The sequence below is a fragment of the Cetorhinus maximus genome, chromosome 4, assembly GCF_964194155.1.
Source record: "Cetorhinus maximus chromosome 4, sCetMax3.hap1.1, whole genome shotgun sequence".
Taxonomy (NCBI): Eukaryota; Metazoa; Chordata; class Chondrichthyes; order Lamniformes; family Cetorhinidae; genus Cetorhinus; species Cetorhinus maximus.
Genome location: NC_135882.1, coordinates 87,272,245 through 87,344,333, shown reverse-complemented (window position 1 = coordinate 87,344,333; position 72,089 = coordinate 87,272,245). Strand labels below are relative to the sequence as shown.

Genomic DNA, 72,089 nt, shown 5'->3' with positions numbered 1-72,089 from the left:
CGCTTTTTCTTTCAATTTGATTCTATCTCTAATTTCCTTAGTTAGCCACAGATGGTGCGCCCTTCCTTTAGAATCTTTATTTCTCACTGGAATGTATCTTTTCCGAGTATTCTGAAATATCTCCTTAAATGTCAGCAATTGCATCTCTACTGACCTCTCCCTTAACCTAATTTCTCAGCTCATTTTAGCCAGCTCTATTTTTATGCTCTCATAATTCCCCTTATTTAAGTATAAAACACTGGTCTTAGATCCACTCCTCTCTCCCTCAAACTGAATGTGAAATTCAATCGTATTATGATCACTGCTACAAAGGAGCGCCTTCTCTATGATGTCATTCATTAATCCTGATAAGATAAGATAAGAGACTGATAAGAAATAGGAACAGGAGTAGACCATTCGCCCCCCACTCATTTCTCCCACACCAAACTTTGAGCCACACATTTAACTCTCTAATCTGATTTACCCTACACCAATTTGCTCATGGCTCAGGTAGTAATCCAGGGATTACTACCTTTGAGGTTCTGCTTTTTAATTTAGCCCCTAGCTGCTCATAATCATTCATCAGAACCTCTTTCCTAGTTCTGCCTATGTCATTGGTACCTACATGGACCACAACCACTGGATCCTCCCCCTCCCACTGCAAGTTCTTCTCCAGCCCAGAGCAGATGTGCTGAACCCTGGCATCAGGCAGGCATCATAGACATCTGGATCTCACTCTTGCCTGCAGAGAACTGCTTCTATCCCCCTGCCTATAATGTCCCCTACTATCACTATATTCCCATTAACTCCCCCAGCTTGAATGGCTTCCTATTCCAAGGTGCTATGGTCAGCTTGTTCATTCACCCTGCTGCCAGCACTTTCATCCATACAGATTGCAAGAACCTAAAACCTGTTGGACAATTTCAAAGGCTGAGGCTCCTACACTTTGATCTTCTGGGTGCCCATACCTGCCTAAGTTGCAATCACACACTCCTGTCACTGACCACAGAGCAAATCAAAGGACTCTATCGTAAGGAATGTTACTGCCTCCTGGAACAAATTGTCCAGGTAACTTTCCCCCTCCCTGATACTTTGCAATGTCTGTAGCTCGGCCTCTGACTCAATGTCTCTGAGCCGAAGCTCCTCAAGACGCAAATGCTTATTACAAACGTATTTGCTCTTGATCACACTGGCGTCCAGGGGTACCCACATCCTGCAGTCGCAACACATTACCTGCCCTACCATCTTCATTATGTCTTAATTAATTTATTTTCTTAATTAATCTATAATTAAGAAACTTTCCTGGCTCCCAATAAGCTTTCTTATCACTAATAAAGTTACTCGATACCAAGTAAACCTTACAAAGCTAATAAATTAGCAAAGTTTATAAAGATAAACAAGAAAATACTCACGAACAAATCACTTACCTGTTTCCCTGTGATGTCAGACTTTGATTTCTCTCAGACTGGCTGGCTGGTCCTCAGATTGGTTGCACTTTGCAGCCAGTCCTAATTCATATCTCAGATAAGCTTACTGCTAGCGTCAACCCAGAATTTCTTATGGCTTTTTTTTTCAAGCATAGCTACTGCCTGTCCTAGAAATACTATTAAGGTGGAGTGGTCAGGGTGGAGGCAGGTTGAGGCTGTGGCTCCCTGTGTTGTGAGTTCCCACTTCCCTGACCCTGGAACAAATCAGAGAAGAATCATCAGTTGGAATGTTCAGTAGTAAAAGGCAGTGCCTGTCTGCTGAATGGCTATTGTGAAGCCCCTGGCATGTCCAGGTCAAGGACCACATCATGGACCCCAGAGATGGAATTTGGATTTTATATATATTGGGCCATTTAAATCAAGAATCAAGGAGGCTCAGATTTTGTGCAGGGAGGAATGTTAATGATCCCAGGTTGACACCGATCTTTGGTGCCTGAGATACATCCCTCATGGAGGAGGACATTTAAATTATGTAACCATCCACTAAACCCTGCTTTTATCAACAATAGAGGTCATCAGCAGGTGTGATCCTGGGTGTGAGGTCAGAATTATTAACCTATGAGTTTTCAGGCCCAAAGCCACTTGGCTCATCAAGCTTGTTCCTTACATAATAGACAGTTTGCCTTTGTAGTGTCTGCACTCAGGATGATGACAAACCACAGGTAATATTTCCAGAGTTTAGCATTACAAACTGCAGAATTCAACCCGGACCAATTACATTCTATCGACATCTTCAGGCTCCTTTCAGCGCTGCAACTATTGCTTTCCACAGAATATGGATTCAACTTGTCCTCATCACCTTCAGGCCTGTTCTTAAACAGATCTTGTTCTAGCAACTTTTGGGAAAGTCTCAATCAATGTAGCATTAAGATCCTTTGTTGGGAGTCTATTCGACGTATCTATGGCTATAATTTTCTCTTTTAAAAATGATTAAACCAATTCTGTTCCTGAGTATCACCTACCCAGTGAAATTATGGGTGGTTCGGATTTCCTTCAATGAAACTCTTGCTTTTGAAATTGATAATCTCACCTGACAAGAACATGACAATCAACATGTACCTGCACTTACAGTAATTTCTACACTTCCCAAGTAATTAATTAGCAGCTTAGCCATTACTGCTTTTGAATAGGTCATTGATTACCTCTGCTCAGTAGGAAAATTGGAATCCACAGAATATCATGCAGTAGCTTTCTGACTTTGCAAATCTCAAATAAAATAGGATGGTCTTTTCAGGACTAAAGGGTGGCTCTCCCATTAAGTTTAGATCCTGGCTCTAGATTTCTTTGTGTAGCAATACTGACTCAAATACCCATTGAGTATTGGGAGGAAGCACAATGACTTTGTAACTATACCTGTAGAAACCGATAACTTTGAAAGAAAAGATTTGAATTCCCAGTGCCCAACTTAGAGGAATCACAGAACAAGATCTCAAGTTTTAGGACTTCTACTGTAATAAGCGAGCTAAAATCAATGTCAACTAAACATTACTAAATGGGCAACAGATACTCTAAACTACAGAAAGATATCCCTCACCAGTGTTTTAACACACTCGAAAACCTCATGCCGCATTTATAATTTACAGCATGCTCTCTGCAGAATTGCAGGGTGGCATTTTAAATGCGGCATGCCATTCCCAACAGTGGAACTGGAAGCAGGTACCCCTTCTACTCCCTTGCTTTTTGCCAGTTCCCACACGATTCTGATTAAAATTTAAAATGCTGGCAGAGTACACGAGAGACACTTGCAAGCCCACAGCAGGGGAAGCTTTTCATTGATGAAACCTGCTGCCAGTCCACAATGCAGCAGCAGGTACAGGCAGGCTATAAAAGAGCATCCTACGCAAACAGGGAGGCTCTGCATCATGGTTCCAATTTTCCTGATCAGAACTTAATTCCATTTCTTGCTATATCCCCTCATCAGCCTCAGGCTGCCTCAAACTTCTCCCCACATCATTTCCCCCCTTACTATTCTTTCTTGTCCTCAGGCCCCCCATCACATCAAAACCCATTCATCTGCTCCCTAAACAGAGACCAGCCCAATGGTCCAGTGATGCCTCCCTGCAGGTTCTCCTCCAGGCTGTCAAGGAAAGACAGGAGATGATCTCTTCTGCAGGTGGCATCAGGCAATCCTCCTGCCTAACCAAGGCAGCCTGGATGGAGGCGGCAGAGGAGAAGAGCAACCATGGGATCCACAACAGAACCTTGCCGCATTGCAAGAAACGGGTGAATGACCTGCCCTGACCCACCAGGGTAAGTGCCAGGGTCGCATCTTAACAAAGGCCAGCTCGGGGGGTCATCAGTAATTTATATCTGCGAGTGGGTGACTCTGTCAGGAGGGTGAATGTGTGATCAATCTTAGTGCTACGAGGCAGCTGAGGCCAAAGCATGTGGAAATTTGGCTATTGTTTGCGCTTGGATGCAGCATGTGATGGACAGGCCAGGATGTGTGATGCGGATGCATGCAGGCAAGAGGGTTAGGTTTCACTTGACATGTCACTAACTCTGCATGTTGTCATGCAGGATAGACAGACTAATGTTGCCTATGAGAAAGCCAAGTCAGGGGGCGGAGAGGCCAATCTAAGGATACTCACCCCAGAAGAAGAGGAGGCCATTGATCTCGCGGGAGAGGAGCGAGGTCGAGCAGCGCAGAAGGCGAGGCTGGAATGGTCAGGCATAAGGATGAAAAGGCAACCATCCTGGTGGTGGTTTATGAGCACACAAGAGGCACATGAGAAAATGTGATGTGCTCATACTGTACTGAAGCTTATTGTGGTTCTGTTTGTTCTCCAGCATAGGTCATTTCCATCCCAGAACCAGGCTGCAGCCAAGGCAGGAGCCCAGAAGACTTCACCACTGGGGATGATGAGACCAATGCCCCAGAGGATGCATCATCACCTGCCTCATCATCAACCTCTGACAGCACAGTTACATCCATACTGTCCATGGAGGGTTCGCATAGAGAATGAGGATCACAATCTGGTTAACACGTCCCAGCAGCTGAGAGAGAGACTATGCAGCTGGGTCCCCTGACACTTGGACAACTTCTTAGGACCAGGCCACTGCTGAACCCAAGGCTGAAAACAGGCCTCTGATCATGACCATAATAGAACCGCTGGACATGCAGCAAAACTTAGGGGAAAAATGTTGGAGATGTCAAAGGTCATGCGCAGCTTTGTGCATGCGATGGAGGAGTCCATTCAAGCCATGAGTTCAACCATGTCTCAGGTATGTGAGCCTGTCTTCTATGATGTCTCCCTTGGATGGTTGCATCCCAACCAGCCTCCCCCTCTGATGCTGCCTGCTGCTGGCACGGTAGCCTCTGTTGTTGACCCGCAAGGGCCCTCCTTTGGCACATCCCCTCTTTCTGCACTCGAGGTTGCAGGAATATTGGGTGTATGAGACCCATAGTTATTCCAATATAAATTGTACTATATAATTGTAAATCAAGAGGAGAAAGAATTGCAGGGACTAAAAACAATACAATAATCAGGAAAAAGATCCTGAGAAAGTCATTAGACCTAAAGGCAGAAATGTCCCCAGGTCCTGATGGACTTCATCCTAAGGTCTTAAAAGAAGTGGCTGCTGAGATAATAGATGCATTGGTTGTAATTTTCCAAAATTCCCTAGATTCTAGGACGGTCCCATCAGATTGGAAAACAGTGAATGTAACTTCTCTATTCAGGAAAGAGAGACAGAAAGCAGGAAACTACAGGCCAGTTAGCCTAACATCTGTCATAGGGAGAATGCTGGAATCTATTATAAAGGGGGTTATAGCAGGACATTAAGAAAATCTCAATGGAATCACACAGGGCCAACGTGGTTTTGTGAAAGGAAAATCATGTTTCACTGATTTATTAGAATTCTTTGAGAAAGTAAAAAGCAACCTGGATAAAGGGGAACCTGCAGATGTGGTGTACTTAGATTTCCAGAAGGCATTTGACAATATGGTGCATAGGAACATAGAAACCTAGAACTTAGGAGGAGGAGTAGGCAATTCAGCCCTTCGAACCTGCTCCACCTTTCAATAAGATCATGGCTCATTTCCACTTTGCCGTCTGCCCCCTATAACCCTTGACTTACTTGTCTATCAAAAATCTGTCTAACTCTGCAAAAGCTTACTACACAAAATAAGAGCTCATGGTGTGGGGATAACATATCAGCATGGATAGTGGATTGTTGAGCTAACATGAAATGGAGAACAAGCATAAATTGATTATTTTTGGTTTGGCAAGTAGAGTGTCACAGGAATCAGTGCTGGGGCCTCAACTATTTACAATCTACCACAATGACTTGGATGAAGGGACCAAAAGTATGGTTGCTAAATTTGTCGATGACACAATGATACGTAGGAAAGTAAGTTGTAAATAGAACATAAGGAGCCTGGCAAGAGTCATTGACAGGTTAAATGAATGGGCAAAAATTTGGCAGATGGATTATAATGTGAGAAAATGTAAACTTGTCCACTTTGACAGGAAGAATAGAAAAGCAGCATATTATTGAAATGGTGAGAGATTGCATAACTCTGTTGTACAGAGGGATCTGGGTGTCCTGGTACATGAATCACAAAAAATTAGTATGCAGGGACAACAAGTGATTAGGAAGGCAAATGGAATATTGTCATTTATTGCAAGATGAATGGAATATAAAAGCAGGGAAGTTTTCCTATGGTTATACAGGACATTGGTGAGACCACATCCAGAGTACTGTGTGTACTTTTGGTCTCCTTATTTAAGAAAGGATATAATTGCATTGGAAGCAATTCAGAGATGTTCACTTGACTGATTCATGAGGTGAGGGTGCCAACTTATGAGGAAAGATTGGACAGGTTGGGCCTGTATCCATTGAATCTTTAGAGGAATGAGAGGTGACCTTATTGAAACATATAACATCTTGAAGGGACTTGACAGGGTGGAAAGGACATTTCCCCTTGTGGGAGAGACTAGAACTAGGGGACACAGTTTAAGAATAAGGGTGTCCCATTTTAGATGGAGATGAGGAGAATTTTTTTCTCTCAGGGAGTCATACGCTTGTGGAGTTCTCTTCCTCAGAGAGCAGTGGAGGCAGGGATATTGAATATTTTTAAAGCCGAGTTAGATAGATTCTTGACTGACAAGGGGATCAAAGGTTATAGGGGGTAGGCAGGGAAGTGGAGTCAAGGCCACAATCATATCAGACATGATCTTATCAAATGGCGGAGCAGACTTGAGGGGCCAAATGGTCCTAATTCATATGATTCTATCTTTGTATGTCCAGCAATTGAACTGTCTGGAGAAGGCAGACAGTGAGATGAGAACATATGTCTCCATTGATTTCACTCATAGAACTGATAAGCAATGAGATTTTCAAATCATTGCATTGTCCACAACCAAAACTTCACCCATCCCACATTGGACTCCTCCGACTTTGATCTCCAATTCTGGCAGATGCACGTGAGTTTGGAAGCATTTTTTTTAAAAAATGACACATGTCAGGTTTATGCTTGCAACCGTTACCCTCCACCCTCCTCCTGTCACCTTCACTCTTGTTCCCATCAATCTTCAACCTCCCAACATCACTTTATGCCTCCCCTCCATAACCCTTCAACCTGCCCCCATTCCCTGGTCTCTCCAATTGTACATGCCATCCCCACGGGCCTACCCTTCTCACTGTCCATATTTCCCCTCTGATCCTAGACCCTTCCTGCATCAACCTCCGAGTTTATGTTAGATCCCATGACCCGCCCTACGAGACCTTTGACTATCTCAACCTCATGTTGGACCTGCCTCCCTACTGAACTGACCTCCCCACTGTGACTGTGAACATTCCCTCTGCCATCCAAAACCCTGGGATGAATGCACAGATAGTACAGTCCCCGCCCTTTAGGCCTGTCATTTTCTTACTTTGACTGACTGTTCCCGCCACCCGACTCCATGAGTCCAGGACGCCCCACTTCACTCCTCGATGCTCCCAATCCCACCCCTGTCCTCTCTTGTATCCCTTGTCACACCTCGATGCCCCTAATCACACTCCACACCTCCCACCCCCACTCATCCCTGACTCACCCTTGTCAGTCCCGAGCCCCCACGCAAGCTGCTATTTTCCTGCTCCACTCCTTGTGCCACAGAGTTCAAAAAGGAAAACTGTTGACCTCAGACACAACTACACAAAGCCAACTGGTGCATGCCGCCTTTAAATGAAAATAAACTGGGTGCCACAAAATTCTCTTGAAAGTAGGCCATAATTTCATAAGCTTCAATATAATAAATATTCATGATATGCAAATATATTACAAGTATGAACTCATCATGGGATGCCGGGAGGCCTGACCCACCACAAGCACAGTGCTGAGTTACCTCTAAATTTGAACCTGTCATTGGGAAAGTTCGCCCAATTAAGTCACCCACCCATCATGTTTTCTGCTCTTGCAGGCCCCATAAAATTCCCCCTTTGCAGTTTTTACAGGAAATGGTCCAAAGTTACTCCCAGCTTCCAACAGGCTCACTTCTCCCTGTTTTGCTGAGTTGCAGCATCTAGGGACCATCCAAGGTCATCTCCCTCAGTCTTCCGAGAAATCTCAATCCGACCTCCAGCACCATGGCTCACTCCGGTGATTCTTTCCCCTGCCATGCCAGGACAAAATTTCCAGTGTCCTTAAACTTCCAGGGGTTCCATCCCTTCGACCACCCACAATCCATCTGTAAGTTAACTGAAAAAAATGGTCTTTTTCCTCTGCTGACAGCAGCAGCTGCCATTCCTGTCTCTCTTTCCGAGACTCTCTCTCTCTCTCCCTCTCTCTCTCTCTCTCTGTCCAGAATTTTGTAATTAGACTGCCTGGGAGTCTGTGAGTCTGCACAAAACAAGAAAACTTGCCTGTCTTTTGTGTTCAAGTGTGAAATATGTCATTTGGATAAGTCTAGATGTGGGTCCCCTAGCTTGTCCCCATGGTAACCATCATCTGGCCTGTTGCTGGGCAGAGTCCGATACAACTTCACACCATCTCCCTTTTCCAGGGCATTCTATTTATCATCAATTGAAAGAGACAGTCCAAAAGATAACCATTTTTAAAACCTTGCATTTGTACTAACTTGAGGATAATCACCAAAATAATAAGGAAGTGAAACTTCACAATTCACCTGTTGAATATGGGAGCTGATCAGAGGTCTCCAGTGCAATATGTGTAGTACTTATTCACTGAATCTCAGGAGGCAGCCTTCCATCTGACCTTCCTTTTCAAGCAATTTAGTAATTTTGGACCATTTCATTTTGAAAGAATGAATGCTACCCAGGTTGGGAGAGTGATATATAACTGAGGCTTGATCATTTTTTATTCATAATTAGTCATATTTACATCACCCCAAAAGTTAGGTCATGTCCCCTTCAAGTAGTTTAGTTCCAGATGAAAACAGCAAGAAACACTCAGTGCTCTCCTGTTTTAATCAGGTGAGATTATGCCACTCCACCTAAGGTCACTGAGTTTGAAAATAAACTTATCAGTCTGTATGAAAATTTTGTGGTGAGAATGTGGAATGTGCTACCAGAAGGAGTAGTTGAGGTGAATAGCATAACTGCATTTAAGAGAAATCTAAATAAGTACATGAAGGAGAAAGGAATAGAAGTAGATAGAGGAGAGGGAAGAGGCTTTTGTGGAGCATTAACTCTGGCATTGACCAGTAGGGCCAAATTACCTGTTTCTGTGCTGTACATCATGGGTGGAAAGTAAAAATTACCCCATTTATGTCTATCCAAACAGTCAGGTGAAGCCTTAGTTTAATGTCCCATCTGAAAAGTGACATCACCAGCAACACAGCACTCTCTTGGCACTGCATTGGACTGTCAACATAGATTAAAGTAAGCCACTTGAAGACAAGAATCCCCTACAGTACCATCTCACAAAAGACTGAGAGCAGTGGAAGAAACCTAAAAATATGTTAAAGAATACAATAGATACATGTGTCAAGTGCTCGCCCCTGAGGCAGTTCTCCATGTTACACCCTGATTCAGCTGGATCGAGTGCCTTAAATTTTCAGGTTACAGAAATGTTTCCTATAGTAAGAGTTCTGAACCTTTATGCCTCAGAGGCCCTTCTCTTATGTTAAAAAATTCCATGAACTCCTTGCAGTATAAGTATATTTGTGTTAAAATAAGTTATATAATTAAATATATATATTTCTGATTTTTGTTTTATTTTCTTAGTGTGAAACTTGTTGCTGGTGTTGAGGAACAGTTTTGTCAAGGAGTGGAGGTACCTCGAACAAGCATACATTCATGTCATGTTCAACATTCACCCAGCCTTGGTACTTTGTATTCATTGATATTGCTCAAAATTCAGCTTTGCAGAAGTAGGTTATACTAAATACTAAATGAGACCAACACTTGCAGTGCTGCTGAAGAAGCACTGTATTCAACAGAGCATTCACACCTTCAACTTCCCCAAAACACAGAGCTCTCACTGTCACCGATACTTGGAGGCTCCACCATCTCCAATACCCAGAGGCCTCACCGTCTTCAATACCCAGAGCCCTCAGTGTCTCCAATACCCAGAGCCCTCACCATCTTCAATACCCAGAGCCCTCAGTGTCTCCAATACCCAGAGACCTCAGTGTCTCCAATACCCAGAGACCTCAGTGTCTCCAATACCCAGAGACCTCAGTGTCTTCAATACCCAGAACCCTCACCATCTCCAATACCCAGGGCCCTCACCGCCTTCAATGCCCATATCCTACACCACCTCCAATACTTGGAGACCTCAACACCTCCAATACCCAAAGCCCTGGCCATCTCCAAAACACACAACTCTCACTGTCTCTGTTTGGGTTTTGAAATACCATCACTAATACCTGTCCAACCTGGCTTGCCATAGTCATGTGACCTCTGCCATAAGGGAATGTCTGGGGGCAGCCATGTTACATTGATTTCAATAAAGACATTACACTAGAAAGACGGTAGCCTTTGAGCTGGTAACATGAGGTGGAATCGTTCAATCCCATTGGTGGTGGGCGTCATGGTGCTGGAGGCCGGTGTGAACACGATTCGCATCCCGGTAATGGGATGCAAAGTAAGGCCCGATTTACCGTTATGCAGGTAGGAAAACACGTCATCCCAGAACACTAAGATAAAAGGAAAATACTGCAGATGCTGGAAATCTTAAACAAAAACAGAAAATGCTGGAAAAACTCAACAGGTCTGACAGCATCTGTGGAAAGAGAAAAAAGCAAAGTTAATGTTTTGAGTCCTTATGACCCTTCTTCAGAGCTGCTGAGCTTTTCCAGCATTTTCTGTTTTTGTTACGGCCCAGGACATGTCTGGACAAGTATGACGTGCAGAGGTCGGGACTTACCATTAGAGCCTTGCTCAGGTCATGGACATTCAAGAAGAGAATGCTGGTGCCCTACAGTTACTGGTCCCTGGGGGAACACATGCATCGCATGCTATGTGGATCCTCATGCACATGGCTCCACCGCAGAGTAGCTCAAAGAAGGTGGGAGGTTTCCGTTGATGCTTTGGGTATTTTTTAAAATTCAGTTATGGGATGTGGGCATCACTGTCTAGGTCAGCATTTATTGCCCATCCCTAATTGCCCTTGAGAAGGTGAGCTGCCATCTTGAATTGTTGCAGTCCCTGTAATGCAGGTACACCTACAGTGCTATTAGGGAGGGAGTTCCAGGATTTTGATCCAGCGACAGTGAAGGAACGGCGATATATTTCCAAGTCAGGTGGTGAGTGGCTTGGAGGGGAACATCCAGGTGGTGGTGTTCCCATGTGTCCGCTACCTTTGTCCTTCTAGATGGTCTTTCTCTCCACAGATGCTGTCAGACCTGCTGAGTTTTTCCAGCATTTTTTGTTTTTGTTTCAGGCATGGAGACAGCCTGTTCAGTCATTGGCCCTGTTTCCACTGATGACTTCGGTGCTCATACTCTGGAGAGCCAAGGCCTTGAGAGCCTCAGCTTGCTTTGGCTGTGGGCCAGCTGCTCTTTCTGTGGTGACAGTGGATGAGGCTGAGGGGTTCACAGGCAAAGGGGATTTGGAGAGAGAGGACAGCCTCTGAGATTGCTGGGTGGATGACCCAGGGATGTCCAGCTGCTGCTCCTCCCCCCTTTGGGTGCCCAAGGTCCCCTGCCTAACTCCTTGAGAGGAACGAGCAACTGGAGAGATGTCAAGGTGCCCCGTTTCCCTCTCACGTTGCCACTGCAGAAACGCACCCATGGCTACCACCTTGGCATGCAGGTCTGTGCACATCTCCATGTTCTGCTGGATCAGAGTCTCCATGACGTCTGCCGTCCTCCCCATAGAGACCTCCATACGTGCACATGTGGGCACCACTTCATCAGAGAGCAGGTGGATGCACTCCTCCGATTTGCATGTCACTCTGTTGAAGGCTTCCAACAGCTCTGTGTGATGTCCCCCTCCTTCTATTGACTCTCCACAATGAGTTGGAAAGCAATATCCAGAGGCTCGTCATCTGACTCGGGCCTTACAGATGGCCCTTCCCAGCAGTCCTCCGGGCGGCGGGGAGCTCAGCTGAGCCTGCCTCCTCCTGCTGCGGACACATGTCTGTGCGGTGACCACCAGATTGCGAATCCAACCCTGCTCTAGATCTAGGTCTCTGACCTGGTGGAGGGTTTAGGTAAGCGCTGTGACGGGTCTTCCAGGCTGCTTATTTCCAGCTCTTCAATGGAGGAGGTGACACCTTGGCTGGAGTTGGGGACATGAATGGAGCTGAGGGACTGTCTGACTGAGGGTGTCGGTCACTTGGCAGAGCTCTGTGTGAACCAAAGTAGAGGTAATTACTGCATGGCTGTGCAGTAAAAAGCAGGAGAGAGAACACTCACAGTTGCGTTGAGAGAGGAATGATGTGGTGCACCTCATGAGGGTGTTTGCCACTGACCTCACTGTCGCCGCTGGAACGGTCCACGTCCTCACCAGTCAGCACTATGGCACACTCCTCAAAGTGAGTGAGGGACCTAATGTCATAGAGCCACAGTCAGAGAGTTGTACAGCACAGAAACAGGCCCTTTGACCCATCGTGTCCATGCCGTCCATCAAGCACCTATCTATTCTAATCCCATTTTCCATCACTTGGCCCGTAGCCCTGAATGCTATGGCGTTTCAAGTGTTCATCTAAATGTTGTGTGGAATACTTCTTAAATATTGTGAGGGCCACTCCACTCCTGGTCTGGGACCTCTCCCTGCTGTTGTGAGCCAGCTTCTCCTGCATGAAAACAGATGGAGAGAGTGTGAGCACAACACAGGGCACTGCGTGGAACGTTTGTGTGGTGAGTGGAGCCATAGACAGGATGTGGACGTGAGCTCCAGAGGATATGAGCCTGATGGAGTGGGAGATCACTGTGGGAGTGGAGTGGATGATCTACTAGGCTATGGGTGTGGAGACACAATGGAAGAAGCCATAGAGGACCATGATCAGAATTTAATACAACTGCTAGAGAAAGCCTGCCAAATGAACCTGAAGCTGCACAAGAAAAAATTGCAATTGAATATGCCTGAAGTCAAGCGCATGAGTCATGTACTGGCAGCAAAAGGTCTTTGCCCGGACCCTGACAAGTTGAGAGCTGCAGCAGCGATGCAGCAACCAATAGATGTGAAAGCTGTGCAACAATTTGTTGGATTCGTGAACTATTTAGCAAAATTTTAGCCTAATTTGTCATCACAGTGTGAGCACAAGCTCACTGCCAAGAATGTTCAGTGGTACTGGGGCACTGAACAAGCAGCAATATTCATTAAAATCAAACAACTAGTGATGACAATGTGATTAATGTCCTTGATGGAAGGAAATCTGTTGTCTTTATCTGGCCTGGCCTCGACGCGACTCCAGACCCACAGCAATGTGGTTGACTCTTAAATGCCCTCTGAAATGGCCTAGCAAGCCTCTCAGTCGTAACAAACCACTAGAAAGTCACAAAAAAGGAATGAAACTGGATGGACCACCTGGCATCGACCTAGGCACTAGAAACGACAACGGCAATTTCAGCCCTGTCGAGCCTGCAAAGCCCTCCTTACTAACATCTGGGGGCTTGTGCCAAAATTGGGAGAGCTGTCTCACTGACTAGTCAAGCAACAGCCTGACATGGTCATCCTCATGGAATCATACCTTACAGATAATGTCCCAGACACCACCATCACCATCCCTGGGTAAGTTCTGTTCCACCGGCAGGACAGGCCCAGCAGACGTGGTGGCACAATGGTATACAGTTGGGAGGGAGTTGCCCTGGGAGTCCTCAACATCGACTCTGGACTCCATGTAGTCTCATGGCATCAGGTCAAACATGGGCAAGGAAACCTCATGCTAATTACCACATACCGCCCTCCCTCAGCTGATGAATCAGTGCTCCTCCATGTTGTACACCACTTGGAGGAAGCACTGAGGGTGGCAAGGGTGCAGAATGTACTCTGGGTGGGGGACTTCAATGTCCATCACCAAGAGTGTCTTGGTAACACCACTACTGAGCGAGTTGGCCAAGTCCTAAATGGCACAGCTGCTAGACTGGGCCTGCGGCAGGTGGTGAGGGAATCAACAAGAGGGAAAAACATGCTTGACTTCATCCTCACCAACCTGTCTGCCGCAGATGCATCAGTCCATGACAGTATCGATAGAAGTGACCACCGCACAGTCATTGTGGAGACAAAGTCCCGCCTTCACATTGAGGATACCCTCCATTGTGTTGTGTGGCACTGCCACTGTGCTAAATGGGATAGATTTCAAACAGATCTAGCAACTCAAGACTGGGCATCCATGAGGCGCTGTGGGTCATCAGGAGCAGCAGAATTGTACTCGAACACAATCTGTAACCTCATGGCACGGCATATCCCCCACTCTACCATTACCATCAAGCCAGGGGATCAATGCTGGTTCAGTGAAGAGTGCAGGAGGGCATGCCAGGAGCAGCACCAGGCATACATAAAAATGTGGTATCAACCTGGTGAAGCTATAGCACAGGACTAATTGCATGCCAAACAGTATAAGCAGCAAGTGATAGACAGAGCTAAGCAATCCCACAACCAACAGATCAGATCTAAGCTCTGCAGTCCTGTCACATCCAGTCGTGAATGGTGGTGGACAATTAAACCACTCTCTGCAGGAGGCTTCACAAATATCCCCATCCTCAATGATGGAGGAGCCCAGCACATCAGTGCAAAAGATAAGGCTGAAGCATTTGCTACAATCTTCAGCCAGAAGTGCCGAGTAGATGTTCCATCTCGGCCTCCTCCGGAGGTCCCCAGCATCACAGATGCCGGTCTTCAGCCAATTTGATTCACTCCACGTGATATCAAGAAACAGATGAAGGCACTGGATACTGCAAAGGCTATGGGCCCTGACAATATTCCAGCAATAGTGCTGAAGACTTGTGGTCCAGAGCTTGCCGCGTCCCTAGCCAAGTTGTTCCAGTACAGCTACAACACTGGCATTTACCTGGCTATGTGGAAAATTGCTCAGGTAAGTCCTGTACACAAAAAAGCAGGACAAATCCAACCCGACCAATTACTGCCCCATGAGTCTACTCTCGATCATCAGTAAAGTAATGGAAGAGGTAATCAACAGTGCTATCAAGCACACTTGCTTAGCAATAACCTGTTAACTGACACCCAGGGCCATTCAGCTCCTGACCTCATTACAGCCTTGATTCAAACATGGACAAAAGAGCTGAACTCTTGAGGTTGCTTCACTGTCGCTGGGTCAAAATTCTGGAACTCCCATCCCTAACAGTACTGTGGGTGCACCTGCACCACATGGACTGCAGCGGTTCAAGAAAGCAGCTCACCACCACTTTCTCAAGGGCAATTCGGGATGTGCAATAGATGCTGGCCTAGCCAGTGAAGCCCATATCCCATGAATGAATAAAAAAGAACAACACCGGTGCTGAAATACTATGACATCAATGATGAAGTCACCTTGCAGTGTAATGCCAGTGAGACAAGTCTTGGAGGGACTCTAATGCCATAAGGACAACCAGTTGCATTTGTATCTAGGGCATTAACACAAACTAAATGACGCTACACTCAGATTGAAAAAGAATGCCTGGTTATTGTTTTTGCTTGTAAGCATTTTCATCAATATCTGCTTGGGAGAGAGAGAGTAGCAGTGGCGTTCAACCACAAGCCACTTCAAAGCATTTTTCTCAAACCACTACTATCTGCTCAAAACTGCAAAGAATGTTACTTCGTTTACAGAGATTTCATCTGGACATGACATACAATCAAGGGAACAGATGTGCATTGCTAACATGCTGTCAAAAGCAGCACTCCCCATGAATAAATTTGAGGATGCTACAACAGAATGTGAAATCTTCCAGATTCAACATGAAGCAGCAGCTCAACATGCTCTAGAAGTCATCAACCCAGCAAAGACATTGAACCTGACAGACAAGCACATTGCTCAAATCAAGAAAACTACCCAACAACATGCAACTCTTCAAGTGCTACAAGAAGTAGTGATGTAAGGATGGCCTGAGAGCATCAAGGATACACCTGAGGCCACGAGAGCATATTGGGAATACTGAGATGAATTAACATCCCAAGATTGCATCTTGCACAAAGGAAAAGGTCATCGTCCCTATGGAGAGGAGAGATGCTGAAGCATATCCATGCAAGCCATTAAGGAATTGAATCGAGTCTGAGGACGGCAAGAGAAATGTTTTACTGGCCAAACATGAACAATGAAATTAAAGACCGCACCAGCCAGTGTGGTGCTTGTAATGAGTACCAAGCTAAATAAACTAGAGAGCCACTGACAATGCATGACATCCCAGAAGGACCATGGATGAAGCTGGGGAAGACCTCTTCACCATAGCAGGAGCTGATTATCTTGTCACTCTAGACTACTGTTCTGAATACTGCGAGGTAGACCAGCTGACTTCAACGACAACAGGAGAGATAGTAGAATGCTTGAAAGCACACTTCAGTCATTACAGGATTCCAGACTTTGTGATGAGTGACAATGGGCCACAATTCACAAGTGAATAATTCAGCTGCTTCATAAAGGATTGGGAAATTCAACACTAAGATAAAGGTAAAACACAGCAAATGCTGGAAATCTGAAACAAAAACAACAAGTGCTGGAAAAACTTAGCAGGTCTGACAGCATCTGTGGAGAGAAAAACAGGGTTAACGTTTCAAGACCGTATGACTCTGTTCTGGAGAAGAGTCATATGGACTCGAAACATTAACTCTGTCTTTCTCTCCACAGATGCTGTCAGACCTGCTGAGTTTTTTCCAGCGTTTTTTTGTTTTTGTTTGGGAAATTCAGCACTATACATCATCTCTGCTCTATCCTCACTTGAATGGAAAGGTAGAGGCAGCCGTGAAAATTTCCAAAGCAATCATCAAGAAATTAAGCAAATCTAGCATAGATGTATACAAGGCAATCCTCGAGTGGAGAAACACATTGACTGAAGGCATGGAAAGAATAGTCATGCTGCACCTAATTTGTCTTCCAATAGCAACAAAGCTACTGAAGACAGAAGTCATAAAACCACAGTGAAATGGCAGAAAGCCTAATTCCAATTTGACAAGACTGCCAAACCATGCCAGACTCTAGTGTTAGAGAACCAGTCAGGGTACAAACCTTCAATGCTCTCAACAAGAGTCAGCCCAAGTGGCAACTTGGGACATGCATAAAGCAGTTGTCACCTTGATCGTGCGCGGTGGATGTGAACGAGCAAATGCACCAGCGCAACCGCAGGCATCTACGAACAACTAGAGAAACTGTTCTTGCACTGCAGGCAGCCGATTGGGAAGAGGAGATCTCACCAGCTGCACAGAGTACAGAACAACCATTACTCCCAGAGGTCCACCCATCCCCAATGACGGAAATGGAGCAACAGTTACCACGGCGGCAACAAGTGCCATGGGAACGACACCGCCTGGAGAAGGAACATCATCCAGCTGAACAGCTAATGACAGCGCACACGCTTACCATTAAGGGACCTGCATGATTTAATGACTATGCATGCAATGCATATGTAGAAACTGACAAGAATAACAGTTTTTTAATGCATGAGGACAGTTGTGGTGGATAACTCACCGTTACACATGATAGCGCATGCAAAGTTGTCTGTTGTTCGTTACAGAAAAGGGGATAAGACCATAAGACCATAAGACATAGGAGCAGAAATTAGGCCATTCAGCCCATCGAGTCTGCTCTGCCATTCAATCATGGCTGATAAGTTTCTCAACCCCATTCTCCCGCCTTCTCCCTGTAACCTTTGATCCCCTTACCAATCAAGAACCTACCTATCTTGGTCTTAAATACACTCAATGACCTGGCCTCCACAGCCTTCTGTGGCAATGAATTCCATAGATTCACCACTCTCTGGCTAAAGAAGTTTCTTTATGTTTGGGTTTTGAAATGCAATCACTAATACATGTTGCATCTGGCTGCCATAGTCATGAGGGAATGCCTAGGGGCAGCCATGTTACATTCAGTTCAATAAAGACGTTACACTAGAAAGACGGTATTCTTTGAGCTTGTTACAGTTCCCCGTAGACAGAGCCCTCACCGTCTCCAATACCCGGAGCCCTCACCGTCTCCAATACCCGGAGACCTCACCGTCTCCAATACCCGGAGCCCTCAGTCTCCAATACCCAGAGCACTCACTGTCTCCCATACCCGGAGCCCTCACCGCCTCCAATACCCGGAGCCCTCACCGTCTCCAATACCCAGAGGCCTCACCGTCTCCAATACCCGGGGCCCTCACCGTCTCCAGTACCCGGAGCCCTCACCGTCTCCAATACCCGGAGCCCTCACCGTCTCCAATGACCAGAGCCCTCACCGTCTCCAATACCCGGAGCCCTCACCGTCTCCAATACCCAGAGCCCTCACCGTCTCCAATACCCGGAGCCCTCACTGTCTCCAATACCCGGAGCCTTCACCGTCTCCAATACCCAGACCCCTCCTTGTCTCCAATACCCGGGGCCCTCACTGTCTCCAATACCCGGGGCCCTCACCGTCTCCATTACCTGGAGCCCTCACCATCTCCAATACCCGGAGCCCTCACAGTCTCCAATACTCAGAGCCCTCACCACCTCCAATACCCAGAGCCCTCACCGTCTCCAATACCCGGAGGCCTCACCATCTCCAATACCCAGAGGCCTCATCGTTTCCAATACCCGAAACCCTCACTGTCTCCAATACCCAGAACCCTCACCTTCTCCAATACCAGGAGCCCTCACCGTCTCCAATACCCGGAGCCCTCACCGTCTCCAATACCCAGAGCCCTCACCGTCTCCAATACCCGGAGCCCTCACCGTCTTCAATACCCGGAGCCCTCACCATCTCCAATACCCAGAGCCCTCACCGTCTCCAATACCCGGAGCCCTCAATATCAAGTTTTCCCAGATTTTTCTTTTGAGAGGGATAGATTCCACTGGCTCTACCACCAGCTGTGATTTTTTTTTCCTCTCTGGGGTTTCCTGTTGCCCCTAAATGGGCGATTAAGAATGCTTCCAGGGATGTGAAACTTAAGTTATGAAGATAGATTGGAGAGGTTGGGTCCCCTCCTGGATAGGAGAAGGCTAAGGGGAGATTTAATTAGAAAGCTTCAAAATCATGAGGGGGCTGGATAGAGTAGATATGGAGAAACTGTTCCTGCTAGTCAAGGGATTGAGAACAAGAGAGCATAGATTTAAAGTGATTTGCAAAAGAAGCAAATGTGATGTGAGAAAAAAACTTTTTCACACGAGTGGTTCAAGTCTGGAATGCAGTGACCGGAAATATGGTGGAGGCAGGTTCAAATGACGCATTTGAGAGGGCAATAGGTTACTGTTTGAATAGAAACAACATGCAAGGGTACTGTCACGACTCACTGGGGATAGTGCGCTGCAATATCAAGACCCACTGCTCCCCGAGCCATGACAATTGTGAAAATTTTGATCAAGCCACCTAACTGTTTAATTTAAGTTAACAGAATACGAGCACCAGGTTTGTAAACTTAATAAGTAAATAACTGTTTATTGGACAAACTGTCGTTGACCAGTGGCAAAAGAAAGAAATATGAACTGCTCATTTCTATAACCTAAACTCTACCCCTTCTTAAATCCCTATACACACACATACAAGACACATAAGACACATAAAAACATGGATTTTAAGGGTGGGATAAAACAGTTCAATAGCACCAATTCCAGAGTATAGGGTTCGATGGGTTGATTTTGATCGATGTCTTCCAAATTCCTTTCAGTTCTTTGTTGATGACACGAGGTGCTCTTCCAGCACTTTTAGTCTTGAGTTCACTGGTTGAGCATGTGTCTTTCAATGTTTCTAACAGTGATTTTCTCCTTTTCCTCTTGACAGGGGTTTTCAGAGAGAGAGCAAAGAATAGAGATGTGAGGAAAAAACCCAACTAGCTATTATTGTAGAATTACTGGAACCTTACACACACAGGAGAAAGAGGTTTTAGGTTTTTTCTCTTTTCAGGCTTGGAGCTCTTCTGCTGCACTGCTCTCACACAAAACCCTAGTCACCTGGTCAGTAGTCAATTAAAATGTTGCTGCCAGGCAGTTCCCCATTAAACTGGACTCCTCCTCGGTGCCATCCTGTCTTTTGTGGCACACTCTGTTCCAGGACAGCAACGTTGTATATATCCCTCACATTGTTCCAGTAGACATGTCTTTCAAACTGCAGCCATTGTAATTTTAATCCACAATCCAACAGAAATAAAGAAATATGTTCTTTACAGTACAGGGAAAAAGCAGGAGAATGGCACTCAGTCATAATGCTCATTTGGAGAGCTGGTGCAGACATAGTGGGTTGAATGGCCTCCTTCTACACCGTAACAATTCTGTGATTCTGTGAAATAATTTCCATTCAACTGTTTCATTTGGTTACAAGCTCTGTGTTTGTTGCTATGTGGTTTCAATGCCGGGGGCCTCTCTCTATCCAAACTTCTGTGTTCTCACTTTTTAGAAGCTTGAGGTGGGTTGAACAGAGCTGAAAAAGAATGACGATAAATCAATCATTAAGGAGGTTTTGTGGGACAATGGGTAGCATCCCTGACCCAGAAGTTTATGATTCAAGTCCCACCCCCAGGACTTGATGGCCACAGAAGGTCCATTCATAATGTAGCCAAACAGGTTGAGCATCAACCTGTAAATCCTTCCAACATACAGTAATAGCAGATGGTAACAGTGGGAGAGATTCCTGGTCAGCCACGTGATGAAAAAAAAATTGGAGCCTCTACCACCATTCTACATAGCTCCAGACTACATTATGCATGTAAAATTGTGTGTAACCACGGCAACTTGGACTACTTGGGGGGCTGGTTTGCTTATTTGGCTGGATGACTGGCATGGATCAGATTGGTGCCAACAGCATGGGGTTCGATCCCGTTCCAGCTGGGGTGGATTTGGGACCTGCCTCCTTACCCTACCGTTGGTGGAGATTGTGGCGCTGTGGGTGGGAGAACTTTGTGGCTTTGGGCAGAGAACTCAAGAAGAAATAAATTATTACAAATTTATAAAATGACAATTTATGATTGGATCTAAACTGTGAAAATGTATTGAAAATATTGTTGGCAGTTTCATACTGTTGGCAGTTTTTTGACTTTATCAATGCATTGCAGCTCACGAGAGAGATGAGAGGTCAGATGGGCCACATGACTCGTATGATGTTGACTGTGATGGCTGCTGACAAGTACTCAGTAAGAGCTGAGCCAGTCCAGGGGTGAGATTGAAGGGGCCTGATTTTCACTCACTCAAAACCTATTTACTTGCACAGAGTTAAAACCAAGCATTTGGTGTTGGGAGCAGCACAGGCAAGTGGTAGCAGAACCCTTGAAATCTTCTTGTGAAGCCCGAGTGTTCAAAAGTCTTAAGTCCTACTCTGGAATTTGAGTGTAAGGCTGGCATTCTTATGAGGTGCTGAGTTTGTGAGGGCTTTCTTTTGGACCAAATATTAAACTGATGCCCTAACCTGTTAAAGTGGGTGTGAAGGATCTCATGGCACCATTTGGGAAAGATTAGAGAATTTTCCTGGTATGCTGGCTGTAATGACTTGAGATACTGGGCAGGTTTCTAGTTGAAACAGGTAACTTTATTACAGAAGGCCCTTTTAGAAGCTACATGCTTGAACCAGGTCCTCACTAGAAAGCTCCGCTCCCCCCCCCAGATTATCCGTGCTTAGGGCTCATTCGTCAAGGATAGTCACGTGGCCCCTAATAGGCAGTAGGAAAAGCTATACCTTCAATCGCAACACTGGCCAACACAATCAAATAGAGATTATTAGGTCATTATTCATTCACTGTGTGTAAACTGGCTGCTGAGTGCACTTGGGAAAATAAATTCATTGCAATGAAGCATTTTGGGGCAGTAGACATGAAAGGCATAAATATAAATGCAAATTCCTTTTTTCTTTAAAGGATATAATAGGCACATGTGTCAAGTGTTCTACCCTGAGCATTTCTACTGTTTCACACTTTGATTCAGTTGGAGAGAGTGCCCCAAGGCTTCAGGACACTATGATTGATGTATACTTTCACTCAGATGCTGATTATGTGAAGATTTATTTTAATGAATCTAAATCCACTCACACTCGTAATTCTGATAGTCCTTGAAGCAATGTGTCAATCTGTTACTAATTAAATTCATTAATATGTAAAAAAATATATATTCTACTTTTATCATTGAACTGTTGGTAATAAACTTGGTTTTCATTACTCCTGCATTCAATGTATTTTTATTTTTTTTTAGTATAAAATCAGGTAACTCAAGCATTTTAAGGCTATGATTCCCATTTTGAAAATGTTCCGGTCCTTCCATGCTGTTTTCTCCTCTGGGTCCTGATTTTTATATATTTTATTGAGATGCCTCCATCATATTTTGTCACGCATACAGATTTTTGTACTGAGTTTTTAGAAGTATAAAATAAGGCTAATCCCTCAGTTTCTCCTGACTTCAAATGGACCTCAGGATGGGCCTAAAAGCAATTAACCTTGAATTGACCTCAGGCAGGCAGTACAATGAAACCTTGTTGCCTTTAATAAACACACTAATTTACACACAGCTGGACAGAAGCAACATTGTTAGCAACCTTTTGAATTAGAAAGATAATACAATGTAATCATTGTTCTTAGTTTTAAAATATTGTTCATTATTTAGATGTCTTTAGCAATATTGTTAATTGCAGTAGAGTACATAAGAGTTTGGCTCCAAAATTCTTGGCGTCTCCTTCACAAACACATGTGCCAGTGGAGCACAACCACTACAAAAACAAAAATAGCTGGAAAAACTTAGCAGATCTGACAGCATCTGCGGAGACGAACACAGTTGACATTTCGAGTCTGCATGACTCTTCATCAGAACTAAGGAAATAGAGAAATGAGGTGAAATATAAGCTGGTAGAGGGGGGTGGGACAGGTAGAGCTGAATAGAGGGCCAGTGATAGGTGGAGGCAAAGAAGATATTGCCAAAGATGTCATAGACAAAAGGACCAAAGGGGTGTTGACGGTGGTGATATTATCTAAGGAATGTGCTAATGGGGTCATTAAGGGTAGCAAGCAGGACAAGCAAGTGGCAGATGGCCCTAGTGGGGGTGGAGTGGGGGGAAGGGATCGAAATGGGCTAAAAGATGGAGATAAAACAATAGATCGAAATAAATTTAAAAATAGGTGGGAAAGAAAAGTGTATTTTAAATTATTGGAAAAAGGGGGATCGGAAAGGGGGTGGGGATGGAGGAGAGAGTTCATGATCTGAAGTTGTTGAACTCAATATTAAGTCCGGAAGGCTGTAAAGTGCCTAGTCGGAAGATGAGGTGCTGTTCTTCCAGTTTGCGTTGAGCTTCACTGGAACATTGCAGCAGACCAAAGACGGACATGTGGGCGTGAGAGCAGGTTGGTGTGTTGAAATGGCAAGCAACAGGGAGGTCTGGGTCATGCTTGCGGACAACCAAAGGTGTTCCGCAAAGCGGTCACCCAGTCTGCGTTTGGTCCCTCCAATGTAGAGGAGACCGCATTGGGAGCAGCGAATGCAGTAGACTAAATTGAGGGAAGTGCAAGTGAAGTGCTGCTTCACTTGAAAGGAGTGTGTGGGCCATTGGACGATGAGGATGGGGGAAGTGAAGGGGCAGGTGTTGCACCTTCTGCAGTTGCATGGGAAGGTGCCGTGGGAGGGAGTTGAGGTGTAGGGAGTGATGGAGGAGTGGACCAGGGTGTCCCAGAGGGAACAATCCCTGTGGAAAGCTGCCGGGGGGGGGTGAAGGGAAGATGTGTTTGGTGGTGGCATCATGCTGGAGTTGGCGGAAATGGCGGAGGATAATCCTTTGAACGCGGAGGCTGGTGGGGTGATAAGTGAGAACAAGGGGGACCCTATCATGGTTCTGGGAGGGAGGGGAAGGTGTGAGGGTGGATGCGCTGGAGATGGGCCAGACATGGTTGAGGGCCCTGTCAACCACCGTGGGTGGAAACCCTCGGTCAAGGAAGAAGGAAGACATGTCAGAGGAACTGTTTTGGAAAGTGGCATCATCGGAACAGATGCGACGGAGGTGAAGGAACTGAGAGAATGGGATGGAGTCCTTACAGGAAGCAGGGTGTGAGGAGCTGTAATCGAGGTAGCTGTGGGAGTCGGTAGGCTTGTAATGAATATTGGTGGACAGTCTATCCTTAGATAATATCACCACCGTCAACACCCCTTTGTCCTTTTGTCTGTGACATCTTTGGCAATCTCTTCTTTGCCTCCACCTATTACTGGCCCTCTATCCAGCTCTACCTGTCCCACCCCCCTCTACCAGCTTATATTTCACCTCATTTCTCTATTTCCTTAGTTCTGATGAAAAGTCATACAGACTCAAAATGTCAACTGTGTTCCTCTCCATAGATGCTGTCAGACCTACTGTGTTTTTCCAGCTATTTTTGTTTTTGTTTCAGATTTCCAGCATTCACAGTATTTTGCTTTTATCTAAGAGCACAACCACTATCTGTCCTCAGCCCAGGTCAGATACTCCAACACAGATGCCAGGCTGAGCCACCAGCACCTGCAAAGGAATATCAGTGGCGCTTGTCCTGTAAGACATAGCAACCGATCCCTACCCTGCCCAGGCACACCAAGACACAACTGGGCCGAAGATTCCAATTGGTTCCAATTGAATTTGGTTCCAAAAGGAACCTTTAGAGAATGTAATTGATGTCCCTATCACGTCAAAGACTTATGACCTTTCGGAAAGTCATAAAAGCACTCACCCCGTGACCTTCCCCAACTTGTTCCTTGACGTAACCATGTGGAAGAACTACCATTGGCCCCCATATCGGAACTTTGAAAGATTGGAGCAAATAGGGTGGAATCCAAATTATCTACTTGCCCTCCCCAGTTGGAATTTAGGTATTCTTCCCTTTCCAGTCCTAAGTATCTTGTGGCTTTAATCTCTATAGTTGTATGGCACAAAAGATTCATATTTATCAGAAAGTACAGGTGTTGAATGACCCTGGATATATCTTTGCTCACGGTTATGGCATGGAAGGCCAATAGATAGCAACTTATTCTGAAGTTGAACACTCATGTGTCAGGATAAAACTCCATGCAATTAAAATATGCTGTTGGCATTGTGCTGCTCTTATTACTAATTTCAATATAAAATCTTGCCTGTTTGGTAATTGAACATGCCATGGAAGGCATGACAAAGTAACACCAAAATAATTACAAATGAACACTGAACAAGAATTTGTCACAAACTATTTTCTGCATATTACAGCGCATCACTTATTAAAACTAGAACAATTTTACACTGTTATCCACCGGGGAAAGATAGAGCAGTAGCATGATACTGGGAACAAAACAGCAAGTAGCCTTTAAGTATTAATGGTCCATTGTAGTGTGCTGCCATTTAAAAAAAAATTCTATATCTAAATTTTTAAAAAGTAAGAGCAGATATAAAACTCCGGGCGGAATCATCTCAGATTTGTACTATGTGCAGTAGTGGGCATGAAAAAAGGCGTTTTACCCGTTGGCTGCAATGGCAGATTTTCATGCTGTAGCACCCCATTCCCGCCTCATAAATGATGCAGTCCTGGGAAACACGCCATCTCGCTGGTGGGCGGCCTCCGATTTGCCCGCCCCGCCGTTACCTTACTGCTTCCTCACTCCGGGCACCATATTTAAACTGCAGCCCCGCACACACTTCTCAAGCATATGGTCCAGGACTGCTCCGGTGAAGACATGGCCCCAAAAGCCAGGAAAAGTGCAGCCCCCGATTCAGTGATGCATCCCTGGGATGCCTTCTGGACACCATGCAGGCCCGACACATTGTCCTCCACCCCCACTCTGGCTGTAGGAGGCCGATCAGTCTCATCACTCTGACTTGGGAGGCAGTGGGAGTTGCGCTCAATGCCAATGCTGCACACAAGAGGTTGGCCACCCGTTGCAGAAAAAAGATGAATGATCTCATCCATGCTGCCAGGGTAAGTCAGCCATTTCATCACTCTCAACTCACACACTCACAAGTTCATCACACATTCACTGCCAGCTTAAGGGACATCACCATTCACTCTCTCACACACACCCTCACATCTCCATCTGCCCTCATTTCCTCTGGAAGTAGCCTCCTCATTCCAGCCATTGCTTCACTCAGCACACACACACGCCTGGCATCCTTCTCATTTGGCCTGGCATGCACCTTGCTCATACTCTCTCCATTTGCCTTTTTGCAGGGCAAGATCGCCCAGACCGAGGGTGGTGTGCCGGACATCAAAGTCCTCACTCCGTTCCAGAGTTGCACTTTGGAGCTGGCCAGAGAGAATGTTTCTGTGGTGACAGTGAGGTCAGCGGCAAACACCCAAGTGAGGATCCTGCACCGCATCAACCCTCTCTCAAGCTACTCTGAGTTCACTGTTCTGTGTGCAACATGACTGCCAAGCACTAATAATCTCCATTTTCTCTGCTAGGCACATCTGCCACATCACCCTCAGGCAACCTCGATGCCGACCACAGATGAGGACCCTGAGGGCTGCGCCATTGAAGACCCATCACGGCGCTCACTCACACCCTACCAGCACAGCGGTATACACCTCAGTAGGACCTAGATGTAGAGCAGCCTCGGGTAAGCACAGCGCACATTCTGTTCCACAGCAGACAGAGGCAGGAACATCCTTGGTCACTGGCACTCAGGAGACTGCCGGAAGCAAGGAACCTGCTGAGTCAAAGTCAGTTGCTGAGCTTCTGGACTCAGCCCTCAATCAGTTGGTGGAGCTGCAAAGACAAACACAGGAACATCGGGAAGGGATGTGTGGTGCACTCCCTCAGATTGCAAGGGACGATGGAGGAGTCCATCCACCTTCAGTCTGAGGTGATAGTGCCAGCATGCCAACACACAGAGGTCAACGTTGGCAGGATGACGGCCACCATGGAGACCTTGGTCCAGGACATCGGTCCTGCACTGCTGTTCGGGCTGAGCTCCATCGCGAACATCAAGGTTGGCCTCCAGCAGTGTCAACGAGAGAGGGGTGTGGGGAAGCGCGATCTCACTCCACATTCCACTTCTCCTCAAGGGGTCTGTCATGGGCCATCAGGCACCCATAGGGAGGAGGGAAAGCAGCTCAACATCCCGAGGCCATCCACCCAAGTGACGCCGGGAATGTTCGTCCGATCCAAATCCCTCTTCCTGGGTGACCCCTGCAGCTCCAGCTCCACAGGCCGAGGTGGGTGCACCTGGCCCACAACAGGATACCCAAAGCAGGCCATGGCCCTCCAGGTCTCCAGAGGATACCCATCACAGTCATTCAAGACAGGGCGTGGCAGTCAGCAGGCAGCCTCCACCTCTGTTGTGGATGTTGAGGGAGCACCAGGACATAGTGGCAGGATTAGGAAAGTTAAGAAGATGTGGTTGCTCAGCTTGGGCACAGGTGTTAATCACGTACATATGGCAGGATTTTCTGCTGAGCAAGCGGGCACAGGCCCGACACGCCCGGACATGAAATAGCACGCGATGACATCGGGCGAGCGTTGTTATCGTGCACTCATGCAACATTTCAGTTGGAGGACGCGCTCGAGAGTCGGTAGCATATCTGTTGACAATTAAGAGGCCTATTAAGACCATTAATGTATTAATTAAGTGCGATTTTTTTTCCTGCCTGTCTAATGTTACACTTGGCAGGCAGGCGAATCAGCCAGGCGGCCTTTGGATTTTTGAGGAAACCTCATCCATGGGCAGGGTGAGATTTCCAATATTAATTTCAAAAAATGTTTTGACAGAATTTTTATAATCTATATGCTCATGTGAGGGGGTCTGCTGTGTGGACACCTTTTCCTGCTTTTCCAATCTTTATTCCATGGTTTAAAATTCTTCAGCTCCCTGAGGCAACTCTCTGCCTTCAGAGAACTTTCATTGCTCGCTCCCCCGCTCCCGTGCAGACTTCAGTGCTCGCCCTCCTCCCGCCCCCACCCCAGCAAAACTGAGCCTTTCAGCGGTCGGGGCCCGATTGTGGCGGTGGGCCATTTCCTGGCTGCTCCCGGGCCCGCCCACCGTGCCCATCCGACGACATCAAAATCCTGCCCATACTGCTCACTATTGTAAATAAACTCCCAAGAATGTCTTGCCTACGGTCCCTTGTTATGATGAGCAGTGTTCGTGTCACTCAGATGTGAAACCTTGGTTCCTGCACAAGAGAAAGGCAGGTGTCTCAGTCCAGGGCCTCTTCCCTGTGCAGTGTGTAACCTTCAGAGCAAAGTGATGGTCCGGGACTACACGGGACACATTAGTGATGCCTGCACCTCGACAGTGCTTGTCATTGCTGCCAGAATGTCGTGGGCAGGCGTCACCAAGTTCCGTCATTCTCTTTGTGCTCTCAGCACCTTTGAGATTGGGCTGGCCCCCATCTCTTCAGCATCTGTGACCGGTGACGCTGTGCTCCTGAAGGGGACAGGTGCTGAAGACTGACAGAGGATCAGGTGCTTTTAAAGTTTCACGGCTGCATCTCCATGATATAACTCTGACCACAGAGCGCAAGTGAGCTACCCTCAGCCAGACAGGAGTCAGACATTCACGGGGGCTATGTGAAGGTCTATGGAGTGTCCTCACTGCATGTTGTCATCATCCTCCTGGAATCGAGCGACTATTAGGACCTCCACTATGTCTCCATGATGTGAGCCTGAGCACTGAGGGTACGTGCACTGCCATCAGCCACACAAGAGACAAACGTTCACAGATACAAGTTGGGGATGTTAGGACTGTCCTCATTGCATCTCCACATCATCTTCCCTGAATCTTGTAGCTCTGGAGCATGCCTGCTTCGTCTGGCCAGTGCGATGGCCTCATCGCCAGCATCCTCGCCTTCGAGGACCTCAACACCGTCATTCCCTTCGACGTCCTCCTCCTTGGAGGAGAATTGCAGCTTTTCCATCTACTCCTCAGCCAGGTCCTCTCTCCTTTGCTGCGCCAGGTTGTGTCATGCGCAGCAAGCTACGATGATGTGCGTCACCATCTGGGGACTGTACTGCAGCGCTCCACCGGACCGGTCGAGGCACCGGAACCTCATATTCAAGATGCCTCTGGTTTGCTCCACCAAAGTCCAGGCTACGGCATGAGCCTCGTTATACCGTCTCTCTGCTGCAGTCTGAGGCCGCTGCACGGGTACCATCAGCCACATCCTCTGTGGGAAGCTCTTATCCCCAAGGAGCCAACCCTGCAGCCTTTGTGGACCCTGGAAGATGTCAGTAACCTGAGACCTGCTAAGAATATAGGAGTAGTGGACACTCTATGGGAATCGTGCACAGGCCTGTAGGATGCATTTGTGGTGGTCACAGACCTGGTGAGTGGAAGCCCTTATGTTTGACATAGTTGACTGCTTGATGCCACAGAGACCTAAGTGCCACATAAGTGCAGTTGATGGCACCCTGCAGCTGTGGGAAACCTGAGATCTGTGCAAAACCCAGCACTTTTACCTACTGGGCCAAATGTACAAAGTGGCCAAATGTACAAAGTTGTGTGCCTTCATGAAGTTGGCGCCCATGACCTCATGGGTACACATGTGTATGGTGGCTTGCGACATCCTGCAAAGGTCACCTGTGGAGCCCTGGAAGGAACCACTGGCGTAAAAATTGAGCATCATGGTCACTTTCATGGCCACTGGCAGTAGATGCCCTCCATGTCCGCGTGGCACCAAATCCTGCATCAGGTGGCATATGTGACCAACCAGTTCCCAGGACATGCACAATCTTCAACAACGCAGGTTCTCAATCATCTGCAGGGATAACAGGTGCCATCTACAGACCCTGAGTCTCGCAAAGTGCCTACAAGTGATGGCTCACTGTGGATCTTCAGCTGCATGCGTAGCAGGCTCTGCCACTTCTTCATCTTGAAGGAGGTGCTCCTCCCTTTGCTGAGCCAGGTGCCTCTGCCGCACTCTTCTTTGTCTTCTCTACTCCCTTTAAGAAATGAGGCATACTGCTAAATAACTAGACTCGATGATCCTGATGTTCTCCTCCTGCAGGATCAAAGACAGAGGCGCATGGGTTAGCACATGTCTCCTAAGGACCTCTCTTGGTTAAGTCTGAAGACCCCTTCACGCATGTTGGAGAGTGCTGGCCACCACTTGGATGGTCAGTGTGTTGTGCGCTGCATGGTTATCTGAAACCCCGCCCACCTCCGCCCCACTCCACTTGACTGATTGGCGGCAGCTTCGGCCACTGGACTGCATGCTGTGCTCTCAGCTCAGGCGGAGGCATTCTCCTAACCTGCACTTAAGGGCGCTGTTAGCTTGATCCATGGTGTATACTGGTCCAAACCTTAATAGAGACATTGCAAGCAGCTGTTAGCATCTTCACCAGTGACTGCGCCATGGCCACCTTTCGCAAGGGGATTGTACAACTTGCCCAGGCATCCAATTGTTCTGCTGCCCCTTAAAACGCATATTATTTTGTAGTCTGTGCCTGACGGGTGAAAATTTCTGGAGCATTGGTGACACAATTATGCTTTTGCGTTGCTTAAATGGACAGAAAAGCTTCAGAGGCCTGACTCCAAGCCTGTCAATGGAGCTGCTGCTGAACGCAAAAGAATGTTCACTTTTGACAAGCTTTTCCGAGTGCGTAGCCATTTCCCTCACCCGTCCTCCCCAACACCACCACCCCAACACCTCCGGGCATATGCCAGAGTTCTTCCTTCAGTCTGTGTTGCCTTGACCCTCCACCCCCCACCAACTGCCTCCCCTACCGGCCTTACTTGCACTGGAGGCCTTGCCCTGGCACCACACCGAAAGTCAGCTGGGAAATAGCAACTTGCCTGTGCACCTCCCCACTCCCCGAAGTGCATGGCGCCTCTTCCTTGATGCCCTACGGGCAGAGTTCGTGAGCACTGTGCACTCACCTCTGAGTTCCCCTCGAAGTTCAGGTCGCCAGGTGCAGATTTTTTAAAGGCAGTCCTGAATCATGCAGTTCTGAAGTCACGCTGGCGTAGGTGGTAAATTTGACATGGGGAGTGATTCTGACATGAGGGCACAATAATGAGATGCAAATAGATTAAAATTAAGTTCCCAACATTGGATGGTGGGAAAACAAGGCCTGCCATTGACATGAGGAGCGGACAATCGCAAACTGCTTTCACGACAGCATTAAACTGATTTTTGGCTTTCTTGCCAAATTGTCCGCTCACACTCGCCATGACGCCTGCCATCAATGGGACCGGATGATTCTACCCTCTGTGTCATGTTCAATTGTTCAGTTGATCTCTGTTTGATTATGTGAGTCTGTTTACTATTGATGCTTACTGTGTTTGATTTGTTAAGCCTTAGTGTGGACTCAGAGAAAAGTGAACAAACTACAGAAGTTGCTGGAAGAGAAGAGCTGTAAGCATGGAACAGACATTTTTAAAAAAAAACTCTTGTAAATAAAGCTCCTACACAAATAGAAGCTGGTGTGTCATCTCTGCATAGCTCCGATATATAAAATATACAACACAGTAGATGCAGGAATGTTAACTGCAGAAAGAACATAGAGCCACATAAGCATCAGAAGCAGATAGCAAAGCATTTGTTCACATTGTTTCACATAATAACGTTGATTTTTGGACAGCACTTATAGGATATTACCACTATAGCGTCTGTACCTAAACCATCTTTTGCAAATATTCCCTGGAATTTACTATTGAAAATATTATAGACTTGTCTGACATGTCCCTAATCTGATATTTTAACATTGATTTTAAGCTAGCTAACATCATGATTAAAAAGCAGTGATAACTGTTACACAATATGTTATGTTTTCATTTGTTGATAGTGGCAACAGAAATTTCCAGACATGGGCCTCAAATTCATTTCCAGCAGTAAATCATTGCCCCTGTTATATCCGCAAATAAAATATAGTCTGAAATACAGTAAACAGTTAATTTTTCATAAGATCAAGCTTTGACTCAGCCTTCAATTTATTTCAGTAGATGGCTCATTTTAATAATTATGTAGTTTCAGCCAGGAAAAAGATATTAGAATTCTGCTTAAATAGTTTGGAGGGCAAGAAAATGGTGAACAGTAAAAGCAGGTCTCTGGTAAACATATAAATCAATTGGCTTATTTATTGTTTCAGTGGGTTCCGTATAGTGATTCATTATATATAGCCTGTGAAAAGATAATTAAACAGTATTAGAAACTAGTGTTAGTGCTTGATTGTGTGTATCAGAACGCAGAATGGACATTTCCAGTACAAATTAATCTGAGGTACATCAGCAGAGCAGTGCAAGGCTACAATTTACAATATTGGGAATATCAATTCTAACTTAAAGCTTTATAGATGACAATAGTGTTTTTAGAAAAGTATGCTCATTCTTTAATTTGAACAGCCGATCAATAAAGCATTTTTTGATCTCTGCAGTGCTGCTATGCAACAGGTGACAGTGTCCCAAAACACCTGCCCCCATCACATGCCTCCATCACCCGCCCCCTGCCACCCCCTCCCCTATCACCTAACCCCCTATCATCTCATTCCCTGTCATCTCACCCCCTGTCACCTCACGCCGCATCACTTCATCTCATCACCCCCTGTACGCCACCCTCTGTCACCCACCCCCATCACACTGTACCCTATCACATGTGCCTTATGACCCCGCCCCATCACCCAACCCTCTATCATCCCGCCCCTTATCACCTGACCCCTCATCACACCAACCCCTGTTGCCCCACCCTCTGTCATTCTGCTCTCTGTCACCCTGCCCCCTTTACCCCATTCAATGTCACACTAACTCATATCACTCAGTCCGCAATCACCCCGCCCCCATCGCCCCATCTCCATCACCCCACCCCATCACCCAGCCCCCATCACCCTACCCCCAACACCCCACCCCATCACCCAGCCCCCCTCACCCTGCCCCCAACACCCCGCCCCATCACCCCGCCCCCATCACCCTATCCCCATCACTGAGCCCCCATCACCCTGCCCCCAACACCCCGCCCCCAACACCCCGCTCCATCACCCTGCCCCCATCACCCTGCCCCCAACACCCCACCCCATCACCCAGCCCCCATCACCCTGCCCCCAACACCCCGCCCCATCACCCTGCCCCATCACCCAGCCCCCATCACCCTGTCCCCAACACCCCACCCCATCACCCCGCTCCGTCACCCCGCCCCATCACCCTGTCCCCATCACTGAGCCCCCATCACCCAGCCCCCATCACCCTGCCCCCAACACCCCGCCCCATCACCCCACCCCATTACCCAGCCCCCATCACCCTGCCCCCAACACCCCGCCCCATCACCCCGCCCCCATCACCCTGTCCCCATCACTGAGCCCCCATCACCCAGCCCCCATCACCCTGCCCCCAACACCCCGCCCCATCACCCCACCCCATTACCCAGCCCCCATCACCCTGCCCCCAACACCCCACCCCATCACCCCGCCCCATCACCCCACCCCATCACCCCGACCCTATCACCCCACCCCCATCACCCCGCCCCCATCAACCAGGCCCCAACACCCCGCCCCATCACCTCACCCCATCACCCCGACCCTATCACCCCACCCCCATCACCCCGCCCCCATCAACCCGGCCCCAACACCCCGCCCCATCACCCTGCCCCATCACCCCGACCCTATCACCCCACCCCCCTCACCCCGCCCCCATCAACCCGGCCCCATTGCCCCGCCCCCATCACCCTGCCACCTGTCACACCCTCGTCACACCGTCGACTGTCGCGCAGCCCCCTGTAATCTCATCCCCATTACCCCACCCCTGCCATCCCACCTGTTGTCACCCCATCCTCTGTCACCTGTCACCAGCCCTCATCACCTAATACCTGCCCACTTTACCGTGCCCCCATCAGCCTGTCCCCTATAGCCCGCCCACTTTCAACCCACCCCCATCATCCTGCCCCCTAACACTGCCCCCTATGACCACACACCTCTCACCCCGCCCTGTCACCCTGACCCTGTCAACCCATCATTATCACCCTCCCACAACATCCTGCACCCGCGTCGCCCACCCCTTTTAACCACACCCCATCACCCACCAGTATTACCCTACCCCCTAACACCCAATCACAATCACGCACCCATATCACCCTCACCCATGTCACACCACCCCCTGTCACCCCAGACCTTATCACACTGCTCTGTCACCCCAAACCATGTTACTGTGCCTCCTCTTACCCTGTCTCTGTTACACTGCCATATCACATTGCCCCATCACACTGTCCCCTGCCACACTGCCTCCTGCCACACTGCCCCCATCACACTTCCCCCTGTCACGTTGTCCTCCTATCACTTTGCCTCCTGTCACTCTCCCCCCTGTCACTCTGCCCCTATCTCACTGCCTCCTGTCACATTAGCCCCTGCCACATTGCCCCCTGTTCCCTGTCACACTGCCTCTGTCACTCTGCCCACTGTCACTCTGCCCCTGTCACACTCCCCATGTCACAAATTCACCTGTCTCTCTGCCTGCAATCACACTGCCCCCTCGTCACCCTCTCCCCTGGCAAACTGGCTCCTGCCAAACTGTCCCCTGTCACTCTGCCCCCTGTTACACATCACTCTGTCTCACTGCCTGCAGTCACACTGCCTCCTGTCATTCTGCCCCCTGTCACACTGCCCTCTGCCAGACTGCCCCTGTCACACTGCCCCTGTCACACTGCCCCCTGTCACACTGCCCTCTGTCACACTGCCCCTGTCACACTGCCCCCTGTCACTCTGCCCCCTGTCACACTGCCCCTGTCACTCTGCCCCCTGTCACTCTGCCCCCTGTCACACTGCCCCTGTCACACTGCCCCTGTCACTCTGCCCCCTGTCACTCTGCCCCCTGTCACACTGCCCCTGTCACTCTGCCCCCCTGTCACTCTGCCCCCTGTCACTCTTCCCCGTGTTACACTGTCCCTATCTCACTGCCTCCTGTCACATTAGCCCCTGTCATGCTGTCCCCTGTCAAACTGGCTCCTGTCACACTGCCTTCTGTCACTCTGTCCCCTCTCACACTGCCCCCCGTCACTTTGCCCACTGTCACTCTACCCCTGTCAATCTGCCCTGTCACACTGCCCCCTGCCTCAATGCCCCCTGTCCCACTTCCCAATTTTCACTGTTCTGGGTCACACTTCCACCTGTCACACTGTCCCCTGTCACAAATCCCCCTGTCCCACTGCCTGCAGTCACACCGCCTCCTGTCACACTGCCTCCTGCCAAACTGCCTCCTGTCACTCTGCCTCCTGTCACACTGCCCCCTGTCACACTGCCCTCATCACTCTTCCCACTGTCACTCTGCCCCTGTCACACTGCCCCCTGCCTCAATGCCCCCTGTCCCACTTCCCCATTTTCACTGCCCTGGGTCACACTTCCACCTGTCACACATCCCCCTGTCTCAATGCCTGCAGTCACACTGCCTCTTATTACACTGCCTATTGTCACACTGCCCCCGTCACACTGCCCCCTGTCACACTGCCCCCTGTCACACTGCCCCCTGTTACACTGCCCCCTGTCACACTGCCTCCTGTCACACTGCCTCCTGTTACACTGCCCCCTATCACACTGCTCCCTGTCACACTGTTCCCTGTCACACTGCTCCCTGTCACACTGTCCCCTGTCACACTGCCCCCTGTCACACTGTTCCCTGTCACACTGCTCCCTGTCACACTGCCCCCTGTCACACTGCTCCCTGTCACACTGCCCCCTGTCACACTGCCCCCTGTCACACTGCTCCCAGTCACATTGCTCCCTGTCACACTGCCCCCTGTCACACTGCCCCCTGTCACACTGTTCCCTGTCACATTGCTCCCTGTTGCACTGCCTCCTGTCACTGTCTCCGCTCACACTGCCCCCTGTCACACTGCCCCCTGTCACACTGCCCCCTGTCACACTGCTCCCAGTCACATTGCTCCTTGTCACACTGCTCCCAGTCACACTGCCCCCTGTCACACTGCCCCCTGTCTCACTGCCCCCTGTCACACTGTTCCCTGTCACACTGCTCCCTGTCACACTGTTCCCTGTCACACTGCTCCCTGTCACATTGCTCCCTGTTGCACTGCCTCCTGTCACTCTGTCTCCGCTCACACTGCCTCCTGTCACACTGCTCCCTGTCACTTTGCTCCCTGTCACACTGCCTCCTGTCAATCTGCTTCCTGTCAAACTGCACCCCCCCATCACACTGCCTCCAGTCACATTGCGCCCTGTCACACTTCCCCATGTCACTCTGCCCCCATCACACTTCCCCCTGTCACACTGCCCCCGTCACACTGCCTCCTGTCAATATGCCCCCTGTCGCACTAGCCCCTGTCACATTTCCCCTGTCACACTGCCTCCTGTCACTCTGTCCCCTGCCACTCTGCACCCTGTCATTGTGTCTTTAACATTCTGCCTCTGTCCCACTTCCCAATGTCACACTGTCCCAGGTTACACTTCCACCTGTCACACTGCCCCTGTAACACTGCCTCCTGTCAAACTGCCTCCTGTCAATCTGCCCCCGTCACAAAACCCCCTGTCTCACTGCCTGCAGTCACGCTGCCTTCTGTCACTCTGTTCCCTATCACTCTGTCCCCTGTCACTGCCCCGGTCACACTGCTTCCTGCCACACTGCCCTCTGTCACACTTCCCCCGTCATATTGCCTCCTGTCACACTGCCCCCTGTCACACTTCCCCCTGTCATACTGTCTCCTGTCAATCTGCCACCTGTCAGACTGCCCCTGTCACACTGCTTCCTGTCATTCTGCCCCCATCACATTGTCTCCTGTCACACTGCCCCCTGTCCCATTGCCAAGGATGCCTGAAAGACATAAAAACCAAATTGGTTTGGCCATTTTTCAGGTGCTCTAGCAGCCCTTATAAATGTGGTATTAATTCCTTGACTAATGTAAATGAGGTTTGGCATTCTTGTGTATGGCTCCCCGGTGAAATTCATCTGCAATAGGCAGGTACAAGTTTATCTTGCCTTGCTTGAGATTTTTTAGTCAGCAGCACAAGATTTTCGTGTGTCTTGTTAAAAAAATTAATATCAGTTCCTTTGGGGCTCTGGAGCAGGAGCGCTTTTCCTGCCACCACAGCTCTCCTGTAGATCATTGCCAGCCTACAATTCATCCTTCTATCCATAATGTCCCCCAACCCGTATATCATTCTATCTGTTGCTAGCCCATAAGTCCCGTGGGCGGGTGCGCTCCCGACCTGATTGGGTGTAAAATTGCCCAAGAAGACATCGGGCAAGCGTCCCGATGTCATCACGCACTCGCACGATATTTCGTTCGGCGGGCGCGGGCAAAAGTCAGAAGCGCTCCTGCCGACAATTAAGAGGGCAATTAGGCCCTTTAGCAGCGCAACTGTCTCTGATTTTTTGCGGCCCGTCCAACTTTACGGTTGGTGGATGGGCGAATCGGCCAGGCGGCCTTTACATTTTTCGTCAAACCTCATCCAAGGGTGGGATGAAAGCTCCATTATGAAATAAAATAAAAATAATTATCTGCGGACAGCATTTTAATGAGATATATTTTCAGGGGTTTGATTGTGATGCTTTTTTTTTCAGCTTTTTACACCTTTATTACGTTATTTGCAGGTCTGCAGCTCCCTGAGGCAGCTCTCTGCCTTCAGGGAGCTCTCTTGCAGTGCTCACCTGTGCCCGCGGTGATGTCATCGCCCATCCTGCTCCCACCCCGGCAGCGCTGAGCTTTTCAGTATGAAATGGCAATCGGGGGCCGATTGTGGTTGGCGGTCCGTTCCCCGGCCGATCCCATGCTCGCTGATCGTGCACACTCGCCAAACTTAAAACTCAGGCCCAGGTTTATTTAGGTCAATTTGTGAACTTGGCCATGTTGAGTTGTTAAAATATGCATGAGTCAATGCTGTGAAATTAAGGAAAATTAGAACAATTCTGACCTTGGCAGTAATCCTGAGACCAGCACATGCCTTTTTCAACTCCTCTCAGGTTCAGTGTACTCTTTCTACCAAAGCAGTTTCATTGAAAGGAACAAATCAACCTCGTGACTTGTTCCAGCCAATTCCCTCTCAGATCACCTTTAAGCATAGTGCTCTAACTATGTGTGGAAGTAGTTTGAAGGTATCTAAATGAGCTGAATGCCCATTATGGTGTGAGGTCACCTCAATGCAAAGTGTTTGCAGTACTTGCGGAGAAGCAGTTCCTGCATTTCTGCAACAACATTCTTGCCAGTCTCACTATTAGCTTCTAGCAGTCTACATGTGCTGAACTTGAAATATCTGTTAGAAATAATTTCAGCAGAACATCCTTATCAAAATACAACAGATGTTCCCTATCCAAAAGAAGTAATAAAACAGCTTATGATTGTAGATGGCAGCCAACTGGATTAAATGATTCATTCTGATTGTAAACTTCTTTGAATAAATCAAGAACATGGAACGAAAAGGGCTGCACTTTATTATGTTTTAAATTGTTCTCTTGGCACACAGCCTGCCTCAATCAGCTGAAAGAGGTTGTATTCTTGAAGAAAAATTCAAGTAAGAACTAATTAACACCAGCATTATGTTTACCTTTGTAGTTGAAAATAAAATCATTTAATCACATCCAACAGATGTTTTCTTTATTTTACACTAATACAAATGAGCACAATAGCAGCTTGTTATGCTGCTTGCCATTGTTCATGTTGTGATGTACTTACTGATCAGCATATCCCAACACAAAAGCAAAAACAGAAAGGTCAAAATATACATATGCAGACAATTTGATTTAGTCTAGACTGGGAATTGCTTTGTTTTCAGTTCTCATTTTGGTCTTGAACTACACATGTTCCTTTCTGTAGTGTGATTCTGTCATCTTCTGTATGTAACAGCAGCAACGATTTTACATGACAGTGTGGAACGTTAAACTGTCAGTCAAAATGTTCACCCATAAGTCACTTTAATGGTGATGTGTTCTTAGTGGGCTAATAAGAAAGGATTTTTGGCTCTGTACAAAAACAGTTAAAAATATGTGCATTTCAAAAGAATTTTTTCCAACAAATTTTCTCCTTTATTCTCCCTTCCTCCTCTTCTTGAGACAGCAACTTGTGCTGGCATACAATTCCACAGATACTAGTCATTGACCCTACTCAGGTGATACCCTGCTGAGGTGCCCATTCTTCATGCTTGAGCCTCAAAAGCAGAGGCGAGCAAGCTTTTCAATTGTCAATCCAGTTCTCACCTGAACCTCAATTTTACTCAGGCGCTGTGCCCCATTTCAAGGAGGTGGAAGTGTGAAATCATCCAGCAAGTCATTTTGCCAGCTCCGCACAGATCACACTTCATTTCCAGAATCTTTTGCCAGGGTTGATGGCATCCACTGTGCGTGGCAGCTCAAATATGGAGGACCGCAAGGAATTCTAATAAGTTTCTGACATCCAACCTAACCACGGCATGTTGGAGGGCAGTTAGGTTTAAAAGGCTGTAAGAAGCAAAATCAATTTTTTACTGAAAAAATTACCCGCTTCTTCCACTGCCTCATAAGCTGCTGATCTCACTCTTCTGCAGCTGCAAGAGCCTGAGCTACAGCAGCTATTTTTCTGCCCATCAAATCATAGGCCGCAAAAAGCAACATGGTGTTGATCCTGGCAATTATGCCAGGGTTGGGTCAGCCTTGTAATAAACTGCTGACCCGCATGTTTTCCAATTAGCCTGCTGTTGATAAGCACCCGCACAATGAGGGATGCATTAGGGTGCCCATTCTGATGGGAAATAAAGAAAAACAGTTGCCAGGTCATGAGATAGGTTGTGGGTTGCCCGTCTGATAAATGCTATAAGTGTCTATCTGACCTTTCTAAAACAGAAAGAAATTAAATTTTGCTCCAAGGTCTTTTGGATTCCAGGCCGGCCTGTAGCCCAGGTAAGCCCTACATCACTAGTCATGTGGGAAGTCTGCCCGGGCCGACTTGAACTACCCCTATCAAGCCTAGAGCAGATGTCAGTGAAGGCCTAAGGCATGGGAAGTCCTATGCTAAGAATCCCCATCACCATCCCCTTCCACTTTTATGATTCCAGCCCGATTTAGTGCAGGTAGAAACTCTGCCTGCAACAGGCCATCATGGATATTTCCACACAAGGCCAGGACTGATGATTTCCGGGTTCCAGCCTAGTTTCTGGCTGTTCTGATAGACTGCTGAAAGCTGGGAACATGCCAGAATGGCAGTGGATTTTTGGGCTACAGATTCCAACAGGCATTGCTGGATAGTAATTTAGATTAGGAAACCTGGACAATATTCCTTTCTTTAGCTGAGGGACAGAGGCCAATTGCAGCTTCCAGTGCTATCTCAGCTGATATTAATTAACTCAGTATAAACAAGGGACTGAACCTAGGATCTTATGTTCTGTAGGAGACAATTATTCATTGCCTTTGTCAACTGAACCATCAGGAGACCCTCAGGGTTTGGTTTTACATATTTATTCCTACTTACTTGTGTTTCACTCCACTCCCTTCTTCTCAGATTGTTTGGTGCCAGACACCATTCTCCAGCTTAAATAGCAGATAGCCAATCCAAACCTTAGTCTATGCCATGGGTACGTCATCAGCCAAGATGCCATCCAGATTGAGAAAAACCAGGAAGTTAAGAGGACACTTAGCTGTTCTCATGGCTGTATTGGCAAACACGGGAAGCATCCTGGTGGCTGTGGCAATGCTGCTGGTATGCATCATCACAGAATCAACTTTGATAAATATCATCCAGGTTTCTTTGGAAAAGTTAGTATGAGACGTTACCATCTAAAGAAGAATCAGTTGTTCTGTCCGACTATAAATCTGGATAAACTGTGGACGCTGGGCAGTGAACAGATCAGATTAAACTATGCCAAGAAACCTGAAGGACCAGCACCTGTTTTTGATGTTGTGCATACTGGTTACCATAAAGTCCTGGGCAAAGGAAGACTGCCAAAACAGCCAGTCATTGTCAAGGCAAAGTTCTTCAGCAGGAAGGCTGAAGAGAAGGTCAAGGAAGTTGGTGGAGCCTGTGTATTGATGGCATAAATTTAATAATCAGGTGTACAAATAAAATACTGTCACATGTCAAAAAATAAATTAATAACCAGCTGCTTTAGTGCTCGCGGTGAAAAGCAGCTGGCTTTTATTTCACAGCTTTGTGAATTCCTTACATGGGAAATGATAGACTGAACATTTTATCACTAAATGCTGCCCTTCATTTCTACAGATATCAAAACCACTTTTAAATTACCACTCTTTTGTCTCATTTCTGATCAGCTTGAATACAGCGTACTTTCAGGTTGTGAACACATAAGCTTTCACGAATGCTAACTATGTTTGATGTTGTGTTCTTTCTGAAATACATCAATTGAGAAACTCAGGCCTGGTTCAGACATTCCATTCTGTTTCATCCAAATCGACACCACAGCGCAACCTGCTTCAAACTCAAAAATATATCTAAGTCAATAAATGTTCTACTAAATTCAATGGCACAGTTGAAAACGTTACTTGGATGTAAATTTATTGAATGTTTGGTCGCAGACTTTTAAATCAATGGAGAATTCCATTGTTTCATGAGAAGTCCAAAATGCAGCATAGTCCAGTCAATAGGGGTTGGATTTGTCATTACTACATTTCAATCCCCTCCTCCCCACCTTGGCAGTACATGCTTTCCATCGCCTGGCAACCAGGCTGCAACTGTTACAGCCATTGTATAGCATACTAATTACATGTGATTTATGGGGCAGGGTTTTTCACTCGGCATAAAGACGCGCGCCTGACCCGCTCGAGCGTGAAATGGCGCATGATGATATTGTGCAATATTTCGGTCGGCGGGCGCATGTGAGAGTTAGCAAGGTACCTGCTGACAATTAAGAGGCCTATTAAGGCCATTGACATAGTAATCAACGGTGATTTTTCGTTGCCTTATCCAAGGGCGGGATGAGGTTTCCGATATTAATTTTTAAAAAATGGTTGGACAGAATTTTCATTAGCCAGTTGTTCTGATGTGTGGACATTTTTTCCGGCATTTCATAGCTTTTGAATTCTTCAGCTCCCCAAGACAGCTCTCTGCCTTCAGGCAGCTTTCATTCCGTGCTTCCCCGCACCCGTGCTGACTTCAGCGCTCACCTTCCTCCCGCCCCCCACCTGAGCAGCACTGAGCATTTCAGGGCGCCTTTCACGCTGGTGGGCCGTTGATTGGCCAGCCAGCGTGAAATCGTGGTGGGGGGCTGATCGTGGGTGATTGCCCGTTCCTTGACCGCTTCCGGGTCCACCGACCGTGCCTGCACGCCAAACTCAAAATCCTGCCCTTGCACTACATCTGGAAATGGAAATGCTTAAAAGTGAACAAATAATTGTATCTTCTGCAATACATTGTTCACAGGTCAAGATCAACCTGCTCTAACAACCCTGCATGCAACTCGATGTAGAATGCAGTTGTGAGAATATGACTTTTATATTTTTCTTTTCAATTTACCAGTTAAAATTGAAAGGAGCACTAAGCCAAGTTAAAGCAAGCTATAGTGGCTCTTCTACATTCTTTTGTTCTCTTATTGACCGCTAGATTAAACCTAATCTTAAACATTGAGAAAAACAGAAAATGCTGACTGTACTCAGTCAGTTGGGGAGCATCTGTAGAAAGGGGAAGAGAGTTAATGACTGGAATTTTACCAGGCCATCTAGAGTGAGTTCAGAGGTGGAAATGGGAGTGGACCATGTTTGGCCAGAAGTCTGATGTTGTTTCAGGGTTTTACCAACAAAGGGAACTGCGGAGAGTGGACTTCGGCCATCAGTGAGGTGGGAAACCAGTTAAGGTAGTTGAAAGACCAATTACCTGCAATTTAATGGTGTAATTCACAATTTTACCAATGGCACACAGGCACCATGGGGCTTGAGAGTTCTGCCTGGTGAAATGAGGCAGCAAGGAAGTGAAGGCTAAGTGCTGGCTCTCTCAGATAACCCTTGGGAGACCCCATGTGCAATGGCAGGAAGGAGGGTGCAGAAGGCATTGTCAGATGTTGGCAGAGAAGGCAGGAAGGTACCAGGATTGTAGGGCCGTGTTGCTAGGGTCACATAAGGGCAGTGGTGCTTGCTCTGAGGAAAGGAATCAGGGGCAGATTTAGGATTGGTGGTTGGCGCTGCCATCTGGATAGAAGAGAGATCACCTACACCGGGCCTCATCCAGGCTTCAGGAACCCCCCCATCCCCTGTTGAGGAGGGGCAGGCCAGAGGGTAGGAAGTTCAGCCACCAGCTGGGGTACATCAGGAACCTCAGGACCAGCAAGGGGTTCAGCCTCGGTATGGGAACACCAGAGAAGGGCGCACGCAGAGGGGCTCGCCAACAGCTACCTCTGTGCAGAAGAGACTGTTTTCAGGAAAGAGTCCACTGCCTGAGGCTGAACAATCTACCGATGTCCATATGTGAGTATAAGTCTCTGCACCACTCTGCAAGACGAGCTGAGACCCATGGTGTTTGGTGGACATCCAACGCCAGAGGCACTGAACATCACCTCTCAACCTCTATGCCTCCGGCTAGTTCCTTGTGTGGGTCTCCCTGTCTGCAGCCCATTGGTGCATCAAGGAAGGATTCAAGTGGGCCAATATATGTTTTGCCGCATCGATCCAGACAGTCAGGCAGAGAGGTCCATTGGTTTCGGGATCGTTGCTCGGTTCCCCTATTTGTAAGGTGTCGTCGACTGCACACATGAGGCCACCAAGGCTCTTACTGATCAACCAGTGGCCTTCATCAACAGGAATGGCTTCTATTCCATCAATGTCCAACTAGTCTGCAACTATCAAAGCAGATCCTTCAGGTTTATGTACGGCTCCTAGAAGCAACTACAACACCAACATTCTAAGGCAGCCCCAGGTACAACTGCTTTTCTGGACTACCTTCAGGGATGGATGTGGTGCCATTCAGCTTCACTGACAGGATTCAGAAGTCCTCCCACTGCATCCACCAACCCCCCCACCCCATCCCACTAGCAGTTCAGCTGCACACAGCCGGTCCACGAGTGATTCTGGAGGGAGAGGTGTGTGTGTGTGGCAGGGCCTTTCAGAGCCTTGTGCAAGCACTCTCACACACATGCGGATCCTTCCTGTGTCACACTCCTCTCAATGTCCTAAACATTTTCAAAGCTGCCTGCTGGGATTCTCTTTCAGTCGTCCATCTGAGCCGACCTGTATCTCCGCCCATCTACTGATCACACTCCCATGCAACACCTGTTCTCGCCCACCATGACTCTCATTTCACTTTCGATTTAGCCAGCATGGTGGTAATTCTGTTGTTCTTTTGTTCTCTCATGATTTCCCTTCCCCCAGTCATCCATTTCCTTTCCTTTCCATCACTGTCGATACCCCCCCAGCATCTCCTCCCACCTCCCCTCCGTGACCTACCAGCCACAGCCCTTTTCTTTCTTGTCCAGGTGAACGTGCACATTTCCTTTATTCCTGAAAACCCCACCCCATCCACATTAACCTCCCCGACCTCCCCCTTCCCACACCAAGGGTCTATGTCTGCCTCCAAGTTCCCACCAACCACCCTCGCCATCCCTTCCACCATACCATCAAACACTCATCCTCCCACCCTAATGCCTCACTCTGCCCTTGGTCATTCTCAACATTACCTCATACCATGCCCACCCTCAGTTCACTCCCCAGGGGGCAGTCATGGAGTCATCAGAGCTCTCCCTTGCATGGTCACTTGGGACATTCCTCCCTCCAGACTTCTTCCCCTCATGGAACCCCTTCCCCCCCGGAACTCCGTCACACCCCTCCACCCCAGAACTTCCCGCCCCTTAGTCCTCCCCTCCCCACCGGACCCCCCCTCCCTTAGTCCTTCCCCCTTCCTTACTCCTTCAGATGCCCTTACTTCTTCCTCCGCCCTTACTCCTTCCCCTCTCTGCACTCCTTCCTCCATCCCTACTTTTTGCAGCCCCCGGGCTCCTTCCTCCCCCTGGACTTCATCCCCTCTCCACACTCCTTCCCTTAAACCTTGCACCACCCTTATACCTTGCACCACCCTTATATCTACTTCCCCAATTGCCCTCTCCCCCCCGATTACCTCATCCTACCCTCAGTCCCTCCCCCTCCACCCCCCTACAGCTTTATGCCCGCCTCCAACCTCACCTCCCTGACAGCTCTTCTTCTCCAGTCGATCCTAGACCTTCCTTTCCCACCCACTGGTACATCTTCCTCTCCCAAACACATCTGGATCTTCCTCTCCACCCCCTCGACCATCATCTGTTGTGAGAAGACCCTCAACGGTGATTTTCCACCTTCCCTGAGCTGCTTTGCAGTGGAGCCATGTCCATGAGGATCCATCCAGTATGTCATGGACATTCCTCCAGAATCTCGTTGCTGTCGGGCTCCGGCATCTTCTGCTCCTCAATTTTCCACGATGTGAGAAAGGCCCTGGCGGTAAGCCCTGACTTCTGGATGTCACAGTTGTGAAGACGTGTTTCCAGCTGGTTGGCCTTATAATGATATGCGGATGTATTGCATTGAGGTTCCTGATTACCCAATAGCAGGAAATGCAGCCCACCATCAATGGGCTGAGTGGGCGATTTTTGTCCTTCTAGCCATGTTTTCCGCTCATGCCTGCCGAACACGCCCGGTGCCAGCAGGCACAGAAATTTCCGTCCCTATTTATATGATTGGTCAGGACACTGGTCACAGACCAGTTCAAGTGGAGCCCATCCCAACAGGATAGCTCACCCTTTCCTGAGAACTGATGCCAGTTCTCCATAAATTGAAGCCCCTTCTTCCCACACTACTCCTTCAGCCAGACATTTAATTCTCTAATCTACTTTTTTTTATTCATTCACAGGATATGGGCTTCTCTGGCTTGGCCAGCATTTATTTCCCGTCCCTAGTTACCCTTGAGAAGGTGGTGGTGAGCTGCCTTCTTGAAGAGCTGCAGTCCATGTGGTGTAGGTACACCCATGGTGCAGTTAGGAAGGGAGTTCCAGGATTTTGACCCAGCGGCAGTGAAGGAACTGTGATATATTTCCAAGTCAGGGTGGTGAGTGACTTGGAGGGGAAATTCCAGGTGGTGATTCCTATCTATCTGTTGCCCTTGTCCTTCTAGATGGCAGTGGTCGTGTGTTTGGAAGTTGCTGCCTAAGGAGCCTTGGTGAATTCCTGCAGTGCATCTTGTAGATAGTACACACTGCTGCTACTGTGCATCGGTGGTGGGGGCAGTGAATGTTTGTGGATGTGGTACCAATCAAGCGAGCTGCTTTGTCCTGGACGGTGTCAAGCTTCTTGAGTGTTGTGGGAGCTGCACTCATCCAGGCAAGAGGGGAATATTCCATCACACTCCTGATTTGTGTGCCTTGTAGATGGTGGACAGGCTTTGGGGAGCTAGAGGTGGGTTACTCGTCGCACGCTTCCTAGCCTCTGCCCTGCTCTTGTAGTCACAGTATTTATATGATAGTCCAGTTTAGTTTCTGGTCAATGGTTACCCCCAGGATGTTGATAGTGGGGGATTCAGTGATGGTAATGCGAAATAACATCAAGGGGCGATGGTTAGATTCTCCCTTGAAGGAGATGGTCATTGCCTGAGACTTTTGTGGCACGAATGTTACTTGCCACTTGTCAGCCCTAGCCTGGATATTGTCCAGGTCTTGCTGCATTTGGACATGGACTGCTTCAGTATCTGAGGAATCGCAAATGGTGACCCTAAGCCAATTGGCGCGTGGCTCAGTTAACAATCCAGAGTTGATTACCTTTGATGTTCTGCATTTTGATTTGGACCCTAACTCCTCAAACTCTTTTAGCAAAGCATAATTCCTGGTTTTACCTATGTCATTGCCTCCCATGTGGACCACAACAACTGGATCCACCCCATCCCACTCCACCTCCACCTGCGAGGAGATGTCCTTAATCCTGTCACTGGAAAGACAACACAACCTTTGGAGCTCCCAGTCACACTGCAGAGAACAGTATCTATCCCCCTGACTGTACTGTTTCCTATCACTCCCCCCACTTGAATGACATATTTCACCATCGTGCCATGGTTAATCCACTCATCTACCTTGCAGTCCTTCCCCTCGTCACAGGTACCAAGTACCTCAAAGTCAAGTGCTGAGGCTCTTCATCACCTCATGCTGGTTCTCTACACCTGCCTGACTTCCCGTCCCATCCTCCTGCCCCTGAGCATTGACCAGCTCTAAAGTTCTGCTTAATTTAAGAGGTGTGATTGCCTCCACTCCCAGTAGCAGACAGCTAGTTAGAGGTGGGATTCCTGCTGTAACCCTTAAAGTATGAGGGGAAGTGAAAAAACTAATCAGAAAATCAAGAAGACAGCATGAAAGAAGACTGACAGCTAACATAAAAGGGAATCCCAAATTCTCCTATAAGCATATAAATAATAAAAGGGTGGTAAAATAAAGTGTAGGGCCAATAGGGATAGAAAAGGGGGCTTGTATGTGGAGGCAGGAGAAATAGCGGAGGTAAAACCATAAGACGTAGGAGCAGAAGTAGGCCATTCGGCCCATCGAGTCTGCTCCACCATTCAATGAGATCATGGCCGATCTGATAATCCCCAACTCCACTTTCCTGCCTTTTCCCCATAACCCTTGATTCCCTTACTGATTAAAAATCTGTCTATCTCAGCCTCGAATATACTTAACAACCCAGCCTCTACAGCCCTCTGCAGTAAAGAATTCCACAGATTGACTACTCTCTGAGAGAAGAAATGTCTCCTTATCTCTGTTTTAAATGGGCGACCCCTTACTCTGAGATTATGCCCTCTGGTCCTAGGCTCTCCTACAAGGGGAAATGACCTCTCAGCATCTACCCTGTCAAGCCCTCTAAGAATCTTATATGTTTCAATAAAGTCGCCGCTCATTTTTCTAAACTCCAATGAGCACAGGCCTAACCAACTCAACTTCTCCTCGTAAGAAAATCCTTCCATCCCAGGATCAGTCGTCTCTGGACTGCCTCCAATGCTAGTATATTTTTCCTTAGATAAGAGGACCAAAACTGTTCACAGTATTCTAAGTGTGGTCTAACCAGTGCCTTGTATAGTTTTAGCAAGACTTCCCCATTTTTATACTCCATTCCTTTGGAAATAAATTTGCCTTCCCTATGACCTGTCGAACTTATATGTTAGCTTTTTGAGATTCATGCACAAGGACTCCCAAATCCCTCTGTGCTGCAGCCATCTGCAGTCTTTCACCATTTAAATAATAATCAGATCCTCTATTCTTCCCGCCAAAGTGCATAACCTCACATTTTCCCACATTGTATTCCATCTGCCAAGTTTTTGGCCATTCACTTGACCTGTCTATATCCCTCTGTAGACTCCTTGTGTCATCCTCACCACTTGCTCTCCCACCTATTTGTGTGTCATCTGCAAACTTGGTGACAGTACATTCACTTCCCTCATCTAAGTCATTAATATATATATTGTAAATAATTGAGGCCCCAGCACTGATCCCTGTGGCACTCCACTGGTTACAGACTGCCATCCAAAAAATGCCGCCCTTATCCCAACTCTCTGTCTTCTATTAGTTAGCCAATCCTCTATTGATGTTAATATACTATCCCCAACATCATAGGCTCTTATCTTAAGCAGCCTTATGTGTGGTTCCTTATTGAACACCTTTTGGGAATCCAAATACATTACATCTACTGGTTCCCCTTTATCTATCCTGCTTGTTACCTCCGCAAAGAATTCTAATAAATTTGTTAGGCATGTTTTCCCCTTCATGAAGCCACGCTGACTCTGCTTGATTAGATTATGTATTTCTAAATGCTCTGCTATTACATCCTTTATAATAGACTCCAACATTTTCCCAATGACAGATGTTAAGCTAACTGGCCTATAGTTGCCTGTTTTTTGTCTCTCTAACTTTTTGAAGAAGGGTGTTACATTGGCCATTGTCCAATTCTCTGGGACTTTTCCAGAATCTAAGGGTTCTTGGAAGATTATTACCAGTGCATCCACTATCTCTGTAGCTACTTCCTTTCATATCCTAGGATGCAACCCATCAGGCCCACGGGGCTTAACAGCCTTTAGCCCCATTAGTTTCCCTAGTACTTTTTCTCCAGTGGTAGTTATTGTATTTATTTCCTCTCACACTTTTTCCTCTTGATTATTTAGTGTTTTTGGAATGCTATTTGTATCTTCTACCTTGAAGACTGAAGCAAAGTATTTAGTCAACACCTCTGCCCTTTCCTGGTTCCCCATTATTATTTCCCCAGCCTCATTCTCTAAGGGGCCTACGTTCACTTTGGCTTCTCTCTTCCTTTTTATATATTTAAAGAAGCTCTGACTGTCCATTTTTATATTACTTGCTAGTTTACCCTCAAAGTTTATTTTCTCCCCCTTTATTTTTTTTTTTTGGTCATCTTTTGTTGTTTTTTAAAACTTTCCCAATCCTCTGGCTTACCACTAATCTTTGCCACATTGTATGTTTTTTCTTTCAATTTGATACTGTCCTTAACTTCCTTGGTTAACCATGGCTGGTTTATTCCCTTCCTTGAATCCTTCTTCCTCACTAGGATATATCTTTGTTGAGAGTCATGAACTTTTTCTTAAACATCTGCCATTGATAATCAGCTGTCTTTTCTGCTAAATTGCTTTCCCAGTCCACTCCAGCTAACTCTGCCTTCATTCCATTGTATTTAAACTTTGAGGGTAAACTAGCAAGTAATATAAAAATGGACAGTCAGAGCTTCTTTAAATATATAAAAAGGAAGAGAGAAGCCAAAGTGAACGTAGGCCCCTTAGAGAATGAGGCTGGGGAAATAATAATGGGGAACCAGGAAAGTACTTTCAAGTTTAGCACAGTTGTTTCCGATCCAAATTTCTCACTCTCAGACTGAATGCTAAATTCTACCATATTATGGTCACTGTTTCCAAGGGGATCCTTTACTCTGAGATCATTTATTAAACCTGCCTCATTACACATCACCAGATCCAAAATAGCCTGATCCCTGGTTGGATCCACAACATATTGTTCTAAGAAACTGTCCCAAATACACTCTATGAATTCTTGCTCGTGGCTACCTCTGCCAATTTGATTTTCCCAATCTACATGGAGATTAAAGTCACCAATGATTAATGTACTGCCTTTTTACATGCCCTCATCGTCTCCTGGTTTATTCTCTGCCCTACAGTATAGCTACTGTCAGGGGGCCTAGACACTACTCCCACCAGTGTCTTCTTCCCCTTGTTATTTCTCACCTCCATCCATATGGATTCTACATCTTACGATATAAGATGGTTTCTTGCTTTCGTACTTATTTCATCTCATACTAACAGAGCTACCCCACCACTTTCCTTCCTGCCTGTCCTTTTGAAAAGTCACATACCCTGAATATTTAGTTCCTAGCTTTGATCTCTTTGTAACTATGTTTCTGTAATGGCTATAAGATCATACCCATTAACCTTTATTATATTAAATGAATACTTTGCATCTGTCTTTACAAAGGAGGAAGACACTACCCGGGTGTGAGAGGAGGTAATTGACACACTTGAAGAATTTACAGTTGAGACAGTGGAGGTGTTAGAAAGGCTATCTTTACTTAAAGTAGATAAGGTACCAGGACTGGATGAGATGCATCCAAAGGTACTGAGGGAAGTGAGAGTGGAAACTGCAGAGGCACTAGCAATAATCTTCCAGTCTTCCTTAGACACAAGGGAGGTGCCACAGGATTGGAGAATTGTGAATGTTACACCTTTGTTCAAAAAGGGGTGCAAGTATAAAGCTGGCAACCACTGACAAGTCAGTTTGACTTCAGTGGTAGGGAAGCTTCTGGAAGCTTTGGTCTGGGACAAAATCAATAGTCATTTAGACAAATGCAGGGTGATTAAGGAAAGCTAGCATGGACTCATTAAGGGAAAATCATGTGAAACTAACTTGCTGGAGTTTTTTAAGGAGGCAACAGAGATGTACATGGGTTTTCAAAAGGCATTTGATACAGTGCTACACAACAGGCTTGTGAACAAAATTCTAGTTCATGGAATAAAAGGGAAAGTAGGCAGTTGGATAAGAAATTGGCTGAGTGACTGGAAACAGAGGGCTGAATTTTCTGGTTGGCGGGGTCGAAGCGGGAGTGAGCGGGGGAGCGGGCGCGAACCCATTCGCCGCCCGTGATCAGGTGCACGCTGCCATTTTAAGCTGGCAGGCCAATTAAGGCCTGCCCAGTGTAATGCGCGACTCCCGAGGATAGCAGGAGTGGGCGGGTGGCGGCAGGAGTGCACTGTCCGCCGGATCCAATGGTGACCCAATGGCCTGTTTATCAGAAGCGCTAGCAGCCTTTGCAAGGCTGCTCACAATGTCAAGTGGAAGGGCTCACCAGATGGCTTCTGGTGAGCAGGCCAGTCCGGAGGGTAGACCAGCGGAGCAGGCGAGGCTGGAGAGTAGGGCAGAGGGACAGGCCAGGCCAATTTCTTATCCAAGTGCCTACTTTCCCTTTTATTCCAGTGTGCCCCTCGTTTCTCGGATGACTGCCTTGCTGCCCTCCTGGAGGAGGTGGCAGCACAGTGAGAGGTGTTGGTTCCCCAGGATGGGAGGAGGAGGCCCCCGCACATGACGAAACGTGCCTAGGAGGAGGTGGCGGATGTTGTGAGCTCCCGCGACGTGGTGCGGTGCACCTGGATCCAGTGCCGCAAGCGCTTCAATGACCTGTTGCGCTCTGGCAGGGTGAGTACCATGTTGGCACTGGTCACTTAACCCAGCAGGTCGGCTTACCCCCCTGCTGCCTCCCCACCCCCAAGTCTGAGTGTAGGAACTGCATCATTGACAGCATTTGTCCTTTGCTGGTTGAGCATGCAGATATTGCCCATGCTAAGGTCAGCCTGAGAGTATGATGAAGAGATGTGGTTTGCCCCCGCAGCATGTGTTACACTGAGACCCACATGACTGGCTTGGGGGCAACTTGGAGGAGCTGCACTAGGCGCTGTGTTTGAACTCCAGGACATGTCCAAATCAGGGTGATGACATGCTGGGAGGGGAGCTTCAAGATGGCGTGGCAAAGAACCATCTGCTGCTCTCTGCGCTCCACTTGCTTGCGCCTCCTTACTATGGAAGGATATACCACGTGGTGCCTAATGTGATGTAGGCAGCATGTGACCAAGGGGGGGTGGGGGGGTGTGGAGCAGGCCTAGCATCTTTGTGTGAGTTTTCAGCAACAGTGGGTTGTGGAGGCACTGGGGCCCTGATATGTCCCAGTCTGGTTGGGGTGGGCCATGCGCGAAGAGAGTCCATGTACAATTTTCTCTAATCAATGTTCGCCTCTCATTTTAAGGAGAAGGATGCTCATAACGCTGCAGAGTGTGTGAGGACTGGTGGCGGCCAGGCGCAGTTCGCCATTCTTAGCCACTTTGAGCAGGAAGCCCTGGATCTGGAGAGGCGCCATGTGCTCAGGTCCATTGGAGTCGGTGAGGCTGGGGTGCCACGGGCAGGTATGTATGTCCAACAGTGAGGTCAGCATAGTTCTCCCAACAGCCATAGCACTGCTGAATGTTAATTGATTTAATTTTGCTACAACGGTTTGACCATTGGTTATGGAAGGGTGAATGCATAATGATCTGGGGGACAGGGATGGACTTTGTCATTGTCTCCATGTTAATTGATCCACTGTCCTTGTTCTTCCTTTCAGCATCATCAGAGCAGGGCCAGGAGGAGGAGCAGCAGAGGCCCCCTCCCATACCTGAGGGGCCTGAAGTCTCACCAGGGTCACGCCATTTCTGTGAGGCAGGCACTAGCGCAGGTACAAGCACCTCAGTGGGAATTCAAACATCAGCTAGTGTCCCAGGGCACAGTGACAAGGGCACTTCACAGTCGCTGGAGGATCTGGCAGAGACAGAGAGTGCCCATGGCGCCAGCAGTTGGAGGACTGCAGGGGACCAGGCACATACTCAGTCGGTGCCTGATGATGCGCCTCTGGAGTCGTCCACGATGCAGCAGGTGCAGGAAATGCGGCCGGGTGTGCGGGAGCAACTGGGAGTGATGCATGAGGCTATGCTTGGCTTGGTCTCCGTGGTGGAGGAGTCTACATGAATGATTACCGAAGCAATGAGCCATATGTCCGAGCACCATGCATCCTCCATGGAGACAGTGGTGACTCTCGTGGAGAGGCTCCTCCAGGAGACCCGTCAGGGCTTTCTAGGGATCTGCTTGGACCAGCAAGCTTTTCACATCAGCATTGACCTCAGCTGGTCAGTGCCAGTGTGGGAGATGGGCATCAACTTTCCCAGCTCGGTGTCCATCCATCCACGGTGAGCAGGGAGGTCCGAAGCGACCTCATGTTGGCGCAGCAGCTTCCTGTCATCTCTGCGGGCACCTCTCGGGGCGATCCGGGCGAGGGCACCAGCTGCTCCGCCCCTCTCCTAGTGACCGTAGCTGCGACGACTGAGGAGATGCCAGCTGTGGAACTGGCAGCTCCCTCCCAGGCGGGGCCAGCACAGGCAACACAGGCCAGAGGGCGACCGCCAAGGTCATCGTGGCCAACAGGACAGCAGAGTCAGCAGGCTGTCTCAGATGCCACTCCGAGCGATGGGGCAGCACCAAGACGTAGCACCCGGAAACGTAAGCATAAGGTATCTTAGGCACACCACGGGTTTGTCACTGGTGCTTTTGTGTTGGCTTGAGATTAGGTCCTTATGATTTGTTTTGATTTGTAACACTATTGTATTTTTTTTGGAATAAGTTGGTTCCCTTGACATATAAAAATCAGATATGTCGCCATGGCTGAGAGTGCCTCTTTTCTTCTGCATGTGCATGGTTTCCAAAACTGTAACAAGTGATTTTTTGGACATTCGGCTTTATTAACATAATATAAGTTATATTATATAATTTTGTGTATATAAATATATATACACAAAATATAAAAAAATATAAGTTTTTATTTTGTGGTTCATCGTTTGTAAAGGCTATACTCTGTTGCCACGAGGAGCAAGGAAGAAGGGCCTGAGAGTAATTGATATTATTTAATATTAAGTATCTTTCAAAAGGTTTAATTTAAAGGGGTTAGCCATGGCTCAAAGCTGTGGTGTGCTCCTCCTGCTCTATGTGGGAAGCCAGGAACATTTCCAGTGCCCGGGGCCAGCAAGTGTGTGGGAAGTGTCTCCAGCTGCAGCTCCTCGAAGCCCAGGTTTCGGAGCTGGAACGGCAGCTGGGGACACTGTGGAGCATCGGCGAGGCAGAGAGTATCATGGATAGCACATATAGAGAGGTGGTCACACCGCAGGCTAAGGGTCCACAGGCAGGAAGGGAATGGGTGACCACCAGGCAGAGCAAGAGGACTAGACAGGCAGTGCAGGAATCTCCTGTGGCTATACCCCTGCAAAACAGATATACCGCTTTAGATACTGTTGGGGGGAATGACCTCTCAGGGGAAAGCAGCAACAGCCAAATCTTTTGCACCACGGTTGGCTCTGCTGCACAGGGGAAGAGTAAAAATTGTGGGAATGCAATAGTTATAGGGGATTCAATTGTAAGAGGAATAGATAGGTGTTTTTGTGGCCACAAACGAGACTCCAGGATGGTATGTTGTCTCCTTGGTGCTAGGGTCAAGGATGTCTCAGAGCGGCTACAGGACATTCTGAAGGGGGAGGGTGAACAGCCAGTGGTCGTGGTACACATTGGTACAAACAACATAGGTAAAAAAAGGGATGAGGGCCTAAAAGCAGAATATAGGGAGTTAGGAAATAAGTTGAAAAATAGGACCTCAAAGGTAGTGATCTCAGGATTACTATCAGTGCCACATGCTAGTCGGAGTAGAAATCGCAGGATATATTGGATGAATACGTGGCTGAAGAGATGCTGTGAGGGGGAAGGTTTCAGATTCCTGGGACATTGGGACCGGATCTGGGGGAGGTGGGACTAGTACAAACTGGATGGGTTACACCTGGGCAGGACCAGGACTGATGTCCTTGGAGGAATATTTGCTAGACTGGTTGGGGAAGGTTTAAACTAAAATGGCAGGGGGATGGGAACCTATGCAAGGAGTCAGAGGAGGGGAAATCAAGGACAAGAACAAGAGGCAGAAAGGGGAATAAGAAAAGTGATAGGCAGAGAAATTAAGGGCAAGAATCAAACAGGACATCAGTGAAAAATAGTGGGAACGGGACAAGTAATGTTAAAAAGACAAGCCTTAAGGCTTTGTGCCTTAATGCAAGGTGCATTAGCAATAAAGTGGATGAATTAACCGCGCAAATAGATGTAAACAAGTATGATATGGTCAGGATTACGGGGACATGGCTGCAGGGTGACCAGGGATGGGAACTGAACACCCAGGGGTATTCAGTATCTAGGAAGGACAGACAAAAGGAGCTGCATTGCTGGTTAAAGAGGAAATTAACGCAATAGTGAGGAAAGATATTAGCTCCGACGATGTGGAATCTGTATGGGTACAGCTGAGAAACACTAAGGGGCAAAAAACGTTCGTGGGGGTTGTATATAGACCCGCAAACTGTAGTGGTAATGTTGGGAATGGCATTAAACAGGAAATTAGAGATGCATGCAATTAAGAAACATCTGTAATTATGAGTGACTTTAATCTGCATATAGATTGGGTAAATCAAATTAGTAACAATACCATAGAGGAGGAGTTCCTGAGGTGTATACGGGATGGTTTTTTGGACCAATACGTTGAGGAACTAACTAAAGAACAGGCCATCCTAGATTGGGTATTGCGTAATGAGAAAGGAATAATTGGCAATCTAGTTGTGCGAGGCTCCTTGGGGATGAGCGACCATAATATGATAGAATTCTTCATCAAGATGGAAAGTGACGTAGTTGACTCTGAGACTAGAATCCTGAATCTTAATAAAAGAAACTATGATGGTATGAGGCACGAGTTGGCTATGATGGATTGAGAAACGTTACTTAAAGGGATGACGGTGGATAGGCAATGGCAAACGTTCAAAGAGCGCATGGGTGTACTGCAACAATTGTTTATTCCTGTCTGTTGCAAAAGTAAAATAGGAAAGGTGGTCAAATCATGGCTTACAAGGGAAATTAGAGATAGTATTAGGTCCAAGGAAGAAGCATACAAATTGGCCAGAAAAAACAATAGACCTGAGGATTGGGAGTACTTTAGAATTCAGCAAAGGAAGACCATGGGATTAATTAAGGAGGGAAAAATAGAGTACGAGAGTAAGCTTGCAGGGAACATAAAAACTGACTGTAAAAGTTTCTATAGCTGTATGAAGGAAAAAAGATTGGTGAGGACAAATGTAGGTCCCTTACAGTTAGAAACAGGGGAATTTATAATGGGGAACAAAGAAATGGCTGACCAACTAAATACATAACAAAACAAAAACAGAATTACCTGGAAAAACTCAGCAAGTCTGGCAGCATCGGCGGAGAAGAAATCAGTCAACGTTTCGAGCCTCCATGGCCCTTCGGCAGAACTGCAGCATAGTTTCAGCAAGGGAGAAATATAAATTGGTTTAAGGTGGGTGGGGGGCGGGGGGGAAGAGACACATTGAGGGTGTGGTGTGAGCAGATAATAATCAAAAGATGTCAGAGACAAAAGGGTCAAAGAGGTGTTGAAGGTGGTGGTCTTTGTCTGAGAAAAGTGCTAATTAAGAATGGAAGACAGGATATTCAAAGTACAGCTCTAGTGGGGGTGGGGTGGAAAGACTAAAGGTTTTAGTTTTAGATTTAAAAATAATGGAAATAGGTGGGGAAAGAAGAATCTATATAAATTATTGAAAAAAAAGCGGGTGGGGGGGGAAAGAAACGGGGTGGGGATGGGGGGAGGGGGAGTTTAAGATCTAAAGTTGTTGAATTCAATATTCAGCCCAGAGGGCTGTAAAGTGCCTAGTCGGAAGATGAGGTGCTGTTCCTCCAGTTTGCGTTGGGCTTCACTGGAACAATGCAGCAAGCCAAGGACAGACATGTTGGCAAGAGAACAGGGTGGAGTGTTAAAATGGCAAGCGACAGGGAGGTTTGGGTCTTTCTTGTGGACAGACCGCAGGTGTTCCGCAAAACGGTCGCCCAGTTTGCGTTTGGTCTCTCCAATGTAGAGGAGACCGCATTGGGAGCAACGAATGCAGTAGACTAAGTTAGGGGAAATGCAAGTGAAATGCTGCTTCACTTGAAAGGAGTGTTTGGGCCCTTGGACGGTGAGGAGAGAGGAAGTGAAGGGGCGGGTGTTGCATCTTCTGCGTGGGCATGGGGAGGTGCCATAAGTGGGGGTTGAGGAGTAGGGGGTGATGGAGGAGTGGACCAGGGTGTCCCGGAGGGAACGATCCCTACGGAATGCCGTCAAGGGGGGTGAAGCTAAGATGTGTTTGGTGGTGGCATCATGCTGGAGTTGGCGGAAATGGCGGAGGATGATCCTTTGAATGCGGAGGCTGGTGGGGTGATAAGTGAGGACAAGGGGGACCCTATCATGTTTCTGGGAAGGAGGAGAAGGCGTGAGGGAGGATGCGCGGGATATGGGCCGGACACGGTTGAGGGCCCTGTCAACAACCGTGGATGGAAAACCTCGGTTAAGGAAGAAGGAGGACATGTCAGAGGAGCTATTTTTGAAGGTAGCGTCATCAGAACTGATGCGACGGAGGCGAAGGAACTGAGAGAATGGGATGGAGTCTTTACAGGAAGCGGGGTGTGAGGAGCTGTAGTCGAGGTAGCTGTGGGAGTCGGTAGGCTTGTAATGGATATTGGTGGACAGTCTATCATCAGAAATTGAGACAGAGAGGTCAAGGAAGGGAAGAGAAGTGTCAGAGATGGACCATGTGAAGATGATGGAGGGGTGGAGATTGGAAGCAAAATTAATAAATTTTTCCAGGTCCCGACGAGAGCATGAAGCAGCACCGAAGTAATCATCGATGTACCGGAGAAAGAGTTGTGGGAGGGGGCCGGAGTAGGACTGGAACAAGGAATGTTCCACATACCCCATAAAGAGACAGACATAGCTGGGGCCCATGCGGGTACCCATAGCCACACCTTTTATTTGGAGGAAGTGAGAGGAGTTGAAGGAGAAATTGTTCAGTGTGAGAACAAGTTCAGCCAGACGGAGGAGAGTAGTGGTGGATGGGGATTGTTGGGGCCTCTGTTCAAGGAAGAAGCTAAGGGCCCTCAGACCATCCTGGTGGGGGATGGAGGTGTAGAGGGATTGGACATCCATGGTGAAGAGGAAGCGGTTGGGGCCAGGGAACTGGAAATTGTTGATGTGACGTAAGGTGTCAGAGGAATCACGGATGTAGGTGGGAAGGGACTGGACAAGGGGAGAGAGAAGGGAGTCAAGATAACGAGAAATGAGTTCCGTGGGGCAGGAACAGGCTGACACGATCGGTCTGCCAGGACAGTTCTGTTTGTGGATTTTGGGTAGGAGGTAGAAGCGGGCCGTCCGAGGTTGGGCGACTATCAAGTTGGAAGCTGTGGGAGGAAGATCTCCAGAGGAGATGAGGTCAGTGACAGTCCTGGAAACAATGGCTTGATGTTCAGTGGTGGGGTCATGGTCCAGGGAGAGGTAGGAGGAAACGTCTGCGAGTTGACGCTCAGCCTCCGCGAGGTAGAGGTCAATGCGCCAGACAACAACAGTACCACCCTTGTCAGCGGGTTTGATGACAATGTTGGGGTTGGACCTGAGAGAACGGAGTGCAGTGAGTTCAGAGAGAGACAGATTAGAATGGGTGAGAGGAGCAGAGAAATTGAGACGGCTAATGTCACGCCGACAGTTCTCAATGAAAAGATCAAGAGAAGGTAAGAATCCAGAGGGAGGGGTCCAGGTGGAGGGAGAATATTGGAGGTGGGTAAAAGGATCCGTTGAACGGGGAGAGGACTCCTGCCCAAAGAAGTGAGCACGGAGACAAAGACGGCGGAAGAAGAGTTCAGCAACATGCCGAGCCCGAAATTCATTGAGATGAGGGCGTAAGGGTATGAAACTAAGTCCTTTGCTGAGCACTGAACGTTCAGCATCGGAGAGGGGAAGGTCAGGGGGTATAGTGAATACGCGGCTGGGGCTGGGATTGGAAGATGGGGTGAGGACGGAGGGACAAGCAGGGGTGGAGGGTCCCAGATGGGTGTTGGAGTCGATGAGTTGTTGGAGCTTTGGTTCTGTCTTCACAAAGGAGGACACCAGTAAAATGCCAGAAATGTTGGGGAACACAGGGTTTAGTGAGAGGGAGGAACTGAAAGAAATCAGTATTAGTAGGGAAATGGTGCTGGAGAAATTGATGGCATCGAAGGCTGATAAATCCCCAGGTCCTGATAATCTACATCCCAGAGTACTTAAGGAAGTGGCCCTAGAAATAGTGGATGGATTGGTGGTCATCTTCCAAGATTCCATAGATTCTGGAACAGTTCCTACAGATTGGAGGGTAGCTAATGTAACTCCACTATTTAAAAAGGGAGGTGGGGAGAAAACAGGAAATTATAGACCAGTCAGTCTGACGTCGGCAGCAGGGAAAATTCTAGAGTCCATTATAAAAGATTTAATAGTTGAGCACTTGGAAAACAATGGCAGAATCGGACAGAGTCAGCATGGATTTAGGAAAGGGAAATCATGCTTGACAAATCTACTGGAATTTTTCGAGAATGTAACCAGTAGAGTTGATGAGGGAGAGCCAGTGGATGTGGTTTATTTGGACTTTCAGAAGGCTTTCAACAAAGTCCCACATAAGAGATTAGCGTGTAAAATTAAAGAGCATGGGATTGGGAGTAGTGAATTGAGATGGATAGAAAACTGGTTGGCAGACAGGAAACAAAGAGTAGGAATAAATGGCTCTTTTTCTGAATGGCAGACAGTGACTAGTGGGGTACCACTGGGACCCCAGCTATTCACAATATATTATTGATTTAGATGAGGAAACTAAATGTAATATCTCCAAATTTGCAGATGACACAAAGCTGGGTGGGAGGGTGAGCTGTGAGAAGGATGAAGAGATGCTTCAGTGTGATTTGGACAAGCTGAGTGAGTGGGCAAATGCATGGCAGATGTAGTATAATGTGGATAAATGTGAGGTTATCCACTTTGGTAGCAAAAACAGGAAGGCAGATTATTATCTGAATGGCTATAAATTGAGAGAGGGGAATGTGCAACGAGACCTGAGTGTCCTCGTACAGTTGCTGAAGGTAAGCATGCAGGTGCAATAGGTGGTAAAGAAGGCAAATGGCTTGTTGGCCTTCATAGCGAGAGGATTCAAGTACAGGAGCAGGGATGTCTTGCTGCAATTATACAGGGCCGTGGTGAGACCACATCTGGAATATTGTGTGCAGTTTTGGTCTCCTTACCTGAGGAAGGATGTTCTTGCTATAGAGGGAGTGCAGCGAATGTTTACCAGACTGATTCCTGGGATGGCGGGACTGAAATATGAGGAGAGATTGAGTCGATTAGGATTATATTCGCTGGAGTTCAGAAGAATGAGGGGGGATCTCATAGAAACCTATAAAATTCTAACAGGACTAGAAAGGGTAGATGCAGGAAGGATGTTCCCGATGGTGGGTGAGTTCAGATCCAGAGGTCACAGTCTGAGGATATGGGGTAGACCATTTAGGACTGAGATGAGGAGAAATTTCTCCACCCAGCGAGTGGTGAGCCTGTGGAATTCGTTACCACAGAAAGTAGTTGAGGCCAAAATATTGGGCTGAATTTTGCCGTCGGCGAGCAGGGGGCGGGGCCCACTCGCCAACGCGCAAAATGACCCGGGATGACTTCGGGGGGAACACCCAACATCATCCCGCCCCATTTAAATTTTCAGGAAGGCGGGGGCTCAGCAAAATCAGCTGTGCTCCCACAGACCTGCCAATGGCCAATTGAGGCAATTGAATAGATAATTAAAACAATTAAAGGACCTGCCCGTCCAACCTTAAGGTTGGCGGGCAGGCCAGGAGCCCCAGCGGGCTTCTGAAAAAACATGAAACCTCATCCACTGGTGGGATGAGGTTTCATGTCGGGTTTAAAAAAGTTTATTAAAGTTCCAGTGAAATCTATTAACATGTCCCATCTCGTGTGACATTGTCACATGAGATGGGACATGTTAAGGATTTTTTTATTTTTCTATTTTTAAAGTTTATACACCTTTCCGTGATCTCCCTGAAGCAGCGCTTAGCCTCAGGGAGATGTGTGCTCTTCTGTGCGCATGCATGAAAGAGTGCACTCTCGCATTTGGGGAACCCCCCCTGCCCGCACAGGAAGTGCATTGCGCTTCCCGCCGGATGTCACGTTGGGTGGGCCTTAATTGGCCAGGTGGGCAGAAACTTCTGCCCATTGTATGTTTTGAAGAAGCAGTTAAATATAGCTCTTGGGGTGAAAGGAATCAAAGGATAAGGGGAGAAAGCGGGAGCAGGCTATTGAATTGGATGATCATCCATGATCATAATGAATGGCGGAGCAGGCTTGAGGGGCCAAATGGCCTACTCCTGCTTATATTTTCTATGTTCTCAGTACCCCTCGACCCTGCGCCCCTTGTGCCTGCTCCTGCCCTCCCAAAGGTGGCTCCCCTGGAGGCTGAATGTGCACTCCAGCCTCCTCCACTCCCTCTAGCCCCCTCTTTTTCCTCAGAGGAACTGCCTCCAGTGGACAGTTCAGCTCCTATTCCCAGGCTAAGGGAAGGCTTCCTGAAACCTGCAGGCCCAGAAAAGATTCCTCATAGCAGAGTGCTGACCTGAGGGTTACGAGTCCAGAAGAAGCAGCTGATATGCGTTTTGAAGTGCTGCAGATCACACAGGCAAGTTTAAAATACTTTCAAAAATAAATACTTGACTGTGCACACTCGCGACCCCAGTGAACCCTCTTATCCTGCCCGTGGATGAGGTCAATACAAATGTGTCCTACCCGCCTGCCCGCTGCGCCTGTGCGCCGACCTGAAGATTGCACTGGTGCCGAAAAATCAGCATCGATTGGTGAGTCAAGGGCCTTAAGTGGCCCGTTAATTAATGGCGGGCGCGCGTCGGACATCATCGCATGCCCGTCCAGTGAAATATCACAATGGTGCGCAGTGACGTCGGGACGCTCACCTGATGTCACCGTGTGTTATTTTACGTGCAGATGTGGGGGGCCCACCCCCGCACGCCAACAGGAAAATTCTGCCCAGAGAGTAGTGATAAATGGCTGCCTTTCAGATTGGAGGAAGGTCTGTAGTGGGCAGTGTTGGGACCCTTGCTCTTCCTAATATATATTAATGACCTAACTGTGGTGTTCAGGGCATAATTTCAAAATATGCAGATGATAAGAAGGTTGGGAACATTGTCAACAGTGATGAGGATAGTCTTGAACTTCAAAGGACATAGACATGTTAGTGGATTGCGCAGACAAGTGGCAGATGATGTCCAATGCAGACAAATGTGAGGTGATTCATTTTGGCAGGAAGAATATGGAAAGGCAGTATAAAATAAAAGGAGAAACTCTAAAGGAGGTGCAGGAACAGAGGGACCTCGGTGTATATGTACATAGGTCATTGAAGATGGCAGAGCATGTTGAGAGAGCAGTTAATAAAGCATATAGTGCCTTCGACTTTATTAATAGGGGCATTTAGTACAAGAGTAAGGAGGTCATGTTGAATTTTTATAAGACACTAGTTAGGCCTCATCTGGAGTACTGGGTCCAGTTTTGCGCATCATACTTGAGGAAGGATGTGAAGGCATTGGAGAGAGTACAGAGGAGATTCACAAGAATGATTCCAGGGATAAAGAACTGTAGCTATGAGGATGGATTGGAGAGGTTGGGACTGTTTTCCTTGGAGAAAAGAAGGCGGAGAAAAGACTAGATAGAGGTATTCAAGATCCTGACGGGTATGAACAGGGTAAATAGCGAGAAACTGTTCCTACTCAAGCACTAGAGGGCACAGGTTAAAAATAATTGGCAAAAAGAGTAAAAGTGATGTGTGGAAATATTTTTTCACCAGAGGGTAGTTGGAGTCTGGATCAAACTTCCTGAGAGGGTAGTGGAGGCAGGTTCGATTGAGGTATTCAAAAGGAAATTGGATTGCTATCTGAAAAGAAGGAATGTGCAAGGTTACAGGGAAAAGGCAGGACAGTGGGACTAGGTAGAATATTCTTGCAGAGAGCCAGTGCAGACTCAATGGGCTGAATAGCCTCCTTCTGCACTGTAAGGATTCTGTGATTCTGTGAAATAAACTCTTCTTGATGTCAGGTGGAATGGAATCAGGTGGACAGGCAGAGGTATCACCCTGTCATCTCTCCTAGGCTCAGGAAAATCCAACCCTTACAGTCTTTGGAAAAGCTCAGATAAACATTTCAACTTTTACTAAGGCTTAAAGAGGTACAGTGGGGGAGTTGGTAAGAAGTGATGGGCAAAATGAATTTAAAGGAAACACAGTGTGGAAGCACAAAAGAAAGTGGGTCAGAGCCTAACCCCTGTATAACTGCTGCTGATGTGGAGCGGGTATTTTATGAGATGGTTGTGAGGTGTTTGGCACTCTTTACCCTCAAAACCTCCATTCCTATACTTCAGGATTACAGTTAACCTGGATGGAGCCAGGTTCAAGGCTTCAGTTTTTGTTGTTACTGGCTGTACCAGTCCTATATCACACCCTAGCCAGAATTTTCCTCGTAACAGAGTGCATATCATTTTAAATTGCATTTTTCCCCCATAATGACAGTCCCCCACAGTCCTTCCAGGTAAGTGTGTCAGCTCCTGCATACAGTCGGTCAAGCTATGGTGGGCAAACTGGAATGCGCTAGTTCATCCAATACCACCTAAAGTATAAAATCCTATGATTTGGAGTGCCCATGAAAAACTATCCACATAAAGAGTAACTAGGCCATGCATCATATATGTACCATTGTCTCTATTGTCACAGATTCTCATAGGAATTGAAGATTTTGCATCACTAATTTTCTGAGAAAATGAAGATTAAATGCTTATATCTATAAATGAAAGTACCAGCAGGTGTGCACAGCATTGTAAGTGTTGTTTGGTGTCTCACTGAGAGGTCTGGAGGCTTCTATGGTTGAACATAAGTGTTTATTAACAATTCATAACTATATACATCTCCAAGGTACAGCCCTGCAGGATCGCTGTCTCCATGCTGGTTTCTTCCAGCCTATCACTGTACTCAGCCCATTATTATGTGAATCTCTTTACATTATTTTGTGGGCGGTACAATTTCCCAGTCCCACATTAATCCTTGCTATGCCAGATACCCTTATGCTAAACACAGAAGACCTCTCCTTCAGAATGGCCTAGTTGGCATTCGCCCATTGGTCCTCTTCTTCCGCAAGCAACAATGTAGGGGACCTTCCTATTGGGAAACTCACTATGGCATTAATGGTACCAATTGTTTAAAAAAGCAGAATCAGACAATTGCAATGAAGTCACTTAAAAACTGTCAATTTAGGAAGAAAACAAGAGAAATGGCTTGCAAACTGTTCACTGTCTTCTTGCTCCTTTAAATGAATGCCTGTGTATTTACTCTTGTTTGTGGAATTAAGTTGCCTTTTTCACTTGTAATCAGAATGAAGTTCCAGTTGTTTCAGCAGACCTTGGGATCAGCCTTGGTTCAGTGGTAACGCTCTTGCCTCCAAGCTGGATGTTGCTGGCACCATCAGCACTCTAGAGACTTAAGTAGATAACCTAGGCTATCACTTCAGTGAGGTACTGAGAGGAACTTCACTGTCAAAAATGTGACGTGCTTGGGATGCAGTGTTAAACTGATGCTCAATCTGCCCTCTCAAATCAACACAGAAAATTCCATGGCAATATTTGAAGAAGAAAAGAACAGTTCTCCTGCTTTCCTGACAAAGATTTATCTCTAAACTAAGCCCACCACAAACAGATGACCTGGCTCGTTACCTCAGTCCTATTTGTGAATGTTTATCTACATTACAAAAGTGACTACACTTAATTAAGGTTGACATTGTCTCAGCAAAACATCAAACAGGGAGTAAATTTGCTCTTAGGAATATTTGCAGTAAACACATTACTGTGTTCAGATGAAATTTCTCTATTTGTTATAGGGTTTAATTTCCAGAGTATGCAATTTTTAGTCCATTATTAATGCATTTGTGGCAATTTCTTGCCTGTGTTATTTTAAAACAATTACTAACATAACTGGGTTAACTGCATTGATATAATAACACAGAAAGGAAATGAACAGAAATGTGTGGTCATTTTATCACATATCAAATTATTTCCATTCCCTTCCTTTCTGTATGTCACAAATCCTTTTTACCTGGCATTAATCCTTTTGATTCTATTTTTCCAGCTTTAATTCTTTCTAAGTCTCTATCCTATATTCTATCTCGTTGTCTAACTGAATGCAATTTCTTTACTTTTAACAAAAGTCTTTCAGAATTACATATTCAAATTAAATAGTACCCAAAAGCAGCTGTTTGTTTGAATATTTTGAATTAAAATCTAAAAACTGACATTTACCTTTTTCCCAATCTCCTATCATTCAGAAATATGTTTAAGCAATGTCCCACGTTGTGAAATAATTAAAACCAGATATCTTTGCTCCAGATATCGCATTCAGGTGTTTCAATGTATCTACGAATTGTTATTAGCTGGTCATAATAGGATTCATACCATTAATGCAATTTCAGTAGGAAGGAAAGGTAGTAAAATTCTCTTTGGCTGAAATAAGAAGCAAAAATATGAAATGCATTTCTAGGGAATGATGAAAATTCTATAGAGACCAGACAATAAAATAACAATCCTGGATAATGTCAGATTATCTATTTTTGGCATTTGAACTGCTTGCTTCTCCCATCCCCCAACAGCCTTAGGGTTATTCTGGTAATCTAACAGACCTTCCCAGTAAGAATGTTCCACTTTGTAACCAGAACATTTAATGCTCTTATGGAAAGAATTGTACAAATTACCAGACAAAAAAAAACATATAAAAACCACTTATCAATTTAATCTTTTAGCTAGCTCTCAAAATGAAAAATGCCATTTGAAAATAATGACGAACATCATGAAGGATAATTGAAAACTGAAATTAAAAGCTGACCAAATCATTTTGTTTTTTAAGCTATAAATAACCAAATGAGGCCGAAATTCGTTAGCACCACAAGTTGGATGTGATTTTTTGGTGATGTGTAGCAACAGCATCCCAGAATGGAGAGGCCTGAGCACTGAATCAAATTCATCCTCAGCCTCATCATCATAATTCAGGTATATGGTCTCAACTAGCTAGGAAGCTCAAGGCAGTTCAAGGCCAGGAAATATTGGCTCATGCACTGAAAGTTCCAACAAATCCTAAACAAATTTAGAAGTCTGGGTCTGAAATAGGCACAGAACCCTCACTTCAATTTTAAAATGAAGCCTATGCTCATTTTAGGCAGCTGTAGGCCTTGATCAAATTGCTCGAATACTTAGGCAAATCAGGCACAGGCTTTTGCCTTTCTTAAAGGAGTTATTGTTGAATTTAGGCCCCCTGGGCACAGAAATTGCTAGAAAAATAATGAAAAGATCACAGAACACCTCATTACTTGTGCATAAAAGGCCCCGCAATTTGTGGCAAAGTGATAGTCTGTGAATTTCGATTAGTGTACAGGAATGCTGTTAAAATGAATCAAATTAAGAAGTACTGTTACAAGGAATAGAATATCAAGGATAAGATCATTTCTGAGAGTGCCAGTGCTCAGAAGATATTAGAATATTCACCCAGCCAGAGAACATTCAAAATGTGTTGGACCATGAGACCTAGGGGCAGAAGTAGGCCATTTGGCCCATCGGGTCTGCTCCGGCATTCAATGAAATCATGGCTGATCTAATAATCCTCAACTCCACTTTCCTGCCATTTCACCATAACCCTTGATTCCCTTACTGATTAAAAATCTGTATCTCAGCCTTGAATATACTTAACGACCCAACCTCTACAGCCCTCTGCGATAAGGAATTCCGCAGGTTGATTACCCTCTGAGAGAAGAAATTCCTCCTCATCTCTGTCTTAAATGCGTGGACCTTTACTCTGAGATTATGCCCTCTGGTCCTAGACGCTCCCACAAGGGGAAACAACCTCTCAGCATCTACCCTGTCAAGCCTCCTAAGAATCTTATATGTTTCAATAAGGTCACCTCTCATTCTTCTAAACTCCAATGAGTACAGGCCCAACCTACTCAACCTCTCCTCATAAGAAAATCCCTCCATACCCAGGATCAACCTAGTGATCCTTCCCTGGACTGCCTCCAATGCCAGTATATCTTTCCTTAGATAAGGGGATCAAAATTGTTCACAGTATTCTAGGTGTGGTCTAACTAGCGCCTTGTATAGTTTTAACAAGACATCCCTATTTTTATGCTCCAGTCCCTTTGAAATAAAGGCCAACGTTCCATTTGCCTTCCCTATTACCTGTTGAACTTGTATGTTAGCTTTTTGGGATTCATGCACAAGGACTCCCAAATCCTTCTTGCTGCAGCCGTCGGCAGTCTTTCTCCACGTAAATAATATTCAAGCTCCTCTGTTCTTCCTGCCAAAGTTCATAACCTCACATTTTCCCATATTATATTCCATCTGCCAAGTTTTTGTCCATTCACTTAACCTGCCTATATCGCTCTGTAGACTCCTTGTGTCATCCTCACCACTTGCTTTCCCACCTATTTGTGTGTCATCCATAAACTTGGCGATAGTACATTCACTTCCCTCATCTAAGCCATTAATATATATTGTAAATAATTGAGGCCCCAGCACTGATCCCTGTGGCACCCCACTAGTTATGGGTTGCCATCCCAAAAACGCCCCCCTTATCCTAACTCTCTGTCTTCTATTAATTAGCCATTCCTCTATCCATGCTAATATACTACACCCAATACCATGAGCTCTTATCTTATTAAGTAACCTTATGTGAAGTACCTTATTAAGTGTCTTTTGGAATTCCAAATATATTACATCTACTGGTTCCTCTTTATCTATCCTTTGTTGCTTCTGTCCAGTCACAAGAATCCTGAGATTTTCTGTTTCAGGCCACTAATTTGAGCCAATTCTTTTTTTTTATGGGATGTGGGCATCGCTGGCTAGCTCATTTATTGCATTGTTTATTGCCCATCCCTAATTTCCCTTGTTCAGATGGCATTTTTAAGAATCAACCACATTGCTGTGGGCCTGAAGTCACATGTAGGCCAGACCAGGTAAGGAAGGCAGATTTCCTTTCCTAAAGGACATTAGTGAACCAGATGCATTTTTACAACAATCGACAACAGTCATCGTTAGACTTTTAAATCTAGATTTTTATTGAATTCAAACTCCACCACCTGCCATGGTGCCATAGTGGGATTTGATTCCGAGTCCCCAAAGAATTACCCTGGGTTTCTGGATTACCAGTGATAATACCACTACGCCACCACCTCCCCTCATGGCACCATGATTGCAGACCTACCCTCCTGGGAGGCATTAGCATTAACCTAATGGACATAAAATCAAAGTGCAGGTGCAGGCCTTCTGGGTCTGCAGCTCTGCGTTGGGCTTTAGACATCAGGACATTCAGTGTTCCAGTTAACTATGTACTTTGAGACTTGCCCCACTCCTAAATTGTATAAAGGAATTCATGGTATGGTTCCAGTCTCTCAGTCAGTGCTCGCTATAGTCAAATCAAGTCAGGATCACTACCACATGTGCCTCTTTGTCCCTCTACGTTTTCTGTGCCTGAAATGAAAGAGAGGAATAAGAGTTAGATTTAAATGTGAAGATAAGCAGAGAGATGATTGGCTGCTGAAAGCAGTTGCAATTTATCATGTAGAGGATATAGGATGAGATAGAAATGAGAAGGGAAAGAGGGATAAGATGAGAAGAAACCCTGAAGGCTGCCTCCTCCAGCTTAGGGAGACATGGCAGCTGGGTGACGAAGATTGGGAACTGAATATTCAAGGGTATTTGATATTTAGGAAGGACAGGCAAAAAATAAAAGGAGGTGGGGTGGCATTGTTGGTTACGGATGAAATCAGTGCAATAGAGAGAAAGGATATTGGCTTAGAAAATCTACATGTAGATTCAGTCCTTACAGAGCTAAGGATCAACAAGGCAGGGGGAGAAAGCATACAATGCGGCGAAGAGCAGTGGGAAACCAGGGGATTGGGAAGCCTACAAAGACCAGCAGAGGACAACTAAAAAAGAAATAAGGAGGGAGAAGATTAAATATGAGGGTAAACTAGCCAGTAATATAAAAGAAAATTGCAAGAGTTTTTTAGATACGTAAAGGGCAAGAGAGAGGTAAAAGTGGACATTGGGCCGCTGGAAAATGACGCTGGAGAAGTAGTAGTGGGGAACAAAGAAATGGTGGAGGAACTGAATAGGTACTTTGCGTCAGTCTTCACAGTGGAAGACATGAGTGACATCCCCAAAGTTCAAGAGAGTAGGGGGGCAGAGGTGAGTTTGGTGGCCATTACCAAGGAGAAGGTGCTAGGAAAACTGAAAGGTCTGAAGGTGGATAAATCACCTGGACCAGATGGATTACACCCCAGAGTTCTGAAGGAGATAGCTGAAGAGATATTGGAGGCATTAGTGGTGATCTTTCAGGAATCATGGAGTCAGGGAGGGTCCCAGAGGACTGGAAAATCGCTAATGTAACCCCCCTGTATAAGAAGGGAGTGAGGCAAAAGACGGGAAATTACAGGCCGATTAGCCTGACCTTAGTCATTGGTAAGATTTTAGAGTCCATTATTAAGGATGATATTTCAGAATACTTGGAAGTGCATGGTAAAATCGGGCAAAGTCAGCATGGTTTCATCAAGGAGAGGTCATGCCTGACAAATCTGTTAGAATTCTTTGAGGAGGTAATGAGTAGGTTAGACAAAGGAGAGCCAATGGATGTTATCTACTTGGAATTCCAGAAGGCCTTTGACAAGGTGCCACACAGGAGGCTGCTCAGTAAGATAAGAGCCTAAGGTGTTAGAGGCAAGGTACTAACATGGATAGAAGATTGGCTGTCTGGCAGGAGGCAGAGAGTGGGGATAAGGGGGTCCTTCTCAGGATGGCGGCCGGTGACTAGTGGAGTTCCGCAGGGGTCAGTGTTGGGACCACAACTTTTCACTTTATACATTAATGATCTAGATGAAGGAACTGAGGGCATCCTGGCTAAGTTTGCAACGATTGGTGGAGGGACAGGTGGTATTGAGGAGGCGTGGAGGCTGCAGAAGGATTTGGACAGGTTAGGAGAATGGGCAAAGAAGTGGCAGATGGAATACAACGTGGGGAAGTGTGAGGTCATGCACTTTGGTAGGAAGAATAGAGGCATAGACTATTTTCTAAATGGGGAGAGAATTTAGAAATCTGGAGTGCAAAGGGACTTGGGAGTCCTAGTCCAGGATTCTCTTAAGTTTAACTTGCAGGTTGAGTCGGTAGTTAGGAAGGCAAATGCAATGTTGGCATTTATTTCGAGAGGACTAGAATATAAAAGCAGGGATGTGCTACTGAGGCTTTATAAGGCTCTGGTCAGACCACATTTAGAATATTGTGAGCAATTTTGGGCCCCGTATCTCAGGAAGGATGTGCTGGCCCTGGAGAGGGTCCAGAGGAGGTTTACGAAAATGATCCCAGGAATGAAAGGCTTAACATATGAGGAACGTTTGAGGACTCTGGATCTATACTCGATGGAGTTTAGAAGGATGAGGGGGGATCTGATTGAAACTTACAGAGTACTGAAAGGCCTGGATAGAGTGGACATGGGAAAGATGTTTCCATTAGTAGGAGAGACTAGGACCCGAGGGCACAGCCTCAGAGTAAAGGGAAGAACAGAGATGAGGAGAAACTTCTTTAGCCAGAGAGTGGTGAATCTATGGAATTCATTGCCACAGAAGGCTATGGAGGCCAGGTCATTCTGTGTATTTAAGACGGAGATAGATAGGTTCTTGACTGGTAAGGGGATCAAAGGTTACGGGGAGAAGGCGGGAGAATGGGGTTGAGAAACTTATCAGCCATGATTGAATGGCGGAGCAGACTCGATGGGCCGAATGGCCTAATTTCTGCTCCTATGTCTTATTAATGTGAATTGTCTATAGGCCTCCAAACAGTAGTGGTAAGGTAGGGGATGGTATTAAACAGAAAATTAGAGATGCATGTAACAAGGGTGCTACAGTAATCATGGGTGACTTTAATATACATATAGACTGGGCAAACCAAATTAGCAATAATACTGTGGTAGATGAATTCCTGGAGGGTACACAAGGTGATTTTTTTAGACCTGTACCAATTAAGGTACCAATTAGGGAACAGGCTATCCTAGATTTGATACTGTGCAAAGAGAAGTGCTTAATTAATAATCATGTTATGTGGAGCCCTTTAGGGAACAGTGACCATAACATGATAGAATTCTTCATTAGGGTGGAAAGTGAAGTAGTCCGGTCCAAACCTAAGGTCCTAAATCTAAACAAAGGAAACTATGAAAGAATGAGGGATGAGTTAGCTACTTTAGATTGGGAACTTCATTAAAACCCATGACAGTGGATATGCAATGGTTAATATTTAAGGAATAAACGCATGCATTCCAACAGTTATACATTCCTTTCTGGCGCAAAAACAAAATAAATTAAGGATAGTATTAGATCCAAAGAAGAGTCATATAAAGTTGATAGAAAAAGTAGCAATCCTGAGGATTGGGAGCAGTTTAGAATTCAGCAAAGGAGGACCAAAAGATTGATTAAGAGGGGAAAAATTGAGTATGAGAGTAGACTTGCAAGGAACGTAAAAGTGGACTGTAAAAGCTTCTATAAGTATGTAAAAAGAAAAAGATTAGTGAAGATAAATGTAGGTCCTTACAGTCTAACGTGTGCTCGCCCACTCAGCGCAAATTTCTGCCCTATAAAAAAGTGCCCAAGAAATGAACGGCACTGAAAGGCAATAAATCCCCAGGGCCTGATAATTTACATCCCAGGGTACTAAAGAAGGTGGCCATGGAAGTAATTGATCCGTTGGTTGTCATCTTCCAAAATCTTATAGATTCTGGAACAGTCCCAGCAGATTGGAGTGTGGCAAATATAACCTCACTATTTAAAAAAGGAGGGAGGGAGAAAACAGCAAATTATAGACCATCAGTAGTAGGAGAAATGCTGAAGTCTCTTATAAAGGATGAGATAACAGTACACTTAGAAAATATCAACGGGATTAGACAAAGTCAACATGGATTTAAGAAAGGGAAATCATGTTTCACAAACCTACTGGAGTTTTTTGAGGACATCACTAGCAGAATAGGTAAGGGAGAACCAGTGGATGTGGAGTATTTGGATTTTCAGAAATCTTTTGATAAAGTCCCACATAAGAGGTAAGTGTGCAAAATTAAAGCACATGAGATTGAGGGTAATATATTGGCATGGATTGAGAATTGGTTAACAGACAGGAAACAGAGAGTAGGGATAAATGTGTCTTTTTCGGAGTGGCAGGCAGTGACTAGTGGAGTATCGCAGGGGTCAGTGCTTGGGCCTCAGCTACTCACAATATATATCAATGATTTGGATGAGGAAACCAAATGT

At 46.7% G+C, this 72,089-nt stretch overlaps 1 pseudogene; it reads left to right on the top strand.

The window, feature by feature from the left end:
- Positions 1-40,343: 40,343 nt before the first annotated feature.
- LOC144679331 (large ribosomal subunit protein uL15 pseudogene) lies at positions 40,344-40,816 on the top strand (annotated as a pseudogene).
- Positions 40,817-72,089: the final 31,273 nt, after the last annotated feature.